Source organism: Gymnodraco acuticeps, unplaced genomic scaffold (assembly GCF_902827175.1).
Source record: "Gymnodraco acuticeps unplaced genomic scaffold, fGymAcu1.1, whole genome shotgun sequence".
In the NCBI taxonomy this organism is placed as follows: domain Eukaryota; kingdom Metazoa; phylum Chordata; class Actinopteri; order Perciformes; family Bathydraconidae; genus Gymnodraco; species Gymnodraco acuticeps.
In genome coordinates this window covers 3,993,311-4,065,399 of record NW_022989799.1, presented here as the reverse complement: position 1 = coordinate 4,065,399, position 72,089 = coordinate 3,993,311, and the positions used below count along the sequence as shown (strand labels likewise).

Sequence of the window (72,089 nt, the reverse complement as noted above, 5' to 3'; positions counted from 1 at the left end):
TTAGATAACAAAAATATCTTTATTCTTTTAAGCTTTAACTGACATTTTTACAAATAAAAAATATACATGCAATACAAATGTATTGCACAATAGCTGTGCTTTATTGTAACTGCAGAGCTATGCCTGTGGCAAGCTATTAACAGGCATTACACTGTGCCTTGTCTTTTTCTTTTTTAGTGTGGTGGAGCCTCACTTCAGAGCATTTACCGTGATCCATCTTTGGTGTTATGAAGTGACTGAGCTCGTGAACTGTCTACTGGAGGGCGGGGGAGCCTCGCTGCGGGGCAACTGTGGACCTCTGTCGCCTGTCAGCGCAACTTACATGATGCCGTTTAAAAAAAATGAAGGGCGGTGCCGGCCGTCAGCGAATCGAGCCGGCCGTCAACGGCCCGCTGACCACCGGCCGTTCTGTGATTCTCCAGAACACACAGATGGCCAGTCCGCCCTTACCCTGTATTCCACCGGGTCACCGCGGCGCAGACGGACCCGGACACTAAGAAATGTTGAATGCAAGGAATCAAACCACTACCCCTCTGATTGTTGACGCCCGCTTAACCCATGTTAAGATAAGAAAACTATTTCTTTCCAGCATTGCTTTTGTCAGTGTGATGGGTTCAGGGACTTGTGCAACATTCAGTGATGAAGCAGACTACTTGTGCTCAATCAGGGAAGGTAGTTCATCTTTGAAAATAATAACTCAGGGAAGCAATTGCACCTCAGTTACTTTCCTGTCTTAAATTATCTCCTGCCCATCACTCCCTGTGCTTGTGTGGAGAGGCATTGTAGGCGTAGTGAGAATGAGCTCGTCAAACTCAGAGACGTGCGGTCATCTGAATGCGCAGCCAGCCATTGTGAGGGAAGTTCACGCTCATTTGAGTTGCTTCTAAAACCTGCTCGAAAATGTGCTCTCTAACAGGCGGCACTACGCCAAGAGGAGAATAAAGAACTCCAGCCGCCAGGCCACATTTCACACTACATCCAAATGATACACTCCTACATAGTAAAACCTCCAATTTTAGACGTCAAACGCCTTGAATTCACAGGATGGTAATGCATTAATATATTCAAATGTGAAGTAACGCTTGGGTGTTTTAATATGTCCCCATTAGAGGAAAATATTATTTGCATATCTGATGAGCTTATTTGTTAAGCTTGTCTGAAATATTATGAAGCTAGTCGTAAGGTGAAACACAAATTCTATGTGAAAACCACATGGCAAGTACAGGTGGCATATTGTCAACGAGAGCTTCACACAGTGACAGGCCTACGTTGTCAGCTGTGAATGTGTGAACAAAAGTGCAATTACAACTTTCCCACATCACCTGCTCCAAATTAGCACTGCTGAATGTACTAATTTGGGAATAGTTTAAAACCTGTACTTTATTATTTTTCTCCCATGCAGTTGGTACAGAATGCTGAGATCAACCCCCAAATTGAACAAAAATAAATCTTGCATAGATGCTTTATAAACCCCCCTGTCCACACCAACATCAGGGCTGGGTTGGTGATTGTGAAAATTGCACAAATCCGTGTAGAAATTGGCAGGAGGCTAGCTAGCTAACCCAAGCTAATGTTAACTCCTGCCTGCTTCTGTGAGTATTGAGCGAATCTAAATTCAGTTGTTCTCATCATGGTTTCAAATGCAATTTTGTAAAATGCAGTAGTTTAAAGGCAGTGTTTTGACAGCAATATAAAATAGATACTGAAAAGGAAACAATGACCTGTTTAACTTCCCAACACTAGCTCTAAGTAGCTTGTAATATATTATCTACCAAGGCCAGTAAGTTGTTTGAATCATAGCAAATATTTGAATAAAAATACAATCATGTTTTTCCTTTTCATTTTAGTTTTCTGTGTGATTATGCAAATTATCAATATAGATTTAAACAACAAAGAAGAACGATAACATTCCAATTTTAATTACTTTTACACTGACTTCAGGATGATTTAAAACTATTTGTCACGGCTAGGCAAACCAGTATGAACCCAAAAGCACGACTCGACAAACAAAGTACAAATAAAAGTTTTTACTGAAAAAATAGTGACACTGTGAGCTCGATAACAAAAAACACTCTTACGAGGAAAAGGTTAACATAGTATCAAAAGTCAAAAAGATAAAGTAAATTCCAAAACCTCAGTTCTTAGCTCTTAGCAGATAATATGGACTTCACGCTGGCAGTCAGGCACATGGGACGAAACGAACTGGCAACAAGACAAGGGAGACAGAAACTATATATAGGCAGGCTAAGGGGGAACAGGTGCAGACAATTAGGGCGGAGTCGACAATCACAGTGGAGGGAAAACACACAAGTGAAGGAAGTGAGGTAATCTGCAACAAGAAGGAAAGGTTACTACAAAATAAAACAGGATACAACACTGAACTTAAAACATTAACTTAACAGATGTTACGAGACATAACAGTACCCCCCCCCTTCTAGGGACGACTCCTGACGGCCCAGGCACTTGTGGATGGTGTCGGTAGAAATCGTCAAAAAGATCCTGACCCACAACAAAACTTGATGGAACCCATGAGCGTTCTTCAGGCCCATAACCCTCCCAGTCAACGAGGAATTGTCTGCCTGTCCTCTCTTGCGTACCGCCAACAGACACTTGACTGCATAAACCGGGCCGCCCCTCGATCAGTCGGGGTGGGGTGGGGGGGGGGGGGTGGAGGGGGTTTGGCTGCGGGGACCAATACACTTTCTTTCGCTGGTTTCAGTCTTCCCACATGAAAAGTTGGGTGGACTCTCAGGGACCTGGGAAGATGCAAACGGACAGACAGAGGATTAATAACCTTTGTCACAGGAAACGGACCTACAAACCTAGGTGCAAGTTTTCAGGAGGCGACGTGAAGAGGAAGATCCGTCGTCGAGAGCCAGACCTTCTGACCAGGCTTGTACACGGGAGCTGGTCGGTGCCTCTGATCTACTGCTTTTTTCATTCGCTCAGAGTTTCTCATAAGTATTTTGCGAGCGGCACTCCAGATGCGGCGACAACGCCTCACCAGGGCGTGGGCAGAGGGGACCGTGACCTCCTTCTCAGTCTCTGGGAACACAGGTGGCTGGTAACCATAGGCACATTGGAAAGGGGTTAACCCGGTAGCAGCGGAGGGAAGCGAGTTGCGGGCATATTCAACCCAGGTAAGGCATCTGCTCCAGGACGAAGGGTTCTGAGCAACCAAACAACGAAGGCACGTCTCCAACTCCTGGTTCAGGCGTTCTGTTTGGCCATTGGACTCTGGATGGTATCCAGACGAGAGGCTGACTGTGGCTCCGATCAGGTTACATAACTCCTTCCAGAACCGCAATATAAACTGTGGTCCTCTGAAACAATGTCTTTTGGAAAACCATGAACACGAAAAACTTTAGTCATCATTACTTCAGCCGTCTCTTTGGCTGATGGAAGCTTGGGCAAGGCAATAAAATGTACCATCTTCGAGAAACGGTCCACCACCGTGAGTATGGTGGCGTTACCTTTAGACTCCGGTAAACCCGTGACGAAGTCCACAGAGATCTCAGACCATGGCCGGCTGGGAATAGGGAGTGGCCGGAGAAGCCCCATCGGCGCCCTGGAGGATGTTTTATTCCGAGCACAGACAGGGCATGCCCCCACATACTCCTGAACTTCTCGCTCCATTGATGGCCACCAAAAACGTTGCTTGATGAAAAATATTGTTCTCTTAACCCCCGGATGGCAAGTGAGCAGCAGGGTGTGAGCCCAATGAATCACCTGTGAACGCATGGCAATAGGCACAAACAGACGATTTTGCGGGCAACCACTAGGTGCAGGGCTCTCACCGTTAGCTTGCTTCACCTCTGTTTCTATCTGCCAAGTCACCGCTCCAACCACACGGTTCAGTGGCAGGATGGCTTCAGGCTCTTTGGCAATAGGCTCGGGGTCAAATAGACGTGACAGGGAATCGGGCTTCATGTTCTGGGACCCCGGCCTGTAAGACAAAGTAAAATTAAAGCGGTTGAAAAATAAAGTCCATCTAGCCTGACGAGAGTTCAAGCGTTTAGCTTTTCTTACGTATTCCAGATTCTTATGATCCGTCCATACTAAGAATGGAAACTGAGCCCCCTCTAACCAATGTCGCCACTCCTCCAGAGCTATTTTTACAGCCAGTAACTCACGGTTTCCCACATCGTAGTTCTGCTCAGTCGGCGAGAGTTTTCTGGAGAGGAAAGCACAGGGGTGCATCTTGTTGTCCTTCTCCGACCGCTGCGACAGGACAGCACCTACACCTAGATTGGAGGCATCCACCTTCACCACAAACTGACGGCTTGGGTCAGGATCAGTTAGAATGGGGCAGAGGTGAACATACTTTTGAGCCGAGTGAAAGCCTCCTCGGCCTGAGTAGACCACACAAACAGAACCTGAGGGGATGTAAGAGCATGAAGTGGTAATGCAATAGCGCTGAAGTTTCTAATAAATCTTCGATAGAAGTTAGAAAACCCCAAAAAATGCTGGACCTTCTTTCTGCTGTCAGGAGTCTTCCACTGGGCTACTGCACTAACCTTAGCAGGATCCATTTGAATAAGACCCAGGGATATGATGAAACAGTAGTGGCATGGAAATCACATTTTTCAGCCTTGACAAATAACTAATTCCTGAGGAGAAGCTGGAGAAGCTGGAGAACCTGGCGTACATGATGGATGTGGGAGTCTTTGTCGGGTGAGTATATCAGAATGTCGTCGAGGTAGACAAAAACAAACCGATTCAAGCAGTCTCTTAAAACGTCATTGACAAGGGCTTGAAAAACTGCAGGAGCATTGGTGAGACCAAAAGGCATAACTAAATACTCATAACGGCCAGTGGGGGTGTTGAAACCAGTCTTCCATTCATCACCTTCGCGAATTCAGGTTTCTGGTCAATGTCTGGCTATCTGCGGCGATGGTGCGGAATTCAATGGCATAGTCTGCAACAGTGTGATTACCTTGTTTAAGCTTGGATAGAACTCGGGCTGCCTCTCTGCCAGGAGAAGTGTGGTCAAAAATCCTTCTTAAAGAATCAGTGAACATCTGAAGAGAACCACAGACTTGCGAGTCCCTTGACCACTCGGCCGTTGCCCATGCTGCCGCCCGTCCAGTAAGGTGAGAGACCAGGAAAGCAACCTTAGACCGCTCCCAGAAAACTTCTCTGGAGGAGCCAGACGGATTGAAGAGACGACCAGGGCTGCAGGAGAAGCTGGGGACCCTCCAGAGGCCACTGGAGGCTGGGGTGAAGGTACTGTCCCGAGGTGAGTAAGCATACGCTGGATCTGCTCGGCCAGGTGATTAACTTGTGTGGTTACGGAGGACTCGAAACCCTTTTGGTTACCAACAAGATCCTTAACTCCCTGCTGAATGGCAGACATCTTCTCCTCCTGTTCGTTCATACGTCTCCCCTGAAAGCGAAGGGCAGCTTGCAGCTGTTCTGAGTCGGCTGGGTCCATTTTACTGGCCAGTTCGTACTGTCACGGCTAGGCAAACCAGTATGAACCCAAAAGCACGACTCGACAAACAAAGTACAAATAAAAGTTTTTACTGAAAAAAATAGTGACACTGTGAGGTAACAGGTTTCGATAACAAAAAACACTCTTACGAGGAAAAGGTTAACGTAGTATCAAAAGTCAAAAAGATAAAGTAAATTCCAAAACCTCAGTTCTTAGCTCTTAGCAGATAACATGGACTTCACGCTGGCAGTCAGGCACATGGGACGAAACGAACTGGCAACAAGTCAAGGGAGACAGAAACTATATATAGGCAGGCTAAGGGGGAACAGGTGCAGACAATTAGGGCGGAGTCGACAATCACAGTGGAGGGAAAACACACAAGGGAAGGAAGTGCGGTAATCTGCAACAAGAAGGAAAGGTTACTACAAAATAAAACAGGATACAAGACTGAACTTAAAACATTAACTTAACAGATTTTACGAGACATAACAATTTCCTGGAAAGGTTTCAGGTCTGTGGTAAAACCCAGAATGCAATATAATGTATAACACTGTTGCCCTCCTGGTATCAATCTTCTCTTGTAGCACGAAGCAAAAACATGAATTGTAATTTTCCTAAAATGTCCACCAATTATTTTACTAATTTATAGGCAGTCAGATTCACAGCTCTCTAATTTAAAACTGATTTAGTTCCTGTGCTAGAGCTGTACAGTGATTACATGTTTTTGTAGGCTGACCTGGAAGCTATCATTGTAAATTCTCCCTCGACAAAAAAACATGGAATCTTGGAATGTTGCAGAAATAAGATAATAACAGTTTAGGATACTTACAGATTACCTCCTTCACATATTAACACCGCTTTTATAATGTTTGAAGCACAAATCCAAAAGGCAGAAGTAAAAAGCTATAAAGGACCACCATCACGTTAACACCGCTAAGCTAAAGGGGGCTAATGTTATTTTTTATGACGTAGAATAGTCTTATTTAGTCCCTACTTATTAACCGCTGTTTTATGACACATAGAAGCTTCAGGCATTCACCAGTGGGGTATTTACGGATATATTGTATGTTGTTGAAGAAAATTGGAACATCTGTGCAGCTTGTATTAACTACAGACATTATTTTAAGCATGTAACCAAAAACAGGTTTAAAAACGGTTAAAATGCTTAATAATTTATGGATTTTAGGACTCATTCCTGCACTGTTCTATTTGTCAGAGCGCAGACCTTCACATACCTCATAGGTCAACACTTGATTCAATCTCCACCTCCATTTATTTTTCGAGGAGAGGCTTCTGAATATAAATTGGCTCCTGGTTAAAACCTTAACTAAACATCTGAATATTACTTTATCTAAAAACACAAGCTAAGCTAACATTAGCTGTTAGCTTGCATTCCCTCTATCCTATAAAATAAATTAGAAGACCTATTTCCATCGATCCCTCATCAAACCTTGGTTGTATTTAACAAAAATGTGGTTGTTTTTAACCGAAGACTTCTGGATCTTAAGTTATCAGAGAAAGAAGCTGAGTTAATGTAAGTGGCAGCCAAACAGAAAAACATGGGACTTTAACATGCAACTGCTTTAGTAATTGTTTTACCAGATTTAATCATCAGCTCCATTTATTTTTGAGAGGGAAGGCCTCTTTGGAGAATTTAAGTCCTGGTAAAAACCTTACCTAAACGACTGGATATGAATCTATCTGAGAAAATAGCTGAGCAAACATTAGCTGTTAGTGTCCATTCCCTTCACCCTGCATACAGAATGACAAGACCTACAGTAAACCCCCTGTCAAACCTTGGTCGTTTTTAACTAAAATGTCCCTTACTATACCTACAAATACCTGGATCTTAAGTTATCAGAGAAACTAGCTGAGGCAAAACATTATTGGCAGCCAAACCGGAACGCTGACATTGTCTACCTGCTTTATTAAGAGTTTTAGCAGATTTAATCTCCAGCTCTTGTTTTTTGCAGATAATTTGGCTTCTTGTGAAAACTTTACTTCTTTAACTAAACTATTGGATCTTAATTTATCTGAGTAACAAACTTAGCTAATGTCAGCTGTTATCTTACATTGCCTCCATTAACCATTAACAATGAAGGAATCCTTACAGGGAGAAGCTATTTTAAATTATGGCTAAAGATGCCACCAAACTCCACATTTTGTTACTCTTTTGATTGAGATAACCCTTGTGGCGGGAACTAACTTATTGTGCTTATAACTGTTAGTACTTATAACTGTTAGTACAGCAATGCTTTCTAGTCTAAGTGACTATGTGCCTATGACTCCAACTATAATGTCTAGACCTGATCATTGATGCCTTTACATGTACTGGATGTAATTCCTAACACATATTGGATAAGTTAATGAGTGATGAAACTTTAATTAGTTTTCTGATTACATATTGATGAAGACATAAGAGAGGGTTTTCCAATGGTCACATTTGTGAATTTACAGTCAACTGAATAGATGGTTCCTATCCCTGTGAGCAACATACATAGTGTGTGTGGCTGTGTGACCGTGAACATCATCATTCTCTAGTTTCTCTCCTTTCTTCTCTTGTCATTGTAAATCCTTAACCTTCACCTGTTCTTATCATTTGGTCAAGTGGGGAAACACAAACAGTTGTAGCAATTGTAGCTGTAGCAATTTTACACCAATGAGAAAGTTGGTGGTTTGATTCCAGCCCTTGTGCCAACATGTCAAAGTGTCATTGGGCAAGATACTGGTTCCAAATGGCATAGCCAACAGTGTGTGAGTGTGTGTGTAAATGAATTGGTGAAAAAAAGCGTTGATCTATTGAGCCAATAGGTTCAGCGAGATTTGGTGAGAATTCTGTGTAGGTTTGTAACTACAAGTCCATCTGAAACCCAATCATTTATTTAACTTTGTAACAAATTCCATGGGTTACTATGCATTGGGATTCAATGTAATCAAACTATAAGTAGTTCAACATGAATCCATCCTGCTAAGACTCCCTCATAAATTGGCATCAGTCTAAAGTTAACCTTCGGAATATTTAAAAGTCTAAAAATGGTCTAAAAAAGGACCTCCTTTTATAAATGACTCCTAGCTCCATTGTGACTTTATGAGAGAGTGTGTTGCGGTTTGGTTCACACTCTGATAACCGCGAAAGGAAAAGCCAACACTCCAGGTCATTCTTTGTGGATGCTCACTAGAGTATGAAGAGTGTGAGTACGAACCACCAAGGGGTTTGAGGGCACTCAATCACCATGTTGACAGAAGATGCCACATGCCATTTCCTTGCATAGCGATGAAATCTATAATACTGGAGGACAAGCTGCAACCTCCCACTCTGCTGCTCGTTCAAAATGCAGAGAGATCTCATTATGTCACAAACACAGCCAGATCACAAAGGGTCAAGTGCTGTGGTGTTTTCTGAAATGCTGTAGCGTTTTATGAAATGCTGTTGTGTTTTCTGAAATGCTTTAGTGTTTTCTGAAATGCTGTAGCGTTTTCTGAAATGCTGTTGTGTTTTCTGAAATGCTTTAGTGTTTTCTGAAATGCTGTGGCGTTTTCTGAAATGCTGTGGCGTTTTCTGAAATGCTGTGGCGTTTTCTGAAATGCTGTGGCGTTTTCTCAAATGCTGTGGCGTTTTCTCAAATGCTGTGGCGTTTTCTCAAATGCTGTGGTGTTTCCTGAAATGCTGTGGCAACCCAGTCTCACGGCATTTCGTGTTATAGTCACAACATTTAATCCATTGATTCGTGTTCACCAACACGATTTCCCCCTTTTTTTCATGTCGCACAGAACGATTTTTTCCTTATAATTTGTTATTCTTTTCTAAATAACACACTGTTATTTACTCACCAATAACACACAATTATCCTTGTTTTTATTTGTTTGTTTAATTCCATAATCTCAGGCTTTTTTGGCGTCCGTCAGGAACTGAATTTCAAAATAAAAATAACCGGAAACAGACGTAGGCCTATAAGGGACATTTCGAGCATAATTGCGATACACAGTGTAGAGTTATATTTGTATTTATTCATGTTAGCAAACTATGGATAAGCTTAAAATGAGAATAATTTGGGTAAAACTGTGAGCTGGATATGGGGCCTGTTGACATGTGTTTTTGAGGACAAAGGAAGATGGGGGAAGGGGAGAGCATGTCCTGATTTGCATTCAACTTAGATCTAGCTGCAGTGTTTGTGATGTTAAGAGAGGTCCCTTGGGTTTCTCTGGTGCTTATCAACAGTAGCAGTTAAGTGAATACTGTTCAAACAATACCTGTGTTTGTGTTTTATATTGATTTCTCTGTTTTATCCTTTCATAAATGTAAGGACTACAAATGGCTATAAACATTCTGGGCTGGTTGGAGTAAACAGGGTTTTATAGCTCTGTGGGGGAGGTGTAGGTATGCAGGCCTTGAGACCTTTTGTTGGAAAGTGAGCCTGTTTGGTTTCCTGCTGCGTTTCCTGCTGCGTTGCGTCTCCCAATGAGATGACCTGAAAAGATGACCAGCTGACCTAACACCAAACCCCTCCTTCTTACTCTGGTATATCTCCGGTGGATCCCTGGCGTTCGGCCTCTTCTTCACATGCTGCCCTCGGGTGAAAGTAGCTCTGTAGTATGCGGACTAGAGCAGGAGTAAGCCGGCATTACTCCTTAAGCATTGCAATATAACTGTAATATATCATGTTGTATTGTAATGATTGTATTGCATTGTCATATTGCCATTAAAGTAGATTATTGTTACTTTGTAGATATGGATTCCTTCCTGTATTATAACCAGCTTCATAGGAACGCGCGGAGATTTGAAAAGCGGACCAGTTATCCCTCCAAATCTCCAACAAAATGGTGACCCGACGTCTATAACGAAGCGGAGGAAGAATTCAGACGCTTTCAAACATCTCAGACAATCAGCAGGACTCTGCAACTTTGCAAATAAGGTAAGCAGACGATGAAAGTCGCCTGTCTGTAATTGGATACGCTAAAACTTTAGGATTGTCTGTAGGCGTTTCACAGTGTTTTTATAGTTTAAATGGAATATACAATGCATATTTTACTATGTTAGGAAAGTTATATACAAAACGTAAACGTGGATCGACAGGTAGACGAAAGTCCTGCGTGACGTGAAATAGAGCAGTTTGGCGCGGATCTGCAGGTGTTTATTCCTGAGTGGCGTAGAAATGGTGCAGTTTGTGTGAATGCGAGGTTTGAATCCTGCACGGCAAAACCTGAAAACTCGATATATCAGATCGAGTCGCCGTTTAAAACTGGGGTTTAAATAACAGACCAATGCTAAAAGCTTAAAGCCAGAGGTCTGTTATATATTAAACCAAGGTAGAGCGTTTCCCTTTGTCTGGAAACTTCTGCTGCTGCCATCTAGTGGCTGAAAGGGGGTATCACACCCTTGAAACTTCTGCTGCTGCCATCTAGTGGCTGAAAGGGGGTATCACACCCTTGGAATTTCTGCTGCTGCCATCTAGTGGCTGAAAGGGGGTATCACACCCTTGAAACTTATGCGAGCTTAGAGTTTAATCATTACATTGCTGGCCGGTATTGTTTGGTAAACTGGTACAAAACAATAAGGGATTGAACATTTTTTACAACGACAGCACCAGGAGATGAGTAAACTCAAGAATCTGTAGAGTGTAAATACATTGTGCAAAACACATTTTACACTCGAACTGTTTGCAAATGTAGACAATATAAATAAATGTTCAGAAAGAAGACATAGGCCTACACTTGATTCAAATTTCATTACTGTGATCCGATTGGTGTGCTCTGCAGGTTTACTATTGTTCGAAGTAACAGTGGGATTTAAAATGAGAGAAGATATGGAGATGTTCTTTCATAGTGTGTGGAATATGTGATGCTGGAAACATGTAAGTATTTCAGAGTTGTGTTGGGTAAATATGTAACAATGGATGAAACAATTTTTGGAGTTAGTTTTTGTAATATCATAAGTAGACATTAATTATGTTGTTTAGATGGCATTTAACAACTAAGACAGATAGTATGATTAGAAAGAGACAGAGTGGAAAGGGTTGGATTTATTTAACATCAGTGTGCTAGACTTCTTATAGGTAATGTGTACCGGGACCTGGACTCCCCCTCTGAGTTAGAAAGGCTTTGATCCCGACCCTCCAAGCAGACAACGAGACCTAACCCAACAGGAGACTCCTCCTTCTCCATCGTACAGACAGAGAACCAGAGCTGAACCAACAACAACAACAAGACTACATCAAGACTGCAGCCAGAACTATCTCCACCTGTGGCATCCAGAACCAAACAGCATGCTGACATACAGAGAGATACTCTCATCAGCCCCTCAGACAGGACATGAGAGCAGAATCCGCCCTCCATAAAAACAGCAGAGAGACTGTAAAGGAGGAGTGCAACAACAGTGGCATGATGGGGCTGCAGATGTGACTGGGCCAATGGCTGCCTAACAAAGTTACAGTGGATGGATTCAACAGCTGATGGACTGAAGAGAAGACAGAATCAGAGGAGTTGGCATGGTCGATTAGAAGTGAGGAGGCCGGGGTCACGGCTTGAGAAAACCAGGGGAGGAGGAAAGGAGAACGGGAATGAGTGAGTTACACATAAACACACTTATTCACGAAACGCACATTTAAATAACTTGAATTAACTTCATAAATACGTAAAGACAGAAAGATTTATTAATCATTTGGTAAATTAAAAATAGCAGTAAAGAGGAAACTATTAAAGTAAAATGATAATCATCCTAAAACACACTGACAGAGTAGAACCATATTCTTCAATATTTTCATCATGTTAACAATTCATTCTTTAAGACATTTTTATTCACGTGTGAATAAAGTAGCGGTCTCATTGGTTACAATATTGATCACCATTAAAAGGATAGTTTTAGGAACCACTCTATAGGACAAATCTTTGTTTGTATTAATGGCTAGTGCCAAGCCACATATTAAATTCCAATCTAAAGTGTTGATTTCACCATTGTGGCATAGTTATTACCAGACTTCGGTTTTAAATCCTTGATAAAGGAGGGAGTAATTGTTGCATGTTCGGACACCCAAGGTTCCACACACTGCTAAAGAGTTTAACATCGTTTTTTAAGTAGACCAGAATTATAATGAGCTATGAAATGCAGAGCGACACAGATCCTAGTAATGTTTTGACTCAAGATAATAGTTATGTACAAAAGTTTCTGAAATAGATCATTAGACATTTTAATTAGTAGTGGTACTCGAAGGAAGTGAGTTTTGTACCAAGTTTCAGGAAAAGTGGGAGGCGGAAGTCCCAATGACAAGTGAGAATCATCTTGAAAATTATAGTTGAAATCGTGACATATTTTTGTAGACAAAGGATACTGGCCTATGCTGAAATGTCAAAGTCTCTGCAGAGCACGACACATGGCCAAAAAAGACGGAGACCAACTGACCTTTGACCCTGACCGACAGTGTAACTTGACAAGGCACTGTGGATGACTGACTCTGGGGTGAACCTGACCAAACTTGACATGACAACCAGACAGTGTGAGTGTGAATGTATGCCGGCATGTGATCAGTGTAACTGCATGATTCTAAAACAATAACTAACCAAGCATGTTTTTGGACTAACATATTATTTTGGAGCTCCAAGGGAAACGAGAGGTTTCCTAATAATTCCACAAAAAGGGGAAACCGCACATGTGATATTTTCCTCTCACATGAGTTGGCGGTTTGCAAATGTAAAAGCTGAAGATTCTGTTTCTTTTAGGCCTGAAGGACGGAGAGGAACACTTCTTTTCACTGAAGTGTTCACTGTGGAAATAATGATAATAATGTTCGTTATGTCCCTAACCAATTACCTGACAGTTTTTGTTCCCCTCCCATTACAGGCTTTTGTTACACATTATTTCATGTGTAAAAGGGGGAGTGAGTATAATGTATAAATGTCAACATGGCTGTAAAATTCACAATTTACATTTTTTAAGGATTGAGCATTGAATGTAATTAACCTGCTCCATATCTGGGGATAAGATACTGTTTGATGAATGTTGAGATGTTTCTAAATATTGATTTGAATTATAACAGGTAACAAAGAAGCAGTGGCCAAGGGGCTACTGTGAAACCGAAGAAGTTGACCTGTGATGATGAAACAATTTTGTAATATTTTAACAGACATTAGAGTAACTGAGGTTTGAAATGTAGAAAGAACATATTACAGTTAAAGCTAAAACATAGTAGTGTAATGAGACAGAATTTAATTTAGATAACATCATGTAACTAGCCTGGTAAAGAAGTAAGAGCCATATACTTTATTATTTAGGTCATTATGGGGATATACATTTCATCTACATTTATAATAGAAAGACATTTGATGACAGTTTGTTGGAATTCTGTATTCATTTTTTCAGCGTGATAATATCTAAGCACTGACAGGTAAGAGCAGTATCACCAGGAAATCATTCACTTTGTTAGCATCGTGATTTTGGTTGTTTTTGAATCCATAACATTAGTGTGTTTCTTTACCAGAAACATTAGCAGTTCATATTATATTTGGATTTTAAATAGGATTTCATTTAAAAATAAACACAGATGCTTGTCAGAAATTCAGAGCTATTGAAATATGTTATTTAGTTTACCTAAAGATGTTGGGGTTCTTATTTAGTTGGCACAATCCAAGTATTAAGATTCTGAAGCTGCACTGGCAGATAGGAGGTCTACAATTAATTTGGAAAACCTGTTCACAGACGGCTGTTGTTTCAACACACCCCACCAAGAGGCTCCAAGTGGGGCAAAACAGCTGAGCGTAGGCTTGAGGGAGTTGTATCAGATTTCTCCACACAGGTCACCGGCGCCAAAAGGGGGACCCGAGAAGCACGAGGACAAAGTGGCTCAACCCCAGGCTCTCCGACCCCGACCGAGTGACCCAGCGGACCTCTTATGCCGTCTGCCTGGGAGAAAAGGGGGACAGCTCGTACCACGGGAGCCAGTGTGCGGCGGGGAAACCACCTGCTAGGACCAGGGGACGACATCAGGACGGACGTGGCCCGGGCAGACGTGGACTACACGGAAGCAGCAGACTGGAGGAGCAGGACCCTGGAGACATCTCTACAGCATCGACCCGGGAGGCATCATCAGCGGGCCGGAGAAGGAGGACCCTGGAGACATCTCTACAGCATCGACCCGGAAGCCGCCATCAGCGGGCCGGAGGACGAGGAGGAGGAAGACATCTCTCTAGCAGGCAGCCCAGAAGCTGCTGTCAGCGGATTGGGTGGACAAAGACACGGCAAGCCGGGACGGCGCAGCAGAGGAGTCTACTTTGCTCTGATCAGTTCTACCCGTGAAGGGAAAGCTGCATCTCCCCCTCCCTATTAGCTGTCCTTGTGGGCTATTCCTCCGAGGGGGGGGGGGGGCTGATGATTCTAGCACTCAGCTACCCCCTCATGGTTCCTTCACTGCCATGGAAAGTGGTGTTCGGTCTCCATGAAGGTTTCAAGTACTCTGAATACCAGCTTCGGATGGATTTACGGACACAGTAGAAAATAATGACAGTGGGTATATTTCAAAATGCCTTGTCTAAGTTTATCTCTGGAGAAGGAGATAAAAAGGGGGATTTGTAGAGTTATATTTGTATTTATTCATGTTAGCAAACTATGGATAAGCTTAAAATGAGAATAATTTGGGTAAAACTGTGAGCTGGATATGGGGCCTGTTGACATGTGTTTTTGAGGACAAAGGAAGATGGGGGAAGGGGAGAGCATGTCCTGATTTGCATTCAACTTAGATCTAGCTGCAGTGTTTGTGATGTTAAGAGAGGTCCCTTGGGTTTCTCTGGTGCTTATCAACAGTAGCAGTTAAGTGAATACTGTTCAAACAATACCTGTGTTTGTGTTTTATATTGATTTCTCTGTTTTATCCTTTCATAAATGTAAGGACTACAAATGGCTATAAACATTCTGGGCTGGTTGGAGTAAACAGGGTTTTATAGCTCTGTGGGGGAGGTGTAGGTATGCAGGCCTTGAGACCTTTTGTTGGAAAGTGAGCCTGTTTGGTTTCCTGCTGCGTTTCCTGCTGCGTTGCGTCTCCCAATGAGATGACCTGAAAAGATGACCAGCTGACCTAACACCAAACCCCTCCTTCTTACTCTGGTATATCTCCGGTGGATCCCTGGCGTTCGGCCTCTTCTTCACATGCTGCCCTCGGGTGAAAGTAGCTCTGTAGTATGCGGACTAGAGCAGGAGTAAGCCGGCATTACTCCTTAAGCATTGCAATATAACTGTAATATATCATGTTGTATTGTAATGATTGTATTGCATTGTCATATTGCCATTAAAGTAGATTATTGTTACTTTGTAGATATGGATTCCTTCCTGTATTATAACCAGCTTCATAGGAACGCGCGGAGATTTGAAAAGCGGACCAGTTATCCCTCCAAATCTCCAACAACAGCCACTGAACTGATTACCCAAGATCCTCAGCTATGGTTTAAGCTCGCTGATTGGATGTTTTAGCCGCAATGCATGTAGGGATATGGTGTTAATGCCATATGAAATCAGAAAAACATTTCTGAGTTTAGGATGGCCGAAGACACTACACTACCCATAATCCCCAGCTATCGTTTAGGACTACTGTCCCCGTGATTAATCTTCAAGCTCTGGAATTGGATGTTGGAGTGGCAGTGCTCCAAGGTTACGCCGAACGTCAAACAGCTGTTTGAAATGGAACGAAACCACGCCAGACTATCCAAAACTGGAATCGAACGCCCCCCCAGAACTACACATGCTGGCTATTGTGTTTCGCAAAATGTTCTATGGGACGTCTCAACTGAACGTTTTCGTTTATCCCACAATTAGAAGTTGCCAGTATTAAACACATTGGTGTTATCAAATGTAAAACATATAATTAATAAATGGGTGAAAATAGCTTGTGTCCATAATGCGCAGCATTAATATATACCCACATGACAGCTCATTGTTACTTTGTAATTCTACTCCACTACAATTCAGAGGTTAACCTGGTATTTTTACTCCACTACATTTATTTGAGTTACTTTGCAGATTCTGATTAATGATGTGAAATATAAACAACCCTTAAATCAGACTTTAGTTACAGTAAAATGCAGGTAAGGTGATTGTCAAGTGCCAACAATCAGGAGAGATATTTGATAGTTGGTGCTTGAGAAGAGTAAACATTTATCTGCAGATCTCTATAAAGTATATTCATTACTCGTTATTCTCTACTAATAGTTAATTAAAAACTGTATATTATGGCTATTTTGCAGATCCCTTTCAAGATTTCAAGATTTTCTAAGGTTTATTGACATATCATATACACAACTAAGGTGTAGTTATGCAATGAATGAAAAACTTGGGTCACAGGTTCCTCAACAGTGCATTACAAGACATCTATCATCAGGTTGTGTGTACCTCCACCATTAAACTGTCATATTCTGCACAATTCTTATACTATTTACATACATAAGAGTATAATTCATATGTATAATATCAGTTAAAATAAGTGCTTCAACATAGTTAACATTGCAGGAAAGCAATATATTAGACGTTAAGTACTTTGTCAGGCTTAATATTTATCTGTAGATAGATACCCCCAAAGCTTTTTCTTATTTAAAAGAAGACCTTAATCTAAAGTATTATTTAATGTTTAAATAAAGGTTAATTCGTTTTTCTGTTTTGCACATCCTCATATTAATATCTTTGTACATCCTGCACTAAACAGTTTTATTGTAGAGATCACTTATAGTATCTTCTTGATATTTTATATTCTATATTTCTATCATTGACCTTCTTCTTTCCTCCTATGAAAGTATGTACTCTTAATATTTTTTTCAAATATAACACATAACATCAATAATTCAATAATAATAATAATCATTTTAATTTATATAGCGCCTTTCACAAAACCCAAGGACGCTTTACAATGGGAAGTAACACAACAAAAAGTAATAATAATCATACAGATACATAGGCTGAAGAAAACAAAACAGGAACAGGTTGCTGAGTACTGTATATTAGTTGAGACCAAAGGCCTGAGTGAACAGATGGTGTTTGAGGTGTAAATAACGTGCTTTAACCACTAGGCGGTGCACACAAGGTACACACAGCCATAATAACTTTGTATTATTAGTGTAGGACACTTATGTATGTACAACATCTGAAGATGTGTAGTTTTATTCATGTTTTCACATAAAAAAAAGGGGAAAATCGTGTTGGTGAACACGAATCAATAGATTAAATGTCGTCGTGACTATATCACGATATGCCGTGAGACTGGGTTAGTGGCGTTTTCTGAAATGCTGTGGTGTTTTCTGTTTTCTGAAATGCTGTGGAGTTTTGTGAAATGCTGTGGTGTTTCCTGAAATGCTGTTTTGACTTGCACTCAGGGGCGACGCCAGGGGGTAGCTTGGAGTTGCTATAGCAACTCCAACAATTGGCCTAGCAACGGCTTAGCAACCCCATTGTTTTGATATGAAAATGTATCTATATATATTTATACGCATTCTCGCGAGATCTATCAGGGGTCGTTGTAAGGCAAGGCAAGGCAAGGCAAGGCAAGGCAAGGCAAGTTTATTTATATAGCACTTTTCAACACAAGGCAATTCAAAGTGCTTTACAAAAAATGAAAGACATTAAGAAAAGGGCATTTAAAGTCAGTCATTGTAAGTTAAAGCGCAAACTGTTACTTGGCTAATGTTGTTAGAATTCTCAGTATGTGAACACAGATCGAACATGGAAAGATTTCTCGACCGCGATCTCCAACGGACCCTGTGTGTGTGTGTGTGTGTGTGTGTGTGTGTGTGTGTGTGTGTGTGTGTGTGTGTGTGTGTGTGTGTGTGTGTGTGTGTGTGTGTGTGTGTGTGTGTGTGTGTGTGCGCGTTTCTATCTGTCTGTTTGCGGTGTGGTGATGAGGTTAAACGCCACAGCATGCCAGTTGAAACAGTGAACAATCGCTATCGTGTACTTGTACTCTTAGGGTGTAATGGTATTATACACAAATATTGTAGGAGCACAGAAACAGTGTTCAAATTCTGCTTTTACAAACTTATTTTGGTTGTGCTTACCTTGCAAAGTAATGTTATATGTGTCAAAGGAATGTTTTAATGTAAATATTAATGATGATATTGTAGCGTGTCCAAGTTAATAGTTATTTCAGTTATCAGATGTGCACAGTTTAGTACATTTGTAAAGTTATTTAGGCAATATTGTTGGTGGGAGTTAGGGGGAGACCGCCCCTTCCAGGTGTTTGTGTGTGCGTTTTCCGGTGTGAGTGGCTGTGGCCGTCAATACCAGAAAATAAAGAGAATGTTTTCGACATTGAAGGCTCGAGTGATCTGTGATCTTGAATAGCGGTGAACGCTACAATATGAACAGGCTTGTGCTTGGCCCACTGGTATTGTTTGTTTATTTATTTTGAAAATTAACTAGCAACGCCGTGCTGTCATATAGCAACTGCTAAACTACTGCAGCAAAGAAATCCTGGCGCCGCCCATGCTTGCACTTCAGGGCCACCGTACCCAACACACCTTGGGAAGGATAATCCACATGCAAAACAGGTTCCCTCTGCTATCAAGACATCAAATCTGCTCTTAGTGGGCCTTGATAGAACGATATCCGTACAAGCTGATGCAACTCACCAGAGAGTTATGAAACTGCACGCTGCTTCATCTGCTTAATGAAAATGTCATCAGCGGTAGTTTTTCTTCCAGGCTGGGATGGGATGCATCTGCAACCAGATATCTACTACACTGGTGTGGCTACACCAGTGTAGATATCTGGTTGCACATTGTGTCGTGGAAGCAGATTACACAACACTCAGCAGTAACAACCACATGACATTCACATTACATGAAAGGACAGTTGTATTAGGGCTACTGGAAAGCTTTTAAATGCATGTAAAGGCCACTACACACCAACCTGAGATCAAAGAACCCGTACCGAAGGCGTCCCGACTTTTACGTCCACTACGTCGCTTGCGTCGCCCGCCTACGAACACACCGCAAAGACTTCAGTTGACGAGTGGCAATAACTGTCCTTACCAGCAGGCAGCGGTAGTGTATATTCGTCATTCAAAAGAGGCAACAACCGGAAGACAGACTATACACCAAGAGAAGAAGAACAGGCTGCGTGATATAAACAAACAACAAATAGCGTCTGGGTTCCATTTTCACTCTCTCTCGTCGATCGAAAACATGTAAACATAAAAAATAAACTCTTGCGTCCAGGTGAGATGAAAATGAAAAAGATTAACCATCTGTGTGTGCCTTTTTAATCGTTTGTTTTGGTCCCTCACTTCCGCTTCGCTTCTCATGCACTTACTCGCTAAGCTGAACAGCCAATCAGAGTGATTTATTTGTCCCGACTTTCTTTGGCCGCGGGAGGTGTGAAAATGTGCCGTAAAGAGACGACGGTGCGGCACACACCAACCTGAGTAGGGCGCCGCGAATGCCCGACTGCCTCTGACGGCCTCTTACTCCCAAAACCGGGTTGGTGTGTAGCCTAGTGGCCTTTAGGTTCCGTGTCACAAATTATAATGGGAAAAAAGCAGAGTAAAATACCAATAAAATGTATAGCTTGTACAGCCGATTTAGAGTAAACGATATTTGAAATATTGCTTTTATCTATCAACATTATCATTGAGTCAGCATGAAAAGTTCCTTTTGAGCTCGAGACCTCGCTAGGTGTCTTACCGGCTGCTGGCTGTAGGTTATCACTGCCGCTCCGTGTCTGATGAATTATCAAATACATCTGCAAAGTACAGCCTGCAACTATTATATCTCCTACACCCCAGTAGTCCTCAAAGTATACTGAGAACCCCCTAAGGGTCCTCAATCTCCTATTTCCTGAAAAAAACGTTATCTAGCTGAGCAATATATTTTATTAAGAAGGGCAAGATCCATCCCCCAAACTCTTATCCGATCATTTGAAAGGGCTCTTTTGGGCCCAATTAAAGATAAAACTGCCTTTTTTCCAGGAGTTTGATTCCCATGTCAGCTTCAATACTGCTGTATAGGCTGTAACTTCATCAATGTCCCCGTTTCTGAACATTAAGATCTACATACAGCCGGCATCCTTTGTCGTACAAACATCATACATTTTTTAGCATTCCAATATCATCTCTGTCTTCCTCCTGCTGTTGAAATATAAATGTGCCCTTCGTTTGCCCTATCTTATTCTCTCATTTTAGCCATCTAGCTTCAACAGCTGGGATGCTGAGAAAGTCTCTTGTAGGAAGCAGTATGGGGTTGTTAGACACCAAAGTCCCATTACGATGGATTCACATGTGGCTTCCAGGCATATCTGACCTCTTTCTTTGTGAAAGAGTGTGTTCCTTTTCAGACTAGATTATGTCCCACCTCTGAGGTGATGGGTCTGGTTTTAGACTTACAGACTTCAGCAGATGTTAACAGAATCACTAAAGTTTGGTTATATGGTTACGTTATTGAGTACAGGTTACAGTTACGGATTAGACTGCTTTAAATCACGGTGAAAATTCCTTGTGTAATTTCTGAGACGAGCATAAGGTTTAGACATCTGTAACATGCAAAGAATACAACCTGAAAACTGCGTTAAAATGCACTGTTCCACACACTTATGTAACATCCATCCAGCATACCCTTTCCTATGCAAATTCTGTACAAAAAGTACAGGCTGGTGACACAGTAAAAGAACATTTGAATAAACAAATGGAGGAATAAAGTGAAATGAATGCAGATTCTGCGGGTGTGGGGGATTTGCCTGGCACTTCCCTGAAGGGTCACTGCAAATAAATAATAATTATTATTATTTACAATTGTGACAGGAATGTGTAAATAATGGAGTGAAGAGTTCAAACCTTGCCCGTTTTAGCCCTTGTATACATGGTCTGCTACCCTAACACTATCTATACATTTCCCAGAGGAGATGGATGTGAGAATTGAACGGCAATCTCCAGTGCTAAAATAATGCCAGAGCAAAAATCAGCAGATCCTCAAATGGCCACTTGAGGCTAGTTCCAATAGCGAGTTAATCCCTATAGAACCCCATGTTGAAAAACCCGAGTTACCGAAATAACCATGTTACCCCTCTGGTACGGTACCAGTGGTACCAACATTGGATTTAATCTATAATTTTCCAACAATGACAACTGTACGGAGGATCATTTCTCACAACTCAACCGCGTTGATGCCGTTTTGTTTGACTGGAGTGAACCAGGCATGGGGAGTAACAGATTACGTAATCAGGATACAAAGAAATTGCAACTGCATTCCCTTCCAGCAGTGCTTCTCAAAGTGTGGTGCGCGGACCACTGGTGGTCCGTGAGCGCCCCCCAGTGGTCCGTGAGTATATTGGTAACATTTCACATTTGAAATTAATTAATTAATTCGAGTTTTCCGCACTCTCGCGGGAATATCTCCGCAATGGAGCGAGCTTAAGTTTCGATTGCACGATATAGCTCCGCGCAACACCTTCATCACACATGTTGCCACTTGTTTGTACCATTTTCAGGCGATTTGTAATCTGTTCTAGAAAAACTATGTGATTTTGGATATTTGTGGAGTTAGGTGGTCCTTGGGGTGAAAAAGTTTGAGAAACACTGCCTTACAGGTAGCCTACGTAAAAGAAACATTCAGATTACTGTTACATTTAAATTAAGGAATACTTGTAAGATAATAATGTTTCCAAAAATTGAAACAAATTAACCAAAGAAAGTGAAAACCATAAAGCAGATTCAGGCAGTAGGCATATAGAAACAGTAGTGTAAAGTAACTAAGTACATTTACTCATGTCAAGATCTGTCTTTATTGTATTTTGTCTTGTCTTTTTTTGTCTTTTGTTTCATGTTTTATTTTTGAAAGGTCTTCACCTCCTGTCTTGCCTGTTTCTGGGCCCTTCTCACTTCTCTTATTTTTCATTTCCTCGCTCCTCGGTCTCGGTCTCACCGGAAGTTGATTTGTCTGGGCCATCTTGAGTAGCGTCCCGGTGGCCTTATTTTTGCCCGAGGACCGAGGATCGAGGAGCGAGGAGCGATAATGGAGGAGCTATAATCGAGGAACCACCAGACCATCCTTCGATGAAATCCTCAGATACTCGCCCCGCCCCCTTACTGTGTATCGCTCACTGATTGGACGAGGCAGTGCATGCACTGATCTGATGCTTCTTAACATGAGAGCAGTTTCCCAGCGGAGTGAAGAAAATACATGAACCTCACGAGAGTCACTCCTCAGTTTATACCGTGTTTTGTTTCAATTAATGTATCATTTAGTTACAAATATGTGATATATCTGAACAACAAAGTGGTCAAAAATCATTTAATTCATTTATTGGAAACATTTTCATGATCGCTTTTTTCATTCATTTATTGTCATTTCCATTCAGTCAGTCATTAAGTGCTATTACAATGTTAATGTGCTACATATCCACACAAACAAACAAAGTGTGCAATCCAATGAATGTTAATCTAACTGGGTTTTGATAGATAACATATCTATTTTTCTTCTCTCAATTACTTTATTTCTATTGTGCACTCTAATCAATATTAATCCAACTAATGTTCGTTTATACATTTTAAGAATGGCGTTTATCTTTTTTGAGAATGAGTTCTTATTTTATTTATTTGGGTCTACAACAGATGATACAAATGTTTGTGTCAGTAAATGTGTACTAACAGAGGCGGGGGGGTGTGTGGAAACAACGGGGACAGAGCTGCTGTCAGACGATCAGCTGTGCAGCGTCATCACAAACGGATGTCGCTTCACGTGAGGCTTCGGAGGAAAGGACATCCCATTGCTCTTAAAACTAATTTCCCTGCTTCTCGTGGTTTCCTTGCATCTCTCCATGCTTCCCTGGTGGGAGGGACTAGTCGCAGGGAAACGACGCAAGTGAGGTACGCAAGGAATCCATTTAACCGAAGTGAGAAGGACCGTCTGTGTTGTGTTTTGTCTTGTCTAGATCTGTTTTTGGTTTTCTGTCTGCGTTGGGTCTTGTCTAGATCTGTTTTTGGTTTTCTGTCTGCATTGTGTTTTGTCTTTAGATCTGTCTGTGGTTCCCTGTCGTTAGTTTCCCTGGTGTGTCTTATTACCCGATTGTGTGCACCTGGTGTCCCTGTGTTTTCTCCTCCCTCCTCACCTGTGTCTTGTTTGTATAATTAGTCTTGTGTGTATTTAAGTTCTGGTTTTTCTGTCTGTCTTTGTCGGTTCGTCTTGTGTTATGACTTGGTCTTCGGTGAGTGTTCTGTTCTGTATTTTCGTATAGCCTTGAAATAAAGGAGTTATTTTTGACACTTTAATCTGCATTTGGGTCCTGCTTTCTGCACACACCGTAACAACTCAAGTACTATACTTAAGTAAAATTTTGAGATACTTGTACTTTGCTTGAGTATTTCTATTTTATGCTACTTTCTACCACTACAGCTCGGAGGTAAATGGTGTACTTTTACTCCACTAGGCCTACATTTATTTAAGATCTTGTATTACTTTCATGGGCGTCACAGCCATTAAAGAGCAAAACATCGGCTCAAATCTCAAACTCTACACGTTTTCAGCTTTTCACACAATTTGCAAATCAACATGGCACTTTTTGCAAACCGCTGCACACGTTTCTCACAACAAGTCCTCCAACTCATACGACCAAATGGGCCGATTGCTCAGGCCCTTATTACGATCAAATATGTATTTTGTTCAAACGCTTAATACGTCCTATAATTACGTTTTAAAGTTTTCGCCCTCTAGTGTTCCCGTTGAATGCTAACGTTACAGATGGTCGTTTATTCACAAATAACCCTCTCTGTAAAATCCTAAATTGTAGGATAGTTTGGCCATTACAACGCTTTTTGATTAGATTTCTAGCGAGAAGTGTATATTGTACTTTTAGAATCCACGTCCAGTCGATATGTAGGATCTATAGTTTGATAGATATTACGAAGATGATTTGAGGTATGCGGCAGCCTTCATGTAAAGTTACGGGTTGAAAACAGTATTTCCGGTCACTACGTTTTCATAATTAAACCAATGATCAAATGATTTAACAGTGATATCTGCAGTACTCATCAACTAAAAAACATCAGTTTATCCTTGTTAATTATACAACATTTATTGGTTTAAATTGTGTACAATGCTTTTGTGTTTTTCCCATAGGTTTTTCTCTTTCGATTCTGAGACACCTTTCATTTTTCAGAGGTTTTGATAGGCTATAACATCGATTGTTTTAGACGCAATGCATGTCGGGATATGGTGTTTATGGGAAATGAAATCGGAAAAACATTACAAAATAATACTTAATTCCGAGTGTTCTTGCTTTTCTCTTTGAAAGTCATCACATAACGGCATTGTAATACACGGTTCGGCTGCATTAAATATTACATATGCCGTAGATATTTATTTATAGAGCCCTAATCAGAAGACCTTTTGACAAACTGTAAGAAATGCCGCCAAAACTGAATACGTGACGTGGATCATAAATATATTAGCAATTAAACAACATCTTCCATTTCTTTTCACACAATACGTCTCCTTGCAGTATCAACACTAATTCGGCTGACTTTTATATTTGATCCAATTGGTAGATAGGTTATATTTACACAATAACAGTGCACAGCTGATAGAAAGGTTTTTTTTGTAGTTTTTAAAGATATTATTTACTGAACTCCTTTCCAACTCCTCATGCACTGTTGACTGTTACAGGTCTATACAGTTAGTTAGTTACCAGTTTGTAGCTCTGCATAATTCATGATATATCAGTGCTTATATGATGATGTGTCTCCCTTGAAAAAGAGATCAATGATCTCAATGGGATGTATCTGTATAAATAAAGGTTTGAAATGAATTGAAAATATCTGTTGTGTGAAACGTATTCACTTCATTACTGTAATTGAATTGTTGGCATGTTGCAGACTATAACTGTACAAACATCCTGCACAATATACTGTGGTAAACTTACTGTTATGCAACACAGACACTGACCAACCACTATGTCTTTGTTGTTTATCTGAAGGACTGAGAAAAAAAAGGTGCAGGTGGAAGGCTAAGGATTTTTCAATGAGGCACAGTAAGCAGCAGTTACAAACTGGGTTTGGGCAAACAATGCCATCACACTTAGAGAGATCCGAAGCATAGTAGCTATGTGCTGAGATGCATGTTGCACAATGTTTTCTTTGAATAAAACAACTCATTTGTATTTCTTCATTTACTGTATTTCTGTATACTCAAGCAATCTTTCTCTGCAGAAGAGCATAGCCCATAACAGATGAAAGTGCTTTAGATGATGCTCAGCAGTGTGTTGGGTGGTCAAACAGTCTAGTATTATGAATGAAGTGTGTGATATTTGATGCAAAAGTTTGCATTTGGTAAGTGTTTATGTAGTTTTGAGTGTAGTTCTTCACTTAGCAGGAGAAATGAGGTGTTTTGCACTTTGGGTGTGTGGTTTTGTGAATTGTGTTTAGTGTTCTGAGAAACTGAGCAATTTAAAAAAAAAAAGTGTATTAGCAATCGAGAAAAACTGTAAGTAAACGATCTGAGTACTTCTCCCACCTCTGCAATTAAAGTATTTGCCAGAACAGTACATTTTACAAAGAAGAAATACGATCCTTTTACAACAAACACTATACGCTCTTTTTAGGTTTTTAATAACATTGTGATCTTGCTAGTAATCCCCAACTTTTTGAAATATAACTGTAATAGGCTATTAATATATATTTTTTTAATGTAACTGTAAGATAGCAGTATACTGATTACCCAATCCCTTGCATGTAATCACAAACCAAGCCTATCGTAACAGATAACATGCAGGTTAATATCACTGTTCAGAGATTTATTGGGGATATGTGAACTATATACAGTTATAAGGCACATTCAGTTGATTTTGATCAGAAGCTGATATAATAATACATTGTTATCACCTGATCACATATCTGCAGTCTTATGACAGCTGAAAGAAGATGATTATAAAGGGATTACTGTGGTGAAGTGTTAACGGCAGCTCTGCTCAGGCTGGTGTGCAGAGTGTCAGTGAGGGAGCACCTTGCTGCTGATCATCTGACGCTCAGCTCCGCCCCGCTGCTCCAGTCTGTACGCAAAGCGGCGGCTCCGGTACAACTCGGCGCACGCTCCCCAACACAGGCTGCTCTGCGCGAGGCGGAGACGGACTCGAGTTATCTGCTTTGAATAAACAAGGTCTCCTGTGGTGTCTGCTTTCCAATGCATCAGTGATGAGAGTGTCCGGGAGGAGAGACGACGCACGCTTTTCTTCTGTGTGGACGGGGAGACACAAGTGCGCTCCGTGGTTCAGCAGCATCATCCTCCTCATCCTCCGCTCCTCAGATCAGACCTAAGAGACACGCCGACCGAACCCCGACACCCCGTGCGAGGTAACCACATTTCCTTTACAGAATTATTGTACTTTGTCGCTCCTGAATTCCTCACACACACACATATGAGATATTCCTTTATGCAACACTTCAGTCTCCAGCCTCCAACAAAAGGATGTTTTGTTTTAGTTCACGGGCGATGAATTGTTCAATTGTTAAACTAGAATAAATCCAGTGTCGCCTCGCAGCAAGCTGGCATTTGTATCGTTCATTCATGTGAGACGAGTTGCCTTGTCTTCTCCCTGCTGATCACATTTAAATCCTCTGTAATAGAGTATTGATCTAACTAATTAAAATGCTACATCCAATAAATTAGCTTTATAAGCTCCCGGGAGAACACTCTCTCCACTAGATCCTGTGGGGTTGTGCCATTAGAGATCTGCTTAACATCCATAAAAGTTTGAGCTGGAATGTAGGAAGTTAAAATAAGATCTTAAATTCGAACTGACATCAGTTCTGCCTGAGCAGTGGATGAGAAGACTGTATCTGGATGTTTTTAAGAATACATTCAAAGAGCAAACAAATGCAACTAATGGTAATTGGCACTGCTGTTCTCGGTGAAGTGCAGTCTTGATGTGGCATTGTTCCTCTCCCCCCCCCCCCCCTCCTGATGAAATTCCAGCAGCTAACGTCAATGGATGCAAATTGCCACAGGCTGTGCAATTCACCTTTTAATTATGAGCATGTGGGTGTTGGCTTACTTGAGCTGCAGCATTTTTCAATAGCATAACACGGTGTTTGAAAACGCATAGTCCTGTGGGAGAAGGGGGAACTAAGGCTGAGGACGACGGAAACGAACCGAAATCGTTATCAAAAAAGTCTTCCATCCACAAGCAATAGGCACCAGAAACGTGTCCTCCTCCACAACAGACAGCTCAAACCGCTGGAGACGCTGTAGTACATATGCCGGGCCTGTAAGTGGCGCTGTACTTCCGCCACAAAATACACCAAAAGCAGCGAAGAAGACTTCTCGCGCATGCATGGTTGCCCTTCTGTTTATTCTCCGCGCTGGATTTAGCAGCAGAGGTGGGGTTTCGCCGGTCAACATGTCCGTTAAAGTTGAAATCTTCCGGACAAAATTAGAAAAGTGCCGGTCAATGGTCTTCTTTGTTATTTATTGAGCTTTAAAACGAATGAATAACGACTCTATATAATCATATAAGAATAATACACGGAGGACGGAGCCTCTCTTTCCCCCCCCCCTCTCCTGACAGCACGTCAGTATCCGTGGTCTCATGCAGCTGGCTGATCCAGTAATGAGTGACCCGACAGTCAAAATAAACATATTTATAACTAGTTTAGGTAGTTTGAGAGGTAACTAAGGGTGATGACCTAACTTGAAGTGTGTGTTTTGTTCCGCTCATCGCTCCATCACAGCGGGCGGAGCTGCAGGTGATCATGCAGAGCTCCGTGTCTCCTCTCCGATTAGACTTCACTCGCGTTTATGTCCATATCGATCAAATCTAGCTGGAGGCTCCTGCTGGGTGCACTGTCCTTCGAGATACTGGGACCTGGCTTGAAACACTCGGTTGTGGTTGTTGGCGAAACACATCAGCAAAGACGCGGGGGTGAGCAGGAGAGGCGGGCTATTGCGTCATTGTTATCAGGAAATTATCGTTATAGGGTGTAATCACTGAGCCGTTTGCCCCCCCCAGAGCGTTTCGTCCGCAGATCTATCCACCTTGGGACCCGTTATCGTTATCTGCGTTTCCCTGTTGGCCTCGTGTGGCCGAACCGTCTATCTGATAGAGAGAACTGTAGCGGATACGACCGTTATCGTCCTCGTGTGGCTGCAGCTTGAATTAATGAAAATTGAAAGGAAATTCCAATGTTAAAAGTGGCAGGTAGCCTCACTCCCAACTCCCCAAGCATGGCAGCATGGTGAGGGTCCCTACTGTGTGTGTGTGATTACAACGCTTCTAGCATCAATTATCATTGTGTTGTTGGTCCAAATGCACATGGGCCGGGTATAGCTGCTGGTTAAAGAGTTAATACAACAAATAGAAAGGCATAATAAGTGTTTCCACGTTTTGACAGAACATGATCACTCTGAAAAAACTGAACCGTTGACTTTAATTAAATGTATTATGTCAAAAAATGTCACTGTTTAATTTATTCACTGTATTAGGTTAGTTGAAAGCAATAATGTTAAGTTGAACTATAGTTTATCTTAATATTATTGCTTTCAACTAACCTAATGCAGTGATGTTAAATCTGTTGACATAATACATTTAATTAAAGTCAACATTTAAGTTTTTTCAGTGCATTTACATTAGTTTACATGCTATCTAGCTTATTATCCATGCACATCAATTCGGTAGATATGTCCACAGAAAAATGTGGGGTTAAACGAGTCGACATTTAGACTGCAGGGGCCAGGGATCAAACAACCGACCCTGTGGTTGACGCCCTTCACCGGCTGAGCCTCAACGGTTTTGGTAGAGTTCTTCCAAACCCATTTGCCCTCATCCGGTTTCCGACTGAAGTTTTTTCGCCCTTGGGTGTTTGCCTGAGCGAAGTTCTCTGATGAAATTCAAATGAAACCTCTCAGCAGCAGCAGCAGCCTCGTCCCGTGTGTAAAAGTGGGCTTTAATTGGTGGGTGTTTAAAATAGTTCCATTCTTTTGCAGTTTTTATAGCACTTAGCAACCATTCTGCTGAAAGTGAGGGTGGGGGTGTAAATGTTCTCACAATTACCTTTTGGGTCAGTGCTGAGCTGGGTTGTACTTTAATTGTACTGACATTTAGTTTAGATTCACACAATATCAAACATCTATTGATCATATGACCTCAATTTAAACACAAATCTTAACCTAAGTTAAGTGTGTGACAGTGGCAACAAATAATAAATGTAACAAATTGAACGCATAAGTAATCATAACGTAAGGCATTTCCTTTAGTGATGAATTCAATTGGTCTGAAAAGTGGGATACAGATGGAAAACACAGGTCAGTACGAAGAGGGGGAGACATCGTTATTGTCATACCCGACTAATCAACATGAATGGCTGTTTATCTGAAGATGAACTGGGACAGATATTGTTTGCTTTTCTTGTCCCGGGAACGAATGTGTGAATAATGGTAAAGTTCGATGGGAGGCAGCAGGCTTCATGGTCTGTGGGATTTCTCCTGAAACGGTTTACGAGTCTACTTTTAAAGATGATGGCAGTCCAGGGAGGTGTTGTGATTTCAAAAGAGAAAACGCCAGGTGTCTCCGTGATTCATGACTGGATTCATATACAGGGTTAGTGGATGTTACACCGGAATGTCAGGAGGAGAGTTTCATGTGGGAAGAATAGAACAAGGAGGAGGAGGAGGAGGGGGGGGGGGGGGTAGAGACTGTTTATTTGTGTGCAATTCCCTGTTATTATGTATTGTTTGATGGAGTTCGTCCTGTTTGGCTCCACTAAAGCAAAGAGGGGGTGTAATTGAAGAACAAAAGTGCACTTTCTTTTCTTCAAGTTTCTCAACGCAAGGGAAATTCAAAAGGCCAAGAATCGGCATACAGAGGTATTTGTTAAAAATGCAAAAATCATTTATTTGAATTTCTCTCTTTGTGAGTTCTCTGACTCAACCTGAGGAGATAAAAGATCTCTCTTGCAAGAACCTGTAAAACAAAATGGGCTTGATGTAATCTCAAGGTCTTCCTTTCGGAGCTGAAGTCTTAATGGGAATCAAAATTACAATTAATCAAAAGGTTGTTTTTCTAAATGATAGCAACTTCTTCATTTTTGTCGATTTTTGTTTCATACATTCTTTGCTGTTATTTGATTGTTATAATATTTGTGGACAGGGACTAGAAATACTAAAAACACAAAGGTAGCGCAACCTGGAAACAATGTTTTCAGCTGTTGCTTAGTATCACGTTTGATTTAAGCACTCTATGATCTTTCATTACACTACACATTCTTTCCATGTCATGATTCAGATCCAGGAGATACATGCGTTATCACAAGCCCACACTAACTGTTGAGTTTCTTTATCGCAACATCACAGAAAAAGTTGGTTGCAATTGAATCGCTTGATGCTACTAAATCCTACATGGTGCTTTGAATTGCTAACGATAAATTACTTACTATAATTGCACTCAGCTCTTCGCATTGCTGCATAGGAATTTCCCTCAGGAGAAATTAAGGTAAACCTTTATTTTTCCTGAGGGAAATCAGGAATCTTATATTATGTGTGTTTGAAAGGAGAACAAATGGCAATTATCAACATTACTAACCGCAAAACTGCATCTAAAAGCAACACTGCTTTCAAATGGCAGCCCACCTAAAGCCCTGAAGTTCCAACACTTCATAAACAATTAAATGATGCACTTAAAGGGTTTCATCCTCATTTGCAAAATAGCTGCGGTCTCATTCTAGTTCATATTTCCAAAGAATAATTTGAATATAACTCTGGAAGCTTAAAGCATTCATTCTTGCCCTTACCCATGCTTGACCTAACGGGAAGGGGTCGAGCATTAATTCCTCAAAAGTTCCTCGGCTTGAATTGGGTCAGTTTTGTGCACATTTCTCAGTTTTTCCTTCTTTATTTATGTTTTATTCTCTGAGATTAACTTATTTTTGCTCCTCTGCTTATGAAGTGGATAAGAGCGTATGTCAGAAAAAGTGTTACAAATGTAATGTACCACACTGAAAGACTTTACTTGACTTTGAATTCCATTTTACATTTACAGTGTACATTTCTCAAGCCTGGCTATAAATGTGCAGGTTATGTGTTTGCTATGTGATGTTAGTCCTGAGTCTTTAGGGCCTGATCATTGTTCTACTTCCTGCTGTTACCATAGCGACTGGGTTCAGCAGGAACAGGTATTATTATATCCTGGGCACCTTGTTAAATAGACGTTGTCATCTGTCATGTGCTTGATGATGGACTTTGATCCGAGCTAATGATCTCTCTGTTCCTCTTGGAGCGGCTCGACGTTTTCATCATGCTCGGCCTGAGCAGAATATGTGTGATTTCACACTGAGCCGTTTGACCTCCCGGATTCTACCTTCTGCTGGCTCCTTGATTTTGGATATTTACGCCGCTATGATTAGGTTTCCCGAGTATAATTACTCATCCGGCATTATAATGGTAATGTCATACAGAGGCTGATTTTGTGTGTGCCTGTAGAGTTGGCTGGATCTCCCGTCTGTGGACTGATTACTGATCAGACCTGCATTTCATATCAGCCTTTTGGGGGGAAATTGGAGGATTAGAAACAACTTCATGCTTATTCCTCGATGTATCTTCCGGAAGATGTATCTTCCTAAATTCATTGTTATTTTAAGTAGCTTGGCAATCGAGCATGGAAGCAAGCTCTAATTCTCTCAAGTCTGAGGAGATGTGTTGCTGCGTAAAGCTAGCGTGTTAGAGCTACATCCCCTGCTATTTGTCATTTTGAGAAAAAATGAGATAAGAAAGTGAGCAGCTGAGAGAGGGCCATGGAGCTGCCAGGACCTCTTCACTCCCACCCTCGATTCATACATAATAGATAAGTCACTGTAACTTACAGTACAGGGGCATAACTAGGCTAATGCCCACATTTGCATATTTGTGCCGAATTCCATAATTCATGAGTGTGCAGCAGGCAGCGATCCATAGTGCAGAGGGCCACCTTGGTCCATATGTTCGGGGGCTGATACCCACCTTGTGCACCAACAGCACAGTATTAAAACGCTGTATCGGAGCTGTCAATGCTAGGCGCATGGGAGCTACGTCTTCATCATCAAAAGCCTTATTAAAGGCAGGATGACAGAGCCACACATCTTTTTCCTGCTTCATTTACTGCCATTCCAAAATAATAAGGACAATGGATAAAAGAAGGGACAGCGAAGGGTGGTGGCACCTGCCTCTTTTTCATCAAGATGTTGGAGAAAGTGTGTTATGAAGCAGATTCATCCGTCACCTTGATGACTGGCTAAGTTATGTATTCATTACCTTTGTTCTCTGCCCGCCTCACACGAGCAGGCACATGTCAGCCTCGTCGCTCATCATGATTCAAATATCCATATGTGTTTTAGATCACACACCCATGTCTTGTCATATTTGTCAGATTAACGGTGTCTGTCGCCGCCGAGAGATCCTGACCCCGTCATGTGGAGGAAGATTTGTTTTGATTCAGATGGCCCTATTCCATATGAACCAATTTATTTATGAGTTGTTGCCTTCACTTTTTTTTGTGAGGCTAAGGAATGGAGAGTTAACAGAGAATGAGATTTTCACAGTTTCTGAAATATTGACAGTCATCGGTCTGACGCCAAGCAGACTGTTTAAGTAACATTTTAATTTAATGATTTCTTTAGACCTTTTCCTATTCATATGGATAATTTAATAAGTATGAAAGTTTTGCAATTTCAAGAGTCAGATTACTGTTGGATCCTATTAAAAAAAGATCAAGTGTTTGTCAGTCATTTTGAAAAAAATGACACAAAGGGTAATGCTATTCAGCTTTATGACAGCTTTAGCTGTTGATGTCCTTCGTCTGCTTCCACTTTTTTTCTTTATCACCGGTAGTCATGTCAAAGCAGCAGCTAAATAATCTTGAGAACAAAATGTCATGCATCGGCCGGAGCTCCCGCCACCACCAGAAGCATTGTTTGACATTTGCTCTAAAGGCGAAGATCTGGGTTTGTCTAAATATGAAATGTTATCTTTATAGACATTGATTCAGGTTTATTGTGGGAAGGTCACAGCCGTTACAAAAGCATCTGTGCTTTGATTTCAGGGCTGAACATAGAGGAGATAAAAATAACGACCTCTCAGTGTCCTTTAGAACAAAACCTTTAGCCCTTAGGGTTAGGGTTAGCTAGTATTCAGGGTTACCAAGGAGTTTTACAAATAGATAGTGTTAACAGTACGTTTTGACAATGCCTCACACACACATGGATAGGTCCCAGGCAGAAAAAGCCATCTGACCAGTGCTAATGATGTCTCAGGCCCGCTTACTGTCGGAGAGTCTGGCAGCCCTCCTGACCACCAATGAGACTGTTCATCTTGGCTGGAGCGAAGACGCCAAGACGGGCGTAGATCTTTTTCCCATCTCAGGGGAATACGGCCAATCAGGAACTTGAAATTGAACTTTGAAACACACTGTTTCTCTGTCTTGGATGTTCTCCTTTTGCACATGAGCTCACACAAAGCATTGTTACTAAACTATATATATAAGATGTAATAATCAATATTAAAAAGCAAAGATTTAATGTCACAAAATTGATTGTGTATTAGTGAAAAAGAGAGAGGAACAGGTGACAAAAAAAGAAGTAATTCACCATAAGGTTGATTACTTACATGAAGATAATTATTCTGTATGAAGTCAGACTTTAGTCAGAATGTAGTCATATTGATGTCATTAAAAAGTCAGGATGTAGACATAATGAGATCATTATGTAGTCACAGTAAAAGATTATAGAATATTCAGAATGTTTTTAGAATTAAATTGAGATATAAATCAGGCTATGAATGATATGTGAACAGATGTAAAAAGATTCAGCAGATCGAGCGGAATAAAATTGGAACGTTTTGAGTGTGTAATGTTGGTGTTGTGGAGATACTGTATCTGGCTCACTGTATTCATAACAAATAATAAAAAACAAATGTTGAGCCTTAAAATATATGCAAGTAAGCTGACTTGCTCGTTTATATATGCAAATGAGACATTATCTAAGCCTGGGGGAATTTAAGATAAATCTACAGACACAAATAAAGAAAGTTACAGAAATAAACACCATATTGGTCCACTATTCTTTCCGATCAAAGAAGACATCTAATTGGTTTCTTCAAAAGACCAGTTTTGCCTGTATGTCTCGCGTTAATGCAATTGATGATGTTGTTACTGACCTCACATAAACAAGGTGTCTTCCGAAGTGCCCCATTTTCCTGTTTTAATTCAAATCTTACTTCTCATAAAAGGAATATAAGATATTAAAATATCCATGAATAGTACACAGCTCTCAAAAACGGTATACTTGCATTTAAACTCAAATCCTATGTGTTACTGAAGACAATTCTGCATTTCTTCATCACAATTAATATCCTGGGGTTTTGGTGTGAAGTGTGGAGTTCTGTTGTCTGCCCTGTCATGTGACCTACATTCAAAACCACGGATTGTAATAATGGCTGATGTTTTGTTTATTCAGTTTGTTTTTTAGGAGTTTGATAATCTGCTCTGCATTAGTTCCTAAAGTGTTTGTGACAGTGTACGGTGTTATTATCCGGGGATATTAAGATTGAATCAGCTTGGATCTGTTAATGAAAGCAGCATTTTAAACTCCCTCAGATATCGCAGACATGCAGATTATCTCCCTTTTGATTCCCCCATGTTGTTTTCCATGTTAGTCGATAGCATATTTGTTTCCTCGCTCTAATCTTGTAATTACATCCTTTGTCATATTCACAAATCTACAGTATGTGTGGAGCAGCTGTTCAGCACGTTTAGCATCGAGTGTTTATTGTTTGACCAGTTAATAATCATGTGCGGTGCTAATTTGGGTGTAAGAGGATAATGATGACTATTTTGATATTTGCTTTTAGTTTGTCATTTCGGCAAACAAGCCCCAAAAGGCACATTATCTCTTAATTGGGAGCTCAGTAAATGACTGTAAATCTGATTTAAAAATAATTTGCTTAAAAAATATATAAAAGCAATTTCTCTCACTACCATAAGAAGATGATTTATTTTCTATGCATTTTGTTCAAAGCTTTGCTCCAGTATTTATGTATCACTGTAGATGGAACGACTTCATTTGAGTGTCAAGTCAATATTTCATGCATGCAAAATACATGTTAAATGTATTTGTGTTTGAATATTCCTCTTTTGGAAGGACTTGTTCTACTGGGACCTTGTTATATATTTGCTCACAGTTAGATATCACACAGGGTATCGTTTTTTAATCTTTTTCTTGGTTCAAATAATGATGTTCTGATAAAAAGGTTCCCAGCTAAACAGGATAACTCGGAGTTCTCGGCCCGACACACATCAGACAGATTTAGCCCCTCACTACGGAATGAGTTTTCGTCACAGGGCTTCCTCTTTACATCATATAAGGATTACAAGGTGTGGACTGTGATTTGCTCCGAAGCACAGTGGGATTAGGTATCACATTTGATGTCAGGGATCCAGGGTTTATTATTCACCATCCTCATTTCATCACAATAGCGTAGAGAGATGGTGCTTTTGGCTGTTGTCCGCAATGGCTCTGAAATCTCAGGTTTACAACTTTGAAGAGGAGAGTAGAGGTTATTAAAGAGATTGGACTGGTTCAGTAATTAAGATTTAAATACCGGAAAATACTTCTTGTTCCCCTGTCTCCAAGTCAATAGTGTTTTGAACGTGTTTGTGGTGAAAAGCCTGAAATAAGGTCAGTAGTTAACACTAGCTTAACATTTTGTTATGTTCTAAGACATCAAATACGTCAGTAGAGACTTCACTCGTGAATGTCCGAAACTTGTAAAAAAAAACGGCGATTGCTAACAAGTGTCTAAATGAAACTACTAAACACCATCACGACCAACATTAGCCGCCTTTAGCTTAGCGGTTGGTTTATGTAGCCATGTGATAGTGATGTTGCTCATTGATAGCATTACATTGGGTTTTATTTTCTACCGATTGCATTGACACTTAAAAAAATCACTAAGTAGTTTTGATATGTGGAGGTTATCCTGCTGAACAAAATGTGTTAAGTTCCATAAACGTGTGTTTGCCACAGAGCTTATTTGGTTCGTTGTTATGGGCTCAGAACAGTCTCATAATACACACATGCACACAGAAGGATTCACACTTGTATTTCATGATCCACAGAAGGATTCACACTTGTATTTCCGGATCCACACTTGTGTTTTTCAATGCACACAAATGTGTTCCGTTTCATATACATGTAAATAAAATCTAAATACAGATAAAAGTTGTACATGTGTATTTTTGATCCTCACATATTTGTTTTCCGTTTAAAACCGCTGCACCTGCAAACACAAACCGCTTTCTGTGCACGGATCGCTGTGCATTCGTGTGTGGGTTTTTTGAGACTCCCCTGACGGTCAGCCGATTCGTACTTGTAATTGTTTCTATCTATAGCCAATCAGATGTCTCCTCAATTCTAAGCCAATCACATGAGCGCGCCCCCACGAGGGTAGATTTCTTGCATTCATGACGTAGCGCTTCATGTACGCATTTTGCGCAGTCGGGAGCTGACAGGTCCATGGAGCCTGCCTGCAGGCGCTAATCTCAGGACACCTCCACTCTCAGTACATTGCCACTTTCCGAACAGGCAAATGCACGCAAATACAAGCCTTTATATTATTAAGGTACAGCGCCACTTTCCGAACCATTGATGAATGCTTGTGTACACAAAAACGGCAGGCAAAACCGTTTTAAATGTGTGTTTCCTGTGTGGCGAATACAGCTTTATTTATGTCTGTATGAAGTTGTTGTGAATGTGGAGGGAGCAGCTACAGGTTAGCTTAGCCTAATCGATCAGTGCACTACGAAGCCAGTGCTAGACAGTGAACTGTCAACGGGGGGGAGCCCCGCCGGTCATTATCGGCCGATATTCACTCTTAATAGTTTGATCGGTGCTCTCTATAAAGGCCGATCAGGAGAGCTGGATCTGATCGATATGGACATAAACGCGAGTGAAGTGTAACCGGACGCGAGAGAGAGATCAGATCAGCTGCTGAGTCTGACGGAGACAAGCAGCTCTGCATGATCACCTGAAGCTCCGCCCTCTGTTTAGCGAGCTGAATACGCAAAATGCGTATATGAAGTGTCATGAACGCAATAAATCTACCCTCGTGGGGGCGCGCTCATGTGATTGGCTTAGAATTGAGGAGACATCTGATTGGCTATAGATAGAAAAAAATACAAGTACGAATCGGCTGACCGTCAGGGGAGTCTCAAAAAACCTACACACGAATGCACAGCGATCCGTGCACAGAAAGCGGTTTGTGTTTGCAGGTGCAGAGGTTTTAAACGGAAAACAAATATGTGAGGATCAAAAATACATATGTAAAACTTTTTTCTGTATTTGGATTTTATTTACATGTATATGAAACGGAACACATTTGTGTGTGCATTGAAAAACACAAGTGTGGATCCGGAAATACAAGTGTGAATCCTTTTGCGGATCATGAAATACAAGTGTGAATCCTTCTGTGTGCATGTGTGTATTATGAGACTGTTCTGAGCCCATATATTTGAACTGATTGGTCAATCTGTAGAAAATGAATCAGTATCAGTAACACTTGAACAATAAAGGCACAATGAGTAGGATTTGTATCTAAAAAGTATACATTTTGTAAACCTTAGTACAAGGCCTTCTGGTTCTGTGTGGCAGACATATTTTGTATTGCTCTGATCTTTCTAGAAATCAGTCATTAATCATTTGCTCTCTAAACCAGTGAAATTCTGTAAACTTATGTCTATTATTTTCCTCAAAGTGGTAAGATCCCTAGAGAAGAGCTTTGAATTGAGTTCTACTAAAGAGTTTTCTTCATATGTTTCTTGGCATTAGTGATTTCCAGAGCAACAGATGCAGTTCGCCTGTGATTTAATGCAAGGAGCATGCCACGTAAGAAAACTCATTGCCCAGCAAATGAAACCATTACCTCCCCAGTTGGAGTTACATCTGGGTAAATGACTCATTTCTGATTACTCCCTAATACAGCCATCTAAACATTGTCAGCCTCTCATTCCCACATGTAAACTCTGCCTCATCGTACGTTAATGACTGCAATTGCTTGTCAGGGTCACAGTGAAGTTTTATTAAAAGATTCACGCTAAGAACGTATGAGAATTCATCTGTTGGGGTGTATTATTATAAGCTTGCTCTGTAGTCGGAAGATTCCTCTTCATTATCCAGGCGTGCAGATAATGCCGCCTCATTTGCTCCTCGATTTCCCCCCAACGATAATGCGGCTTCTCTTTTGTGTGGCTGTGGTAAAGACAAGCAAGCCATTTTCAATATGCACGCAGGATTACAAAGGTTAATCATCAATTTAAAACTAATCTTTGTTAAATACCAATAGACGCATGGTGTGTGCTCCAGACAGATATAATCAGGCAAACCCCAAAACAATCCTCTATCTAAATGAAGTCAAAGATGGTTAATCTAGGATTTACTGCGAGGGCTGATTAGCGGGAACGGGAGGGTGGCATCTCACTTCTTGACAGATGTTCTATTGTTCTGCTGTTTTCCAAATTGAGTTTGGACTCACCTCAGGAACTGTAATTCTGTGTTCCATTCTTTGAAGCAGAATTCAGGTGAGAGGTGCGGACACATTTTCTCACCACAGTAAAGTGTGCTCAAGGAGAGCCTGCTAGAGAAAGGTATCTAGCCTTTCTTCATTGTTGCTATGGAGTTGAGATAATTATGGAGTTTGTAAATTATGCAATCAAGGACGATGTCCCTCTCCCACCGTCTGGGAAAATTAGTAATTAATTTTCGCCCATTTACTCAGTTAATAGGCAGGCGACGGGGAACACAGGATCCCAGTCATTATCCGCTCTGCTCTGGTAAAACATGTCTGCTACAATAAGTTGGCTGATTAAAATGAAAGCTAGTTTCCCTCAATCACGCCGTGTATTTAGAGCATGGTACCCAATCAAAGAAGGATTTATTGGCTATAGAAGTAAAGTATATATTTTTCTTTGACAAACTTGTCGACTACTAAAAATAATCTCGGGACTAAACATTGCATTTCCATTGACAAGGTAGACTCCTTTAATAAAGGTAAGCCCTGGAGAAAATCAATACACTGAACTAATTTCCAAAGGACTCCGACTCGTCTAGACAAACAGCATCACACCTACATGCCTCGCAAAAGAAAAGCCTTATTCATTGATAGTTCTTCACGAAACAAATCAAGCCTGTTTTCTCATCTGTGCTACAAGACGTCGTAACAAAGCACGCCAACAAGCAATCCTGCGGATGCTTTAGGTGATTATTGTATTCTTCCATTAGGCCTCCGAAGCCGAATCCACAAAATTCTCTAATTAAGAATTTGTCTTCAGCAAAATTCACCCGTAAAAACGGCCCTGAACGCAGAACGTGGGGTGATAAAAGGAGTTATTGGCCCTCCTTTGCCTCTTATCTCCCATAAACACTTCAGTTGGTTTTACAGGACCATGGAGGAGGCAGAATGATCAATAAGCCGAGGGGGAATAGTGGGGGTCTGATGACTTATTCATGAAAAAAGGGGCGCAACATGAAATTGTCAATGAGTAGTTGTACTATAAGTTGTTATGTAGTTCTGATAAGACTTGTCTTGCGCTTGGAGTTATAAGACGCACTGTAGTGATGTTGTTACAGATCAAATACAGAGGGTGTGCTTTTTTGTAGGAGAAATAAAAGAATACTGCACACTCATTATCGTTAGCTCGTGGATTCACACCAGCTTCGCTCTGCTGTGAAAGTCACCCTGCTGAAGTGGCATGATGTTTTATTCCCTCTAAGTCCTTAACCTGATTCTGTCACATCCCCTGAACTGCACACGCACGAATATTGTCATTAACTAGCAGACAGGTCTTTCCAGCTCCCTAAATGAGCCTGAATTCTCTGCATGCATCTCGCCTAACAACTCTGTTTTCCTCTTCATGTGCATTCAATTCAGCTCAATCCAGGAGTGTTCTTTTTTCTACCCACACCCCATCTCAGTTTGTGCATGCTCTAGTGATTTAAAGTGACGGCAAATCCCACCAGGCTGCACACGTGGCAGGATTGCATTCGAAGCGATGATAGTGTTGTGTTTGCCAGAAAGAACAAGGGGAGAAAACAATAGCAGTGCCAATACTTGTGGTTAGCCTTCCTTGAAAATGTGTAATGTGCTGGTGGTGGAAACTCGGCTTGAAAGCAGATGTAAAGCCCAGCTGGCACAACACTTTTCATTTCCTCTCAGGCGGAGGAGAAATGTCGCACAGAGGTAAGGCCGACTAGCTTCCAGTGGTGATGCATAGACAATGGTGTGGAGCAGCGCAAAGGCAAAGCTGTAAACGATATAATGATGGAGAGCGGTGTGGAGCTATGATGGTTTTTACTATCGCCCCTCCCATCTTTGCCCAGTCAGACCTCTAAAGCACTCGCTGCCGGAGAGCCACAGACTAGGCACAGGGAAATGGAGCTGGAGATTGTTATTATAGATAAACATGTCCCTTACCAGCTAGTTTCCCTGTGTGGAGGAAATTACAAGAATGTTGCTAAAAGTTGGGCACAGAGGCAACTGATTTCATTTCGCCTACGAGGTGCCCGAGTGCTAAACTGTGTTCAGCATTCATGGTCATTTGGAGTAAACATGAATACATATTTGCAGAGATGGAACACATCGTTGATTAGTTGATAGACAGTTTGATGATATTTCATGTTCCTTAAATTAAGCAAAAATGGTCAAGATTCTCACTAGTGCAAATTGTTGTTTCTGTGTGTTTCATATTTAGGCTGTTGATCAAAAAGAAAAAACATCACATTTGAGGATAACACTTTTAGAACGTTATTCGTGACCTCAAACATTGACCCCTAACCCTCAGCCCTTGGTTGTTAGCTGCAGCCTTGTGTATTTGTTAGCGGGCACATATTTTGCTAATTTCCCCATTCCAACTTGTAATTTGGTTTACTACTAGAACATTAATATATTAATAAAAACAACACATTTCAGGACACTATTCTTGACGTCAAATATTGACTGATGAGTTTATAAAGAAAATAATTTGTTATTTAAAAAAAAAAGTATTCTTTGGTTGTTAGTTATTTGTTAAAGGGGCCTTATAATGCTTATGTCCTGATTCAAACTTCTACTAGATAACTAGTATCATGATGAAAAAAACATGGATATTTGTGATATCGCCTTACCCAGGCACATTCACAGATAGACCCTAAAGCTTGAGCACCTGCCCTGTTGCCCTCCTATTAAAACAAGTGCACTTTTTGTCAAATATCATTTATAATGTTTGGTTTTGTAACCCAGTTCACCAAGGGTTAACGACACAAAAGTCCCAAGCCAATCATCACACAGAATTTTCTACACAGAAGTGCTTTAGCCAATCAGAATGCAGATTGCAGTTTTAAGTGTGTGTGTGTGTGTGTGTGTGTGTGTGTGTGTGTGTGTGTGTGTGTGTGTGTGTGTGTGTGTGTGTGTGTGTGTGTGTGTGTGTGTGTGTGTGTGTGTGTGTGTGTGTGTGTGTGTGTGTGTGTGTGTGTGTGTGTGTGTGTGTGTGTGTGTTGTGTGTGTGTGTGTGGTGTGTGTGTGTGTGTGTGTGTGTGTGTGTGTGTGTGTGTGTGTGTGTGTGTGTGTGTGTGTGTGTGTGTGTGTGTGTGTGTGTGTGTGTGAGAATGTGAATGGTGGTAAGAGATGAACCTGAGAGGAAGTGCATCTCTGTCAGCGGAGATCTCCTCACATGATAACTAACTGTCATGAAGTAGTGTTTGAACCAACTTAGTCATAGTTTTGTTTTAAATGCAAACATTTCAAAATGTCTTTAACACAGTCATTCCATGCATATTTTTATTAAATTATTATTATAATTAATTATATATTATCAGTGTGCCCTTTTCTGCATTCGAGCCCCTTCCCCTCTAACATCCTCTGCACCTGCCTGGCCTAACCAAAGCCTTGGCAGCATAGTTTCTGAATACAGGCCCTGAGCATTTTCACCATTCTAATACTAATACTTCTAGTTATATAGCACCTTGAACTGCTTTATAATTAAAAAAGAACATTGAAATCTCATTTATGAAGTATGCAAGCTGGGATTTGGAGGGCTTTAATATTTTCAATTTAAAAACACAACTTTGCCTGAGTCATTATATCTTTCTAACTATGATTAGCACAATAATCAGGTTCCAATATGAACATAGAAAAAGATTCTGCTTGCTGTGTCCGGGTTGTACTTGCCATTAAGACAGTAATTCCTTACTTGCTTAAAGTCTAAGTGATAGGGGACAAAAGACTCAGTCCTCATTCCAGTCTTTAGTGAGATATGTCTTATTTGTCTCCCTGGACACTGTTTCCCTGTACAGCTGCACTGCGGACACAAGACGTTTAGTACTAAAAGGCTCACTTTAGCATGAACAGCAGGAATGATTAGACCTGTTCCTGCTTCATATTGATTTTACACAAACTTGTAAATCTTTCCTGAATGAAATCTTGCGGATAAAACACAATCCGTTAAAAGATGGACTTGCTAAATTCCTCGGCGATGAATGACCGCCTCCACCTACGCAGTCCGATCCCTGATCACGTTACAATCAATGACCGGCATGCGAGGCGACAACTTGAATTACTTATGCAGATGAGGAAGCTCGATACTGTGAAAGTTCCAGTTCAAGGTCATTCACTGTGTGTGTGTGTGTGTGTGTGTGTGTGTGTGTGTGTGTGTGTGTGTGTGTGTGTGTGTGTGTGTGTGTGTGTGTGTGTGTGTGTGTGTGTGTGTGTGTGTGTGTGTGTGTGTGTGTGTGTGTGTGTGTGTGTGTGTGTGTGTGTGTGTGTGTGTGTGTGTGTGTGTGTGTGTGTGTGTGTGTGTGTGTGTGTGTGTGTGTGTGTGTGTGTGTGTGTGTGTGTGTGTGTGTGTGTGTGTGTGTGTGTGTGTGTGTGTGTGTGTGTGTGTGTGTGTGTGTGTGTGTGTGTGTGTGTGTGTGTGTGTGTGTGTGTGTGTGTGTGTGTGTGTGTGTGTGTGTGTGTGTCCGTCAGATACTCTTTCCACTCTCTGATCTGCATATCTCACAGTTACGCTTCACTGATTTGTCATTCGCACGTACGGCACAAACAAATGAAGCTTTGCACTTACAGTCATGTCACGTGCACTGGGGGTCAGATGAAGCTCACAGACTTTCTCCAACCAGATCTCACTTTTCTAAATGTCCTTAAGTATAATCTCCTTTAGGGCAGAAACCTTGTATGAGCAAATCCAGTTACCGATTACTTCTGGAAATTAAAAATTAAAAAACTCTCCCGGTGTAATGGCAGACCTAATCCATGACAGACTGCAACTGCACTCATTTCATGTGGTGAAACAGAGTAAAGGGATTTTGTTGAAGCATGTGCCAGTTTTTTTCTTAGATATTAGGGATTACTGCCATACAGGCATTACTTGTGCACATTGCACGGAGGGTGAATTCATCCCAATAATTCAGAAATACATGTTTTTTTGACAAAGTAGAAAACCTTCCGAGTTCTCTTACCTGTTTTTCCGGCATGTATTTATTAAAACGTAACATTTGTATTGGTTTTCCCCCAAAAATACAAGTAAAAACAAGTATTTTAAACGTTTTCAATAGATTAACAGCATTAGTCTTTTATATGTATATCAGATACATGCATTAGCTATATCATGAAGATCTTTCTATATGGAGTTACTTGGTTTTAGATGTAATATTTGTAAAACCCACCAACATGCTAAGGGTGATCATCAGCATTTGTATGATCAGGTTTGGTCACTCCCGTTGGGGCACTTTGATGATATCACCAAATATTCTGATCATCATTTTTATGACCTAAAGAAATAAAAAAATGGAGATACAAGGTTTCCGCCTGACAGCGACGATAACCTGTTCTGTTACAGCCTGACTTATGCTCCCTGTGTATCTGCCATAGAGTGCACTCCACAGTGTGTTTTTATTCTACATATCCTTAGTATATCCTGCTCCTGAAGCATAAAGCTCCCTAACTAGTACTGACATATCTAACTGTGTAATGCCTTCACCTTTGCTGCGAGCCAACACAGGACGCCCCTCGGGGAGCAGCTTTAAGTTGAATGTATTATTATCAGCCCGCTAGCTGCAGCCTGGTGAGGAATCACTTCAGCGCTTGGCAGCCAACAGCACATCACAGAAGGTCCAAATACTAAACCTCGAGTTCTGCAGTGCTGAATACATATTTGTGATGGCATGAAAACACCGGCAGATCTGTGGAGCGAGTCTACCAATAGCACGCTGTAGTGCCAAAGCCAGAAAGGTGTTCCAAGTTATGTAGAACTGCACACACCAGCTGTAGTTTGGGGAAATAAACACAAGATAATCAGAGTTGACCTCCTCGGAAAAAAACACCATGCTTCTACGATATACCTGAGTTATTATGTATGACATGCTGCGCACTGGAATACACACTGCAGAACTCAGGATTTTGCCAAGGATTGCACTCAATGTATTACTTAATTATGTGTATCAGTTGTAAAGATTGATGTTTAATAAGCAACACAACATAATCATAAAGCTCTCTGAACATGACACATTCCTCTACACTTTACTCATCAGAGCTGCCTTGTATTTGTTAGCACCCAGCAGGCCTTCCCATAGTTTTTCTCACTTAACTATTCATCAGATAGGCCTCATCAAACATTGAGAGTATCCTCACTGTTCATTACAGCATGCCCTGCTTTTTATTTGATGAAGTAATTCATCCATAATGCATGTGTATATTGCAGTTTTGGAGGATGCCTGCGAGACTGGAGAACAGCATCGGCTTTTCTGAAGGCTTAGACCCGAGAAGAGAGGATAAAGTCGGTGCGTTTGTTTGATTAAGTCGGTGTTTCAGAGCATTCCCTCTGCACTGAACTTTAGAGCAACTACATTGCATGGACAAGATCAAACTCATTGTAAGAATGAAGACAGGCTTGATGGGAAAGGCATGATGAGAACTACAGTAGCATCAAATTGGAGGAGCAGAATTAGCTCTATCTGGCTGCTGCAGCGGGAGATCTGGAGGCTGGGAGAAGCGAAGGTGCTTTATCAGAAGTGGCAGGCTGAATGAGGATCATCAGGCCACTCTCTGATTGAAATCCTTCTCATAGTGTGTTGTTGTTTCTGACCGAGTGCGGAACACTTCGCTGAGTGAGTCAGCGTCCCTGGGATTGGTTACCTCCATTCATCCAAGGGTGATGAGCAAGTCAGTCTATTTTATCTGCCAAAATGCCTCCGGGGAATCCAGACAATGTCAGTTGATGCTTGAGATGAATCTCAGAGCATTGACAAATGTCAAGACCAAACTGGAGAAAGCCTGAACCAGCGTATGCAGGGCAGGAATAGAGGTTGTAAAAACATTCCTGTGTCAGATGAACAATTTAGGCTGGCCAACTCGTTTTCACATACTAAAAATACTCTGAGCTTCTGGATAGTGCTTGCAAGAGGACCTGACACAGATTTCACCGGTCACATATTTGCGTTGTTATTTAGTGATAAAGAATGTTTCTGATGTATTCCAAGTTGGCTCTTTTTGAAGTTTCCCAAATCCCGTCATCTCTCAATTTCTACATTTCATTGGCAACTTTGTGTAAAAACGGGCAAGAGACACTTCAGCTGTCTTCTCATGCGAACTCTGGATAATATCTGGAGAATCACATTGTCCCACGGTTCAGTCTCATATATTTTTAATGCGACAGGAGATTGTCCGCATTATCACATCATATGGAAATATGACGTGCTTCTGGGTAGTGGGTGCAAGAGGAAGAACCTGACACGGATTACACCGCGGCCTAATATTTGCCTCTTAATTTCTTCATGAATAGCTCTTGCCTTTCTTTGAATGTTTATGATGTAATACGACATCTCTCCAGTAATGCATTTTCTGTGGCGTCTTCGCGTAAAGAGGGGTGAAGTGACACTTGAGCTGTTTTCTCATATGTACTCCGGATAATGTCCGGAGAGTCACATTTTCCCACACATAGCATAGTAGACAGGAGATTGTCCGCGGCTTCACATACTGGAAATATGCTGTGATTCCGGGTAGTGCATGCAAGAGGCAGGCCGAACACAGATTACACCAGGGTCACGTATTTGCCCCTTATTTAGTTGTAAAGAACTCTTGCCTCTTTTTAAATGTATCAATGTATTTGCAATTGGCCCTTTTTGGAAATTCACGAATCCCAGCAATTGTCTGTGTTGCCTTCATGTAAACGAACCGTTTTCTTCACCCTCTGATGTTTGTTTTCTTCTTGTCTTCATGTCATTTATGGTAGAAACATCATGTTCTGTTTTGCAGTGAAGACCATGATCAGCTCTATTCACACATTGGCTCATTTGAACAGGCCACAGATTTTATTCTAGGGAGCTGGCAGGATAATGTTTGTTTGATATTCAGTCAGAATGATTCGGACACTTGTGTTCTCACTTACAGCTCCTCCGGGTGATGTCTAGATAATGTTAGTGTTGCATTGCATGTGTGAAAGGGGCGTTTGTGGCTCAATGCAGCATTGTCTGACCCATGTCATTTCTGCCAAAATAAGAAAAACAAGAAAGGATTCCATTGTTAATAACAGATCTTTATACAGATTCTCCCAATGTAGCATGGCTCATGTTCTACTTGCACAGATGGCAGTGGGCAGAAGGATTGGTAATTGGAAGAGACTGTGTTGCACACTGAACCACTCTGCAGAAAGAGAGAATAAAGATCTGATGAGAGCGCTACAATTCTCAAAGTTTTACTCGACGTATAGAATATCACAGCTAAAACACTGTAATTAGTGCCGGAGGCTACATGTGTTTGGGTGTACTAGCAAATGACAGATTTCTACTCTTGAAGTCCGTAATGAATGCCTCTGCTGGTGTGTGGGTGTGGATGAAGTCATTGTGTTACTCATACGCTCCCGAAAAAAACAACTATTAGTTACCATCAGAGATGCAGTGTAATTTCAAAACAAATAAATGTGTTTCTCCATCCTCTGTGAAATGCTACTTACGTGAAGAACTGTTCCTATTTGATAGCATTTGTTCTAATTATGGCCATATGGACTTTAAGACTTTAAATGATAGTGCAGGTTTAGTCATCCATCCAATCATCATAACTCCTTTCAGATCTTTCTGACAATCAATGGTTAGAAGACTAAGCCATCTGTGAGAACATTTTGAGACTCAAGTATGATGGGATAAAATGGGGATTGATGCTGTGGGGCATCACAGTGAGGAACACAGGGGGTTTCTACACCCCCACTGTAGTTCCTGTAAAGAGTGGAAAGTAGGAGATAAGAGCCGGGATATAAACAAGATATAAAGGAGTTAAAACACCTGTAGAGTAGACCTGTGAAACTGAATTACAGCGCAGCATGGTCTTTCTTCTGAAGGAAAAATCAACGATCTCTTTTTCAAGGGAGACCTGCAGCACGTTGGTTACACATGTAAACATAAAAACAACAGAAAACAAAAAGGACATCATGCAACATAATTAAAGGGTACAATTTACAAATCTATTCACAATGACAAGAGTATCAAATAGCATTTCATCCAGCCGAGTTTTTATATGATGCAGGGGAACCAAAACAAACATTTTTGCAGAGTGTTCCAAGCTAGAGGTGCTGCACACATAAATGCTTTAGTACCTAAAACAGTCCTAGCACTTGGCACATGTAATAAAAACACATCCTGCGATCTTAGGCAATAGCTACTTTCAATGGCTGTATAGATGAACATGTACCAGTGACTGAGCCTCCGAACAGTTAGAGAAGGCAAACCTGCCCTGGCATACAGGGTACAGTGATGAGTAAGTACTTTACATGTAGTAACAAATCTCAGCACAGTGTGATAGGACTAGGAGGCATCTAACTTGTTCAGGCAATAGGCAGGTGCATTCATATAGACCAGATCCCCATAGTCCAGCACAGGTTAAAAGGTCACAGAGACTTTTCCTGGCTTCAAATGAGAAACAGGACTTGTTTCTGAAAAAGAAACCTAGCCTAACCCTCAGCTTTCTAAGCAGATTATTGACCTGAGGTTTAAAAGAGAGACAATCATCAAGCCAGATACCAAGGTATTTATAACAGGCAACCACTTTGAGTACTTTCCCTTGCGTAGTAACAATATCCAAAGTGGTCTTCGGTGTCTTTTTGGCTTTCGAAAATAGCATTACCTTGGTTTGATCAACATTTAAAATAAGCTTTAGTTCAGAGAGCTGCGTCTGAATAATATTAAAAACAGCCTGTCATTTAACAACAACCTCCTTAATGGAGGGACCTGCACAATACATCACGGTATCATCCGCATACAAATGTAAAGTTGCTTCATCCACATTTTTACCTAAACTGTTGATATAAATGGAGAATAAAAGTGGACCTAAAACACCATTTGTAATGTTTAACCACTCAGAAGACAGCCCATCAAAGTGAACACATTGGGACCTTTCAGAGAGGTAGTTCACAAACCAACCCACTGCATGGCTGGATATGCCAATACTGGCTAGCCTCTGCTTCAGGATATGATGATCGACGGTATCGAACACTTTGGAAAGGTCAATACACAGAGCTGAACAACTCTGCTTTTTGTCTAAGATACCCGTAATATCATTCACCACTTTCATTGTGGCAGTGATGGTGCTATGTTGCTTTCTGAAACCTGACTGATGTTTACATAGGATGTCATTTTTACATAAAAACACCTTTACCTGTTCACTCACTAGGCGTTCAAGAACCTTCGCCCGAACTGACAATTTAGAGATGGGTCTATCATTTTGTAATAAAGTGGCCTTCCCACCCTTTAGTAGAGGAAGGAAATAAGCTGACTTCCATATTTTTGGAATTGTGTTCGTGCTGAGGGAGAGGTTAAAAAGAGAAGTATGAGGTTGTTCAATAAAATCTGCAGCTATCTTTAAGAAGAAAGGTTCTACGTTGTCCGGACCAGCCATTTTTTTAGGATCTAACTTGGTTAAGGCTCCATGAACGACTTCAATATAAAAAGGAGTAAAACTGAAAGGGTTTTCCAAACCACGTTTTTCAGAGTCACAGACTGTGGTGTTCACAGAAGCAGAGTTATCCGGCTTTCACACCAGCGCTTTTCCTTTTCTAGCTCCGAGCGGGAGATTTTCTGGTTCAGCTCCGGTTTCCCTTTTCTGCTCCCGCTCTATTCACACCGTCATGACGTCACCGTTTACGTGCCTGCTTCATAAAATCCAAACCGCACGGAAATCCCTCACATCGACAACAACAACAATGGCCGATTGTATTGAAGCACTGTTCGCTTTGGTTATCCTCTTACGAAACGAAATGGAAGGCATCGGACGACTTTACAAGGGACGACTTTACTTGGAACTTTACAAACATCATATGCGAAATGCAAGACTTCTTTGTGGTCTTCAGCATCTACTTCAACGCCCCTGCCCGCCTCGAAGTAAGAGAGACGTAAGCGACGCCGCCTCTTAGCTCCGAATCTCTTGCCTCTAGACCGACAATTTTTTGGAGCTGGAAGTGAACCGGATTCCGGAGCTAAGAGGCGGCGCCTCTGCGGTGTGAACAGGAAAAACAGGTACGGAGCTGAAAACGTGTTGGTGTGAAAGGGGCATTAGTGACAGAATCAAACAGAGAGCCACAGGACACAAAATTGCCATTAAAACAATTTAACATAGTGGCCCTGTCCGATATAGTGCCAGACGCTGTGGTAAGGCAAGGAGGTAGCTCATTTCGGATTTCACCGGTGGATAACGATTTTATGGCTTTCCAAAATGTTCCAGGATTATTCAGGTTCTTTGTTGTAACTGACAGATAATACTTACACTTAGCACTTTTGATTTGTGATGTGAAGCTATTCATTAGCTGCCTAAAAGGAAGCCATTCTGCCTCTGAGCCTGATTGCCTATAGCCTTTGCCCAGGCCTTGTTTCTCTCATGTAGGAGACTGGACAATTCAGCAGAAAACAAAGGATTGTCTCGCCCTTCACTCTAAATGTACGCAGAGGTGCATCAATCTATCAATAATTTCAATAAAGCCAAGATAAAAATAAGACCATGCAGTTTCAACATCATCACACAGATCGATTTTTCCCCAATCATTACATTACATGTCACTTGTTAGACGCTTTTATCCAAAGCGACTTACACACTCAATACTGTGGACAATCCCCACAGGAGCAATTTGGGGGGAAGTGTCTTGGGGACACAACGACATGCTGACTGCAGTGGGGTTTGAACCTGTGCCCCCCTGATCCGAACACCAACGCACAACCCACTGCACCACACGCCTCCAATCAAAACCAAACAGATCATGTACAAAACTCACCAGTAAGTGGCTGTACTACACCAGTAATTTAAATAGATGGGGAATTCCTTATTACTTCACCTCATGGTCAGGCTAGCCTTGGGGGACGAATAAAATCCATTGCATTGCTGATTTCCATTGATTTTGGGTATATAGATTGGAATGAATTATCAAACTGGTTTTACTCTGGAGTGACATATACCTGAGAAATAAAACTTGCTTATAGTGTTTGTTTGTACGGCCATATATTTATATCTCAGGGTAATATTAAGCAGTGAATAAAATATCCTGTACCTCCTCTGTAAGCAACTGAAGTCTGATTTTATAAAAATGGGGCAAGGAATCCTACTGTGAACCGAAATGCATCTATAATTTAAAAACCCTTCCTGTATGTGGGAGTACAGTTTCAGTGCAACAGTTGGATGTGTGTGGGTGGGTAATATATTGTACGTTTTTTTTAAGGGCTCGTTGGAGAGAATGGCTGAGTGGAAGATGAAGGAGCAAAGAACAGAAAAAACAGAATGATGGTGTGTTTCTGCGTCCCAATATTTGTTTTGGGGGGAAAGGTTACTGTATCCAACAAAAGATCATCTTAAAATGCGATGAAAAACAATGTAAAAAAAAGATAAGGATGTTTCTATTGTGTTCAGATTAAATATATTACCTTCGGCCATGCTGAGAACAAAACAATATCAAACGTCTGTTGTAGCCACATTTGTGTAATAATTACTGTATGATATGAATAATAGGAATTATTATAACTTGTAACTTCCTAACTTGAAATCAATCCATTTAATAGCACAAAATGCACTCTTTGTAATCGAGCTGTATTGCGGTAATAATGGTTTTGTATAATGTCTCTAATGAGCGCCCATTAGGATAACAAAGCTTGCCCTGTGCAGTACCTGCTGCCCGCTACAGTTAATGTTGGGGGGCCTGCTGAATATGAATAAGGGTTTGCTCCACAGATGGAGGAAAAGAGGTTGCTGTTTGGGTTAATTAGTGTGAACCTGGCTTCCTGTGGCACTAAAACCTGTGGAGTCCTCCTCTCAGCCTGGTGGGAAGCCGTGTATAGAGCGGCTCTGTCGGCTGTGCTCTCTGCTCAAGTACTTTTGCTCCGGTGAAAGATGGATTTGAAAGCCCAGATAATGGTCGGCAAGTGCAGCTCTCATGTCTACCCAGTCTCATGGCATTTCGTGTTCACCAACACGATTTTTTATCTATTGATTCGTGTTCACCAACACGATTTTCCCCTTTTTTTCGTGTTGCACAGCACGATTTTAAAAGCAATGTATTTCTACGGGTAATGTGTTTCGTGCCTGCAGCACGTCGTTTTCTCCGGTCGGGTCGTGGAAGACCGGAAGCTGTGTGGTTCATAAAAACATGTTCTTACTCAATATCAAGCCACAATTATTGCTTTTATTTTAAATCGTATAATTTCTGACTTTTGTTGCCGTCTGTGAGGAAAATAAATGGGGCTCAGTGCCTCAGAATACTGAAATCTGTATTTTCTAAATCTTTTTTTCCTTCTAATTTGTTATTCTTTTCAAAATAACACACTGTTATTTACTCCCCAATAACACACAATTATCCTTGCTTTTATTTATTGGTTTAATTTCATAATCTCGTGCTTTTTTGGCGTTCGTCAGGAACTGAATTTCAAAATAAAAATAACCGGAAACAGACGTAGGCATTTCGAGCGATTACCCAAGACCCTCAGCTATGGTTTAAGCTCGCTGATTGGATGCTTTAGCCGCAATGCATGCTGGGATTTTGTGTTTATATGATATGAAATCCGGAAAACATTTTAAAAGAATAAAAGAATACTTAATTCCGAGTGTTCTTGCTTTTCTCTTTGAAAGTCATCACATAACGGCATTGTAATACACGGTTCGGCTGCATTACATATTACAGATCTGCCGTAGTTCTTTATTTATAGAGCCCTGATGAGAAGACCTTTGGAAAAACTGGAAGAAATGCCGCCGAAACTGAATACTTGACGTGGATCATAAATATATCAACAATTAAACAACATCTTCAATTTCTCTTCACACAATACGTCTCCTTGCAGTATCAACACTAACGGCCCGTCCACACTACAGCTTCAAAAAAAGCTTGGAGCTCGGCGTGTCTGAAGCTCGACCAACAACCAATCACATGAATCTCCCGCCCCTGACACACAAGCAGCGGTTTGATTGGCTAGAGCTTGTACTGGCATATAATTTGATTGGCTGACGCTTCCACCAAAATCTTCAGAAGCTTCAAAAGTTGAACATTGCTCAACTTTTGCAGCCTGAAACGCCAGGAAAGCTCCGCTCTGCTTCCCACAATGCAGTTGGGCGAAAAGTGACGTCCCCCCATTCAAAGTGAATGGGCAGAAGCGTTGGAAACCGTTTTTGAAGCTGTCGAAGCTGTGGACGGGCCGTAATTCGGCTGACTTTTACATTTGATCTAATTCGTAGATAGGCTATATTTACACCATAACGGTGCACAGCTGATATAAAAGGACTTGTAATTTTTAAAGATATTACTGATTTTCTTTGAATATAAGTATGTAAATACTGAGTCTGAAATAGTATAGCAATATGCTGTAAAATTATGTGAAAGCTTGAATAAAACACATCTTCAGATGTTGTACATACATAAGTGTCCTACACTACTAATACAAAGTTATTATGGCTGTGTGTACCTTGTGTGCACCGCCTAGTGGTTAAAGCACGTTATTGAATTGTTTTTATGTGTTATATTTCATGAAAAAAATATTAAGAGTACATACTTTCATAGGGGGAAAGTAGAAGGTCAATGATAGAAATATAGAATATAAAAAATCAAGAAGATACTGTAAGTGATCTCTACAATAAAACAGTTTAGTGCCGGATGTACAAAGATATTAATAGGAGAAGGTGCAAAACAGACACACTAATTAACCTTTATTAACACATTAAATAATACTTTAGATTAAGGTCTTTTAAATAAGAAAAAAGCTTTGGGGGTATCTACAGATAAATATTAAGCCTGACAAAGTACTTTACGTCTAATATATTGCTTTCCTGCAATGTTAACTATGTTGAAGCACTTATTTTAACTGATATTATACACATTAATTATACTCTTATGTATGTAGATAGTATAAGAAATGTGCAGAATATGACAGTTTAATGGTGGAGGTACACACATATTGATAGATGTCTTGTAATGCGCTGTTGAGGAACCTGTGACCCAAGTTTTTCATTCATTGCATAACTACACCATAGTTGTGTATATGATATGTCCATAAACCTTTGATAATCTTGAAATCTTGAAAGGGATGTGCAAAATAGCCATTATATACAGTCTTTAATGAACTATTAGTAGAGAATAACGAGTAATGAATATATATATATGTCCATTCATGTCAATTGCAGATAAATGTTTAGTCTTCTCAAGCACCTATCAAATATCTCTCCTGATTGTCAAGTGCCAACAATCAGGAGAGATATTTGATAGATTTCTTTTTTCAAAGGTTGATTTGTATATTCTATATTTCTATCATTGACCTTCTACTTTCCTCCTATGAAAGTATGTACTCTTAATATTTTTTTAATCAAATATAACACATAAAAACAATAATTCAATAACGTGCTTTAACCACTAGACGGTGCACACAAGGTACACACAGCCATAATAACTTTGTATTATTAGTGTAGGACACTTATGTATGTACAACATCTGAAGATGTGTAGTTTTATTCATGCTTTCAAATAATTTTACAGCATATTGCTATACTATTTCAGACTCAGTATTTACATTCTTATATTCAAAGAAAATCAGTAATATCTTTAAAAACTACAAGTCCTTTTATATCAGCTGTGCACCGTTATGGTGTAAATATAACCTATCTATGAATTAGATTAAATGTAAAAGTCAGCCTAATTAGTGTTGATACTGCAAGGAGACGTATTGTTTGAAGAGAAATTGAAGATGTTGTTTAATTGTTGATATATTTATGATCCACGTCAAGTATTCAGTTTCGGCGGCATTTCATCCAGTTTTTCCAAAGGTCTTCTCATCAGGGCTCTATAAATAAAGAACTACGGCAGATCTGTAATATGTAATGCAGCCGAACCGTGTATTACAATGCCGTTATGTGATGACTTTCAAAGAGAAAAGCAAGAACACTCGGAATTAAGTATTATTTTATTCTTTTAAAATGTTTTCCGGATTTCATATCATATAAACACCAAATCCCAGCATGCATTGCGGCTAAAGCATCCAATCAGCGATCTTAAACCATAGCTGAGGATCTTGGGTAATCGCTCGAAATGCCTACGTCTGTTTCCGGTTATTTTTATTTTGAAATTCAGTTCCTGACGGACTCCAAAAAAGCACGAGATTATGAAATTAAACCAATAAATAAAAGCAAGGATAATTGTGTGTTATTGGTGAGTAAATAACAGTGTGTTATTTTGAAAAGAATAACAAATTTAGAAGGAAAAAAAGATTTTGAAAATACAGATTTCAGTATTCTGAGGCACTGAGCCCCATTTATTTTCCTCACAGACGGCAACAAAAGTCCGAAATTATACGATTTAAAAATAAAAGCAATAATTGTGGCTTGATATTGAGTAAGAACATGTTTTTATGAACCACACTGCTTCCGTTCTTCCACGACCCGACCGGAGAAACAGACGTGCTGCAGGCAGGCACGAAACACATTACCCGTAGAAATACAATGCTTTTAAAATCGTGCTGTGCAACACGAAAAAAAAGGGGAAAATCGTGTTGGTGAACACGAATCAATAGATTCAAAATCGTGTCGGTGAACACGAAATGCCATGAGACTGGGTTGCTCATGTGGGGAGGCTCTTCGTCACGGGTTCAAGTGGGACTGCACTATACGTTTGACTTTGTTCTATAAGCAAGAGTTCCATTTTCATACCCACTGACTTATAATCGTACATCAAGAAGCATATCGAAATGCCTCCCTGCCTGCATATCACTGTAAAATACCTAATGCACTTATAGTGGTCACACAGGTATTCACTACTCGTAGATTTAATTGACGACAAGGGTAAAACCCTCTGCTTTCTGTCTCAAATTGATCATATTGGTCATTCTCAAACTGTCAAATGTAGACATGTTCATACTGTATTTCTAGCCATTTGGAAAGAGAGGATAACATTAATGTTCACGGTCACACATGGCGAAATGCAGGCGAAGTTGAGTGGAGGCGAGTAGGAGAGAGTTCTCTTGCCAGTGGTTGTTGCGTCAGTCACAAATCTTTCACAATTTTCCGCTGAAGTCAAATGCGTTTCTCAAAACATTAAAGGAAAGAAATAGGCAATGCAGTAACAGTTGGTATTTATTTTTCATATTAGGGATGAAATTATCAGTATCATTTGCAATATACAGGTAATGATTATCTGAAAATGGCTGGCTTTTCCTAAAATGTCAAATCTGTAGCCATCACTATGACTGCAATATTTTGGGTACCAAAAAGTCAGAGGATGCGTTGGCATTCAAATGATTTAACGTGATTGCAGAAGGTTTTTATTGACAATGACAAAGATGCCTGATCTGCTAAATAAGTAGTTATCTGCACTATTACAGATTCAGCGCATCTGTTAATCCCTAGATATGATATATATGAACTGTTAGGGAAGAATAGCCAAGCAGCAGAATGGGAAGGATTTGTTTGAAAGGACATAAGGTAATAAAAGTATTTAAAAGTATCGAATGGTGGAACGCTTTAACTTATTTACATCCCTGTAATGGTTGTAATGTAATGTCCCTGTCAATAGTATTTCCATTTCCACCAGTATTTCACAACAGCTACATTTTTACCTTGCCAGCCTTTCACCTGAACCACACAGGTGCTGCATCCTGCTCCCAGGTCTCATGTGCCCCTTTCACACCAATGCGTTTTCAGCTCCGGCTCGGAGCTGGAGCCTGAAAAGTACAGTTTTTTCCTGTTCACAACGCAGAGGCGCCGCCTCTTAGCTCCGGAATTCAGTTCACTTCCAGCTCCAAAAATGGTCTGTCTAGAGGCAAGAGCTTCGGAGCTAAGAGGCGGCGTTGCTTACGTCTCTCTTACGTCGAGGCGGGGGCAGGGGCAGGGGCAGGGGCGGGATCAACCTCCTGAACAACAACAAAATGCCTGCGTTTTATCCAGTTTGTACACAACAATGGAAAACCTCAAACTACCTACCTAGTGGCAATCTGGTCTTCCGAAGAGGTACAGAGGAAGCTGGAGGGAACAATCGGCCATTGTTGTTGTCGATGTGAGGGATTTCCGCGCGGTTTGGATTTTATGAAGCAGGCACGTAAATGGTGACGTCACGACGCAGCAGCGGCAGCTCTGGGCGGTGTGAACAGAGCGGGAGCAGAAAAGGGAAACCGGAGCTGAACCAGAAAAGCTCCCGCTCGGAGCTAGAAAGGGAAAAGCGCTGGTGTGAAAGCCGCAATGGAGGCCATAGTGCTTCTCCTCCAGTCTGGGTGGTGGTGTAACCTTCCACCGGCAAGCCCGCCTTAACCTGCCATCAGGCCCTGGGGCTGATAGGTTTTGTAGGCCCCCTATTTAAACAACAAATCAAAGTCATTTATAGCCTCGGCAGGCTCTGTGATCACACTTCTCCACTCTGCTCTACCCGCGCCTGGTCCTCTCCTCCAGTTGAGTGACGTATCGGGCCTCCCTCATGTATTTGTCCGGTTGCCGTTGGCTCCCCTCCACGTAGCAAGTCCTCGTCGTCCTCTCCATCTCCTCCAACAGATAATGTCCCTCCTGTCTGTTTTTCCTCTCCCGCTACTCCATCGCTATCAGAACAAGACGGCCAACTTGGCTCCGAGGCCCCGCGGCCGGCACCGCTGCCGCTCGGTACAGAACTCATCTGTCCTTCCTCCTCATCCTGGCCTACAGGTTTAAAATAACCTGTAAGCTTCGGCATTTTTTGTAATAGCTGCTTGTCTCGAAACGAGGGGTGCAACAACTAATCGACTTAATCGATTAAAATCGACCAAATTAGTTGCCAACTAATTCAGTCGTCGATTCGTTGGTGACGTCATCACATGTGTTTTACGCGCCGTTAAGCTCCAACGTTATTGGTCTTTTTATCGGTATAGGTACTGGAGACATTTAAAAAATATGTGTCATGTATTATTGCTACATAAGCATTATATCGCAGTTTTAGTGTCACCAACTCGTTTCTAATATGCAAAAAAATGCGTCAATGATGTATTTTCGATCTTTCCAATCCAGAAGAGAGATCTCTCTCTCCCGTCTGTGTGCGAGGGGGCGGGGCAGTTGACACACACGCAGCTGCTACATGCAGCAACACACACACACGGAGGAGATGGCGGAGAGAACGCGCTCCGAGGTGGTTAAACTTTACCCGTCTCGATGTGGATAATGCTCGTTGCCAAAAGTGCAATAAGAGTTTAGCATGTAAGGGCGGTAACACGAGCAATTTGTCTAAACATTTAGCAAAAGTGCACCGCATGCAGACGGAGGAATGCACCGGGTTCCACTGTCTTTCTAGTAGCGCTGTAGCCCCATCCACGAGTAACGTTTCCACGTCAGGTGTTATGTATGCTAGCAGCAACACACGGAGTTAACTCCATTATACAAACATGGGTTAATGATTAGAGGTAACTGAGTTATTTATTTTGTTAAAGTTTCAGCTATTCTGTTTACAGTTCTGTCATCACATTATTCAATACGATTTGTTAAAACATTGTTGTTTCTTTTTATGTGAAATATTATGTAGCCTATTTAATTTAAATAAAAAGCAATGTTAATTTTGTTCAAAATGTGTTTGGTTAATTTAATAATATATGTATTTTTGAATCAAGTCATCTTTATTGTCTTCATTGTTAGTTTCCACATGCCTAAAACAACCTCAAGCTAAATCTAAAAGTTGATGGCTAAACAAGAGCGTTTGAGAAATTGTGCAAGGCATACAGTAATAGTGCGAATAGTCGATTAATCGTTTCAGTAATCGATAGATTAATCGATTATCAAATTAGTCGTTTGTTGCAGCCCAACTCGAAACTCCTTTTCCCTCAACAATTTCCTTTTCTGAGCGCCACTTTCAAACTTTTTCTTCTCCGACATTTTCTCGTGGTGCCCACTGACTGTTACGGAGTCCTCATTTTTAAGAAAGATCTCTGGAATCCATCGATCTGATTGATTAGCGGCGCAAATGATCAAAATACTAAGGAGGGAAGATATTTTCGTTTGGATTACTGGTCTGAGGGAAGCTCACGAGTGTGTGTGTGTGTGTGTATACGTGTGTTTGTGTATTTTTGCGTTTGTGTGTATTGTGTTTATTTCCCGGGGGAAAACCCTCACGAGAAACACAGGCTGTTGTTATGCTTGCTGTGACGTCAAGTTACTCCGTTCTCCGCTTGTAATTATGCCGTTACAAGCTACAAAGTTGTATTTATCATCTGAATTTGACGAAACAAGTTTAATATTCTGAAAGCCAAGACTTTGTTTATTTGAAACCAGATGAAAACAAAATGTAACGGACCCTGCCGTGTTATCTATGATTACTATACGCCAGGGGTGCCCAACCAGTCGATCGACCGGTCGATCGCGGGGAGATTCCCAGTCGATCGCGAGATGTGTCTAAAAATAGAACAACAATATTCAGTTTTATCGTTAATGTCCTATAACAAAATCTTCCTGTGCCAGAATAATGCACTTGAACGCATCAAAGCTTTGTGATTGGCCGGCCTGATCCCATGTGTCGGGGCGTGGCTTGTGGGCAGTGGGCACCAGGGTGGGCACTAGTTCGCTGACGTTGTCCGTGTCAACAGGAGTGACAGTCCGCACACACACAAGACCGCAATTATGGCAGAAGCAAAAAAGCCCCAAATATATCATTTTCACTCTGAGTGGGAGGATGATTATTTTTGTATCTATTCCAATTCAAAGTCCATCTGTCTCATCTGCAATGCGAGCGTGGCTTTATCGAAGAAGGGTAATTTAGGAGCGGCATTTCAAAACAGTGCACAAACGCTACGAGACGGAATTCCCTCCTAATTCTGCCCTATGCTCCCAAAAGGGGAGGGGCCTGAAAGGACAGCTAAATGCACAGCAGTCCATTTTCACCAGGCCCAACAACAAGAGCAAGGCTGCTACCATAGCATCTTATCGTGTCAGTCACGTTCTTGAGAAACACATGAAGTCTTTCGAAGACGGCGAAGTTGTGAAAGAAGCATTCCTGGAGGCTGCCGACGCGCTTTTTGGGGGACAGTAAAAATAACAGTAGCATTTCAACAGGTTTTTGATATAATAAAAACTCAAGTTAGATACCGTTATTAATCAGCTCTAAGTTTTAGTTTGTTTGAACTTATTCATTATAATTATTGTACAACATGGTATAAGAATGCAAACTTAAATTGATTATAGTCTATTATCAATTCAGGTTAAGAAACTAGTGTTGCTTGCATCCTATTTTTAAAAGGCATTTATTTTTATACTCTACTAAAATGCAACAAAAAAAGGGTTTGATTCTATTAATTTTGTCTTTTTTATTGCACTTTGGCAGCAGATTCCTGAGTAGCTTCAGATCTGAGTTGTCTTATTAGTAAGCCTAATTTATACGTTTGTAGCAACACTATTTTTATATAATGGCAAAGAAAGGGTTCAGTCTTTTCTTTTTTTCCTGTGTCATATGTGGCAGCACTGTTCAATGTTTCTTCAAAACATTACCCACTGTAGTATGTGACGTGTGAATAAACTCCAACTCTGTTTCAACAACACTGTTGTGTAACTTCAGTTAAATACTTGTATGTGTGTAGATTAGAAAGAGGTAAGATAAAGGATCTGCAGTATTTTATGAAGTATTAATCGTACGAAGGTCAGTTTTATACAAGTAGAAGTGTGTATTTACCTGGTAGTAGGCTGTCAGTAATGGCTACGCCTCTCTATTTGGACTGGTAGATCTCGGCAGACTGGCAACTTTAAAAGTAGCTCTCGGTTAAAAAAAGGTTGGGCACCCCTGCTATACGCCTTACATTCATAATTTCAGCGGAGGGAGGGGAACAGCAGAACAGCAGAGTGGCGAGGGAGAGCTGTCTTCTTCCCTTTACAAGCTTCAAACATGTATTTATCGTGTGATTTTGAAAATAAAAGTTTCATATTCTGAAAGCCAAGACTTTGTTTATTTAAAAATGTTTTAAAACATCCGATTGGTTCATGATAGGCCCCCAATCTCCGTAGGCCCCTGGGCTTCAGCCCAGGTCAGCCCGTGCATTAAGGCGGCCCTGTCCACCGGCCTCACACTGGTGTTCGGGGGAGATAGTGTTGGTTAAGCGCTCTGCCAGATAGAGTGGCTGCCATGTGCCTGAAGGGAAAGCTGTAAAGATATGCATCAAGTGCTGGCTAAAGCAATAAGGCCCATTGGAATGTGAAACAATGGCTCCTTCCAGGTGGCGGAGCGCTGTGAGAGGAGTGGGGGGGGAATTGGATGAGACAGAAAGCTTGTCTGGCTGCCTGGCTGTTAGCATTGGACTTGGCAGCTCTCTGCCAGGGAAACGCTGACAGGCAGGCGTGCCTGTCACAGCCTATAAGAGCCTCTATGTGCAGCCCTGGGCCTGAAGGGCAGCTCTGCGCTCAGACCGGGGCCACAGACCCTGTGAAGCAGGGCCAGGTGTCACACTCAAAGTTCTTGATAAGAAATCCTTAAAAAAACATCATTGCAATATATTATCAAAATACAATCTCCTAAACTTTGACAATCACATTCTGTTCTCGCAAATTAAATTGGTATTCAAGATTCTGAACAATGCTACAACACCACCTTTGAGGCTTTATCCACCTTCACTCCAAACAAATGGGTAGAACCTCAAGATCTGTCCTAAACCCAGATGTAACCGTCCCACATTTGCGCTACATTTGCACAATCTGCTTTTTTTCTTACAGCCACCTAACATTGGAGTATTCTTCCAGCTGATCTTAAAATGTGCATGGATTTTCAGACTTTTCTCATAGTGCAAAATAATTGATTTTCAGTAACTAGTCTTGTCAACATTAATAATACTGTATATTTGAGATGTTAGTTTAAATGAACTGTACAATTATTATATATTCACAAATGTATCAGTATCTGTACTTTATCTGTTTTCATTGTTAGTGTGTTAGGTACTAGGACATGTTTTAATGTTTGTTGATTGTTATATCAGTGTACCTGCCCAGGGACAGCAGATGGATTTAATCTGGTATAAATAATATCTCTTGTCTTTTTGAGACGAATGTATTTCTATGCATGGTCCATGTTCAATAAAGACATAAACAAAGGGCCTTTTGTGAAAACGTAGACATATGCTATGCTAATTGGTAGTTATTCTGCACACACAATTTGCTTGATTAGAGGGACTTATGGGACTTAATTATACTAAAGGTGGAGTATTTATGCAAGCAGAGGTATAATTGTTTAGAAATAAATCACTCAAACGACTCAATTACACAGATGTTAGGTAACATTATTGTTATGCATGCCTCGCAAATCAATGATCCACTTCATATATAATATAATGGGTCTTATTATGACACTTGTTATTTTACTGCACAGAATTGCAAAGGCCAGACGGAAATGTCACAAGAAGATATTTAATCAGTTATTTTATATACGTATAAGACACTGAATAGACTTTCTTTGTATGTTTTCCCGATCGGAATAATTGGACAGAAAACATTGCAAGTCAAAAATGTTGACCTGCTGGTATAAAATCAATGGATGATTTACCCTCTTCTCTTTTAAATCAATTGATTTTATTTGAAAATGACAGTAATAGACATCTCACTGAGATTCAGCAGGTCACCCTTGAAAAAGAGATCAATGATCTCAATGGGATTCACCTGCATAAATAAAGGTTTGAAATGAAATGAGATCCCATCAGTGTGTTGTTGTGACTTCCATAGCAGAGGACCAACATGTGTTCAAATGATCTGTAACTCAGTTTTTGGTTCTACAATAGAAGTGATGAATAAGATGTGCTGAACACACTGTGTGTGTGTGTGTGTGTGTGTGTGTGTGTGTGTGTGTGTGTGTGTGTGTGTGTGTGTGTGTGTGTGTGTGTGTGTGTGTGTGTGTGTGTGTGTGTGTGTGTCTGTGTGTGTGTCTGTGTGTGTATCTGTGTGTGTGTGTATCTGTGTGTGTATCTGTGTGTGTGTGTGTGTGTGTGTGATTAGTTGATAGACAGTTTGATGATATTTCATGTTCCTTAAATTAAGCAAAAATGGTCAAGATTCTCACTAGTGCAAATTGTTGTTTCTGTGTGTTTCATATTTAGGCTGTTGATCAAAAAGAAAAAACATCACATTTGAGGATAACACTTTTAGAACGTTATTCGTGACCTCAAACATTGACCCCTAACCCTCAGCCCTTGGTTGTTAGCTGCAGCCTTGTGTATTTGTTAGCGGGCACATATTTTGCTAATTTCCCCATTCCAACTTGTAATTTGGTTTACTACTAGAACATTAATATATTAATAAAAACAACACATTTCAGGACACTATTCTTGACGTCAAATATTGACTGATGAGTTTATAAAGAAAATAATTTGTTATTTAAAAAAAAAAGTATTCTTTGGTTGCTAGTTATTTGTTAAAGGGGCCTTATAATGCTTATGTCCTGATTCAAACTTCTACTAGATAACTAGTATCATGATGAAAAAAACATGGATATTTGTGATATCGCCTTACCCAGGCACATTCACAGATAGACCCTAAAGCTTGAGCACCTGCCCTGTTGCCCTCCTATTAAAACAAGTGCACTTTTTGTCAAATATCATTTATAATGTTTGGTTTTGTAACCCAGTTCACCAAGGGTTAACGACACAAAAGTCCCAAGCCAATCATCACACAGAATTTTCTACACAGAAGTGCTTTAGCCAATCAGAATGCAGATTGCAGTTTTAAGTGTGTGTGTGTGTGTGTGTGTGTGTGTGTGTGTGTGTGTGTGTGTGTGTGTGTGTGTGTGTGTGTGGGGTGTGTGTGTGTGTGTGTGTGTGTGTGTGTGTTGTGTGTGTGTGTGTGTGTGTGTGTGTGTGTGTGTGTGGTGTGTGTGTGTGTGTGTGTGTGTGTGGTGTGTGTGTGTGGTGTGTGTGTGTGTGTGTGTGTGTGTGTGTGTGTGTGTGGTGTGTTGTGTGTGTGTGTGTGTGTGTGTGTGTGTGTGTGTGTGTGTGTGTGTGTGCTGTGTGTGTGTGTGTGTGTGTGTGTGTGTGTGTGTGTGTGTGTGTGTGTGTTGTGTGTGTGTGTGTGTGTGTGTGTGTGTGTGTGTGTGTGTGTGTGTGTGTGTGTGTGGTGTGTGTGTGTGTGTGTGTGTGTGTGTGTGTGTGTGTGTGTGTGTGTGTGTGTGTGTGGTGTGTGTGTGTGTGTGTGTGTGTGTGTGGTGTGTGTGTGTGTGTGTGTGTGTGTGGTGTGTGTGTGTGTGTGTGTGGTGTGTGTGTGTGGGTGTGTGTGTGTGTGTGTGTGTGTGTGTGTGTGTGTGTGGTGTGTGTGTGTGTGTGTGTGTGTGTGTGTGTGTGTGTGTGTGTGTGTGTGTGTGTGTGTGTGTAGAGATTACCTTAGCGTGACCTTTGCAGTTGATTCTGGATGTTTTCATACCCGGCCCTGTTGTTGTGACTAGCAGAGAGTAAGCCCCAGCTCTGAAGCTTGTTTTTCCCGTGGCAGTATCTGAAGACTTTTTGTGTTTGTAATGTACTCCATGACATTTAAAATAAAATGTGTTCTGCTTTTCCAGCAGTTTTACATATTGTGTGTTTTTTCTGTTGAAGGTACAAAGTTAAAGATATGCCAGCGTTTAAAACTAAATCCAACTGAATCCCACAATAAACAAAATATGAAGATGTTACTATGTTCACTTTTTATTTTTTTATGTATCGCGTTGCAGAGAAATATACTGAAATAATCATGCTAGCTAGCTAGCAACCACCTGTCCTGCTTTACAATACCATTTCAGAATAAGAATCAGAATTCCTTTACTCATCCTAGAAAGGGGAAATTGATGTTGCTACAGCAAAGTATAGAAAATATAACACTATTATATAAAGGCATGCACATTAACATAAGTTCACAGTCAGGTAGATAAGTAAGTAGCAGCAGTATTTATTGAATAAGAATAAGTGTAACATTGTAGAATGAAGTGTGGTGTAAAATGGAAGTACAATTATTATTGCACACAGCTAGTAATGTTGCAGATGGACTTACTAAGCGTGGTTGTAGAGCCATTGTATCTAGAGAGGCGAGCCACTGTAGTGTCCTGTCTAAAAAATGCAGCTGCCCCAAGGTCTGCTTACTCACAGGATCCGAGTAAATGTTCATAGTTTTCATATTGGATTAAATCCAAACTGGGGGTAATGATAAAAACTGATGCCTTTTTTCTTTTCGGCCTTGCGATAGCAGGACATTCTTTGCCTGCTGGTGGCTTCAGTGCTGAGTCTAACCTCTGTAACCTCAGCAACAGAAAGTCTAATGGTCCAGCATCAGACCCCCCATATCAAGCCTTATGCATCAAAAGCATAAAGCTTCAGGTTAGTTCAACAGTAAATACAAAGATAGCGAACTCTAAGCTGATGCCCCACATGAACATATTCAAATAGCAGTGTTATTTCACTTGTTTTAGCATTTTGTGAGTGTATTTTTGCCCCTTGTTTTGGTACTTGGTAGTTTTTCTTTCTTAATTAACTGATAACTATATTTCAGTCAGACAACTCACGTGTTTCTTTAACATGTTTATTAGAAGCAGCATATAGTTGAGTTTGGCGACTAGGCTCGGGCATCATCACTCCATAGATATACATAGCACGATGAGTGATGATCAAATAACTAACCCCCCCCCTCCGAGCCTACAGGTGGAAGCTGGGGTGGTGGTGGGGCAGGCAAGCAGCAGTGACGTGGAGGTAGCTGCAGCAATAGCAGCAGCAAGCAATGCATGGAGAGAGATCTGCAGGTTAAATAGAGCGGCATATTAAGGAGACTCTGTTTGGTTGGTTGTAGAGTGGCAAGGGGGCGTTATGTATGAATGCAGCATGAGTGCTCGAGTTGACTGCCTGAACTAGCTCGCACGCTTCGCCCCATATATGTATATACCCAGTAGTGATGGTGAATTGCTGCCCCCTGTTACTTTAAGACATTGCCAACAGCATTTAGAATGCAATAAAAGAAGGCAAATATTAAAACATTTAACAGCCATTGTAATTCAACTTTAAAACAACAGGACTGCAAATGTAGTTTACTAAGGGCTCTTTAGCAACATTCTATGTCTAATGTAATGCTCTAAAGCCTTCTCTACGTGTTTGCTGACTTTTATTGCCCTAGTATTGATCTTTCTTGGCACGTAATGGAAATCAAAGTCACTAAGAAATGAGAAGTCATCTGATTCCCAGCAATAAATGTGTCTTTATAAGTCTCCGAATGCCTTGATTTCGATGCTCCAGAGGGGTATCGATTCAAATGTGGGTTTTGACCCGGTAAAGGAAAACAGAGCGCCCTGTTCTTCTGGCCTCCAGCCATACTCACATATCTCAGACACTTCTCTAACAAGGTGTCTGCCTAAATGTTATCCAACCAGGGAAATTACACTATCAATTGAAAGTGACTATATAGAGTTAGAGGAGAAAGCAGATTGGAATATGAAAAGAGACTGAGAGAAAGATGAATTGAGATGATCCTTTTGAGATGATACACTTTTAACAGACATGGATTGTATTTAGGGCTGGATGGCTTTTTCAGGGGAATGAGGAAAGTGCCATTCCAGTATAATACAGACATTCATTCTGCTTTATATGGCTGAAATCTGAAAGCCTTTTCTTCTCTTTTCTCTTTTGTTCTTCCTTACAGATGTGCGGTGGACTGCCGATGATTTATCCTCCTCCTCCAGTAGAAATTCAATGGCTGACAAAGACGGCACTTCTCACTGCTCGTGTTATCACTGAGCTCGGAAAGACAGATCTGGTCCACACCTAAACCATTGTCTCCATTTGCTTCTGTCTCTTTTCCAATCTTCTTACCATCACCATGGCTTGTTTCCTGGCATCTGCCTTTCTTCTGGTTCTCCAGACGTATGCTGCCCCACCTGACTTTGTCCAGGATCGGTATGACATAACGCTGGACTCCGTGGACCTGGATCCTGGACTACCATTCAATATCTCTGGAGATGAACCCTCACACCCACCCCCAGAGACAAGTAAAAGAGCTCCACACAGTATCATTATCGGAGTACGCAAGGGGGGCACAAGAGCACTCTTGGAGATGCTGGACATACACCCTGAGGTCGCTGCTGCCGCCACGGAGGTGCACTTCTTCGACTGGGATGAGAACTATGCCAAGGGCTTTGAGTGGTACCGTGAGTTGATGCCATACTCGTACCCACAACAGATCACCGTGGAGAAGACTCCAGGTTACTTTACGTCGGCCCTCGCACCTGAACGCATCTGCGCCATGAACTCCTCCATAAAGTTGCTTCTGATATTGCGAGACCCGGCCGAGCGCGTCATATCCGACTACACCCAGGTGTACTTCAACCGGCTGGAGAACCACAAGCCGGTGCAAGCCATTGAGAACCTGCTGGTGCGCAACGGAGCTCTCAACATCCGCTACAAGGCCATTCAGAGGAGCCTGTACGACGTCCATATGCGTAACTGGCTGCGCTACTTCCCCCTGGAACAGATACACATCGTGGACGGGGACGCTCTGATCCGTGATCCCTTGCCCGAGCTTCAGAGAGTGGAGCGCTTCCTCAACCTGCCCCCAAGGATAGTATCCTCCAACTTCTACTTCAACCAGACCAAGGGGTTTTACTGTATCCGGAGTGACGGTCGGGAGCGCTGTCTGCACGAGTCTAAGGGACGTCCTCACCCGGCGGTCAACAGCACCGTCCTCCAGCAGCTCCGCTCCTACCTGCAGGAGCACAACCGGACCTTCTTCAGGCTGGTGAGGCGCACCTTCGACTGGCAATAAGGGACCCTGATCAATCGGACCCAAGGGAGCCAGCACTTTGTCCGTGATGAGGACAAAAAGGGGGCATAAAGCACTTTACAGAACTGACATTCAAAACCCCTTTGAATCGCCTCTTAATAACTACTGTTGTGATCTTTGGTTTCGGCAGAGCAGTTCTATATTTACACGATTAGACAAACAACTATGAAAAGCTGTAACTAGAGGCGTGCGATTAAATGGAAGAAACTCAAAGTTTAATAACTCATTCTCTCTGTGCTGGAAGCATTTAAGTGATCACGTTGCAGCAAAAACTAGTTTATGGAACCGATTAACTTTTTTTCCCTTCTTTTTCTTGTTTGATAATCTCGTTCTTAATAATAAATGGTTCTGCTTTCAAATGTACCAGACAAGTGGCATGTTCTTTTTCTCCATTTCATTCTAGCTGTCTAAAGCCAATGTGCTCTTACCTTTTGTTATTCCGGGAGTATACTAAGCCAGGCAGAGGCATTAGAATAAGCCTTTGATTTGCTGTTGTGGCAGGTAGACATTAATGCAAGGAAATAGGTACCCTGGAGCAGCGCTTTAGTAGTACAAGAATCACTAATGGCTTTGGACATTGAAGGTAGCCTGCGCCTGCAGCTAAATAAGTCAAACCTCTACAGTCAGCAAGCTCCAATGAGGGGAATGCATTTTGCCGCTGCTCTGCAAAAACGTTTTCGCAGGTGTTAAATGTAGTCATTAAATCATATGCTTGTAAAACATTTACAGGTTTCCGTGTAAATGGTGTTCACACATATGATCTCTTTACTGATTTGGATGCAGTTTTCCCAGAAACGGCCTGTCATCCCGTACACAACAGATAGATATGGGTCATGTTTCTTTCATTGATTGGGCTTTAAACAGCAGCCAAAGCTACAGCTCCACTGGGATCTGATATTCATGTGATCCTCCGCTCTGTCTGCTGGAATAAGCACTATAACTCTCCTGAGGCGAGTAGTCGCTGACGCTACATTGGATCTGTATCAGGAACAGATACTGAGGGGGGGCATATAGCTGTGGGCTACATAGGAATACTTTGAATATTTATATGAATAGTGTAGTGACCTGGGGTGTTAAATTATAATTAGGAATGCGTGATTTTCCTGTATGTACACAAGTTCTGATTAATGACCAGGCTTGGGGAGAAACAGATTACATGTAACGGGATTACGTCATCAGGATACGAAAAAAAGGTTACTGTATTCCCTTACAGTTACATTAAGAAAAGCGTAATCAGATTAATGTTTCATTTTTAAAAGAAAATGGGGATTAGAATAAAAATGTATATATTATAGGAAGACGTACTGCATTATTATTCCTTTTGGTTTTAATTTAGGCTACATTTAATCTTCTTAATTGTATAACTTATTTTATGTTTAATTAATGTATTAAAGTAAATCGGCACTTGTTAACTATTTTAGGCTTATCCTACAAGAGGACACATTTCTGATCCTAAATATCTTCTTTTCTAAGGTCACATTGTTATTTTGTCCTAAATAATACACATACATTAAAAACATATCGATCTGTCTTTTCTCTTTTATTTATTTGCATTGCATTTGATATTGAGGTTATCCAAAAGTAACAGAACATAATCAGGTCAACTTACTTTTATATTGTGATCTTTAGATTAGGTAACAGATTACATTATTAAAGTAACCCTGGTGATGAGAATCCCTTATAACTCATCTCTCAGGGACTTTTCTCCCTTCTGCTCACCAGGGGGCACTTGGTCTCAGGAGTAGCTCATGGGGGAACAGTGTGAGGATGTGTGGGCCAGACAGGCTCTTTCTAGCCTCTCCTCTGTGGTGCAGTCAGGGTGAGGGCCTGTGACAGTTACCTCCTGACCCTGCCTGACGCCTGTCTGCTCCGGTATGTATCAGCGAGCCGCTCATCCGGAAGAGAGCGACTCGGCACAGGCAGCCTTGCTCCACCGCTACAACCCACACACACACACACACACACACACACACACACACACTTTACCGATTGCTCCCAAGGTGTTACATTGGCGCAGCACAGTGTTTCCATTAAGCAGGTGGGCAGGAAGGACAGAAGGGCATGTTTTGCTTACATGAGCAAATCCCCATTTAGAGCCTTTATTTATCTGAGGCAAAGTTGACGGAGTATGCTTGCTGTTCTCAGATGCACTGCAGCTCACAGTCATGTTGGAATCTTAGAAATTGAACTGAGCAATGGGTTGTTTAAGGCTAAAGATATTTTTTATCAGCACAATGCCTGGAGCATATAACATTGCAAACAATGCAATGATATGACTCATAAAGTTCTACAGGCCTTTTTATTCAAGGGATTTGTTGATACAACGCTAAAAATGAAGCAGCCACAGTGTATGTTTGCTTGTGTTATTCTAAATGTGGTAACACAATGGCTTCTGGAGCTAGTTTTCAACAAAAGTGTACAAACACATGTTGCTTATGTGAGGCTGTGGCAATATAAGCAAGATGACTTACTAATGCTGGACCAGGTTCACCATTTTGGTTTGGTTTATTCATGTACTAAATACTGTACATTTGAGGCTGATAGGATGTTTTTCACAAATATATACAAAGTTTTTGGACACATTGCATTCTATCCATCTAAAGATGGCCCTATATGGAAGGTGAGGGGATAACCACAACTGTTACATGTCAGGGGATATACATTTCAGAACCACATTTCATGGAAAGCAGCCAACAGTTTAGTTGAAAATAGCCTTTTATGTGACAAATGTCAACCTGAATTCAACCAAAAGTAGTAGGGTTCAACCTCTGGGGACTACATATGTCAAATGTATAAAATGTCACAACTATACATCAAAAACAAATGGTGAACCAACCAAAAACAAGTAATATTTTATAAACCCAAGCCAGTATTATCTTCGTCATTTTTTTCAAGTACCCTTTTTAGAAGAGTGTTGCGTGTTGGGGATTTTATCCAGCAACCATCTGGTTACCCAGTCTGCCTCTGAAATCCGAGGCAGAGAACAGCTGAAATAAAGCTCTATTAATAAAAACGACAATGTGTTGTGATTTCTTATTGGCCTACAGGGCTTTGACTTATTTTTGTTATTCAGAAAACACACATGTTTCTTTGCTTCTGATGTGCTATGATGCAAGGCAAGTCATTTAAAACACTTGACACTAACACGTTGCTTTAACTAATGGCTACTGTTGAGTGAATCACTTATCACTGCATGTCTTTGATAACTGCCAACCCGGGCGTAATTAAAGGTTTGAGGGGTGGTCTAGAGCAATCTGCTGTATATGTTTTGGCTGCTCTTGTCATCCTAGACGCCTCTAATGATCTGTCTGGGATTGTGATTGATGAAGCACTTAGCATCGAATCATAGCACAAGGAATGCTTGCTACGTGCTAAACTGTTTGCAAAATAACAGCCACTGTTTTTGCGTTATACAAGTCTATTACAGAAGTGTCCTTGATGGGAATTATTGACCTCTGTGTCAACATTGTATGCAGATCCTAATGTGCACAAGGAGTTGACTGACATGGCTCAGCAGCATTGGTGGAAGAAGTATTTAGATCCTTTAAGTAAAAGTACAAACACATTCATGTCAGAATTCACTATTACAAGTCCTGCAGTCAAGATCGTACTTTTACACACATATTATCAGCAAAATGTCAAAGTATAAGTACTCATTCTGCAGAAAAATTGCCTCCATATGTGATGTATGATATATATTGTATTATTAGATTCTTAATATTTTTGCTTCAAGTAGAATTTTCCTGTTGTGGACAGTGTTTTGCTAAGAAAGATATTCATGTTTCTGACTTTATTTTTTTACTTTTTGCATAAATTGGATTATTTGACTTTATGTACCTCAACTACGGTGGCCGACAAGTGCAAACGCAAATACATGGAAATAAAGAAACATGTTCACCAACTTGATAAACATCCATAGCATTGACTCAAAGCACTGCACACTCAAAACGTGGAAAATTCAAAACATTACAAATAAAAGAAACGCTAAAAAAAATTCACCAAAATTGGGTTGGCCAACTTTATATTTCCAGAAAGTCTACAATTGCAACGGCTAATTTCAAAATAAACGTGGATTTGCGTAAAAAAATAGTTTTTCGGGGTTCGGGTATTTTGTTTGATTTTAAACAAACAAAGTCTTGGCTTTCAGAATATGAAACTTTTATTTTCAAAATCACACGATAAATACATTTTTGAAGCTTGTAAAGGGAAGATGACAGGCACCTCTCACTCGCCACTCTGCTGTTCCGCAGCGCAGCCCCCCCTCCCTCCGGCTGAAATTATGAATGTAAGTCGTATAGTAATCATAGATAACACGGCAGGGTCCGTTACAGTTTGTTTTCATCTGATTTCAATTAAACAAAGTCTTGGCTTTCAGAATATTAAACTTGTTTCGGCAAATTCAGATGATAAACTTTGAAGCTTGTAACGGCATAATTACAAGCAGAGAACGGAGTAACTTGACGTCACAGCAG

General features: G+C 41.0%; 1 protein-coding gene across 1 annotated transcript; it reads left to right on the top strand.

Annotated features, from left to right (window-relative positions):
- Positions 1-26,409: 26,409 nt before the first annotated feature.
- Positions 26,410-67,976, top strand: hs3st1l1 (heparan sulfate (glucosamine) 3-O-sulfotransferase 1-like1). The gene is made up of 2 exons (XM_034223901.1): positions 26,410-26,733; positions 66,481-67,976. Exon 2 carries the CDS (start codon positions 66,658-66,660, stop codon positions 67,597-67,599), a length of 942 nt encoding a protein of 313 aa, XP_034079792.1. The 5' UTR covers positions 26,410-26,733; positions 66,481-66,657; the 3' UTR covers positions 67,600-67,976.
- Positions 67,977-72,089: the final 4,113 nt, after the last annotated feature.

Bases quoted from the DNA above. Each gene is read 5' to 3' on its own strand.
- hs3st1l1 (XM_034223901.1), top strand. From the start codon at position 66,658: ATGGCTTGTTTCCTGGCATCTGCCTTTCTTCTGGTTCTCCAGACGTAT.